Source organism: Notothenia rossii, assembly GCF_949606895.1.
Source record: "Notothenia rossii genome assembly, chromosome: 8".
NCBI lineage: Eukaryota > Metazoa > Chordata > Actinopteri > Perciformes > Nototheniidae > Notothenia > Notothenia rossii.
This window is the reverse complement of record NC_136906.1, coordinates 13,359,656-13,430,573: the sequence shown is the minus strand read 5'-3', so window position 1 is coordinate 13,430,573 and position 70,918 is coordinate 13,359,656. Positions and strand designations below refer to the sequence as shown.

General features: G+C 40.4%; 1 protein-coding gene across 6 annotated transcripts; it reads left to right on the top strand.

The window, feature by feature from the left end:
- The first annotated feature begins 11,804 nt into the window (after positions 1 to 11,804).
- Positions 11,805 to 41,334, top strand: spag9a (sperm associated antigen 9a). Of its 6 annotated transcripts, none has more exons than XM_079646457.1 (31): positions 11,805 to 12,298; positions 15,964 to 16,084; positions 18,459 to 18,529; positions 18,629 to 18,717; positions 19,371 to 19,515; positions 22,107 to 22,193; positions 23,334 to 23,463; positions 24,003 to 24,096; positions 24,186 to 24,307; positions 25,402 to 25,416; positions 25,673 to 25,730; positions 25,835 to 25,987; positions 26,120 to 26,171; positions 27,317 to 27,447; positions 27,760 to 27,816; positions 29,148 to 29,312; positions 30,170 to 30,299; positions 31,062 to 31,151; positions 31,248 to 31,358; positions 31,469 to 31,649; positions 32,081 to 32,296; positions 32,798 to 33,008; positions 33,511 to 33,624; positions 34,221 to 34,301; positions 34,405 to 34,472; positions 35,769 to 35,917; positions 36,063 to 36,234; positions 36,953 to 37,066; positions 37,521 to 37,697; positions 38,298 to 38,435; positions 39,160 to 41,334. In XM_079646457.1, exons 1-31 carry the CDS (start codon positions 11,999 to 12,001, stop codon positions 39,276 to 39,278), a joined length of 3,861 nt encoding a protein of 1,286 aa, XP_079502583.1. In that variant the 5' UTR covers positions 11,805 to 11,998; the 3' UTR covers positions 39,279 to 41,334. The 6 variants fall into 6 exon arrangements, with proteins under 6 accessions (XP_079502583.1, XP_079502584.1, XP_079502581.1 ...); XM_079646458.1 differs by lacking the exon at positions 25,402 to 25,416 and adding an exon at positions 24,905 to 24,916; XM_079646455.1 differs by having other exon boundaries at positions 22,104 to 22,193.
- Positions 41,335 to 70,918: the final 29,584 nt, after the last annotated feature.

Below are 70,918 nucleotides of genomic sequence, written 5' to 3'. Positions count from 1 at the left end.
TTAAGGCTAACACAATAACCTGACATACTCCGTCTGTCGATTAGATCAGCGGCCCAATCTGCATCGCTGTATGCTTGTAAGCCCAGTTTTTCACTCTTACATTTCCGGTAACACAGTTCCCTGTCGAATGTACCTTTCAGATATCTCAGTACATGTTTTACAGTAGTCCATTGCTCTTCTGTTGGCTCAGAAAAATACTGGGACAGTTTACTGACAACAAAACTCAAATCAGGCCTCGTGCACACAGCTAGGTAGATCAGGCTACCTACTGCTTCTCTGTACATTCTAACATCCTTCATCGGTACAGCATCATCTAAGTAGTTCAGTTTTTGCTCACAAGGTGTCGCTCTCGGTTTACAATCCTGCATGTTAAACCTTTCAAGTATTTTGTTCACATATTTCTTCTGTGATATCTTTACACATGAATCAGTTTGATCAAAATCAATGTCCAGAAAATGTTCTGTAGGAACTCATTTTCACTCAGATACTCATGCAGCATTTTGCTCCAATTTCTGCCTGACTGTTTAAGCCCATATAGTGACTTTTCTAGCTTGTACACCAACTTTTCACCTTTACTGGATTTGACTTCAAAACCTTCTGGCTGTTCCATGCATATCTCACAGTCTATTGGTGCGTGTCGGTAAGCAGTTTTAACATCCATTTGATGTAAAATCAGATTTTCCTGTGCTGCTTTTTGCATTAACACTCTGATACTGGTGAGGTTAGCGGTAGGTGAAAATGTCTCATCATAGTTTTCACCCCTCTTCTGACTGTATCCCTTGGCTACATATCGTGCCTTGTATCTTTCGGACCCATCAACATTGGTTTTGATATCATACACCCATTTACCCCCCACTGCTTTCTCAACTTGAGGTAAGTTGGTCAGGATAAATGTGTCATTCTCTTTTAGTGATTGCATTTCCTCATCCATTGCAATAACCCATTGTTTTGACTACGGCTGCTGCCTTTCTGGTCGTCTGAGTGTTTTCGCTGTGTGTGTTCTATGTAAATGAGCTGTGCGGTTGCCCTCCCGGCATTGGCTGCCATCTCCTGGTCCTCCCCTGAAGATTGCGATTGGAGCACACCGGGCCCGACACACTCCAATCGCAGCGCACAGCCGGCGCACACCTGTTGGAGATGACTACAAAGCTTGGGGACAATCATCATTCTGGAGGCTGGGCATGACCAGTTGAGTTGAACACGAACACGGGCTCTTCACGTGCTGAGACTGAGTAGACGGAGATAGGAGTGAACGTTGAAGTGAACGTTGAAGTGAACGTTGAAGTGAGTGCGAGATTGAGAGCAGCTGGTGGAATGGCTTCTTTGAGTTCTGGAGAGGAGGATATGGAAAGTGCATCTGAAGGAGGATGGAATGAAGTAAGGAAAAAGACTTCAAGAAAGAAGATAGACATGTCAAGTGACAGTCTTAGTGAATCTGATTCACAGAATGAATTGAAGAGAGTAAGGAAAAGGATTGAGAATGAAGAGTGGAAAGTGATTGTGGAGTTTGGTGAGCAATCCGCAGCTAAGCTACATCCAGTGGCCCTGACTAAAGCAATTCACAAAGAAATTGGATCGATAAAACAAGCAAGATTTCTGAGCAAAGGACGGATGTTGGTTGAGTTGATTAATGCAAGACAACAGGAAAAGTTACTGAAAATGAAGACCCTGAATGAAGTTCGAATTAAATGCCATGTTCCTGGAGCAAATCGGAAAATACTTGGAGTTATCAGTGGAGTTCCCATAGAAATAGGCATAGAAGAACTCAAGAAGGAAATTAAAGGGGGGAAAGTGACTGTAGTAAAGCGTCTTCCTACTAGGTACCAAGGTAAGATAGTGGATAGTTTGTCTGTTCTTCTTCAGTTTGAAGAAACAATGCAACAGAAGATAATGATCGGTTGCATGAGCTTTCCAGTAAGAGAATTCATCCCTAAACCTCTGCGGTGCTTTAAGTGCCAAAGGTTTGGGCATGTGGCAGACAAGTGCAAAGCAACTAAGCCCAGGTGTCCAACATGTGCGGGGGAACATGAATATGGTAGTTGTACTGCAGGTGCCAAGGTGAAATGTTGTAACTGTGGTGGGGAACATAGTGCTGCGTATCAGGGCTGTGAAGTGCAGAAAAAGGCCAAGGAGGTGCAGAGATACAAAGTGCAAAATAAAGTCTCATATGCTGAAGCAACAGAAAAGGTTTCACTAAACATAGCTAGGAAATCCCAAGTAGCAGCAAGTATGTTCTCTTCAAAAGATTTTCCCAAACTCCCACAAGCAAAGGAAAGCTCCACAAAGTGTTCAAATAAGTGTGTGATAGGAGAGGATGCATTGATTGTTAATAAGTACAAGTTTGTGGCCTTTATTGGAAAAGTGGTGAATGTTGCTTTACAGCAGACAAAAAAGAGGTCAAGACTGAAAAGAAGAGTGGAGGCAGCAGGTGAATTTTTGGGGATAAAGGATATAACCGTTGAAATGATACATGAAATGCTAGCCACCAATAATGATGATTCACAGATTGGTGAGTAGATGAATGGTTTTTCTCATTCTGCAATGGAATGCTAGAAGCCTTATTGCAAATGAACAAGAATTCAAGACCTATATATCAGTTAAAAGAAAAGCCAGACGTTATTTGTATTCAAGAAACATGGCTGAAGACTCATTTGGACTTCATAATTGGGGGATATACTGCTATAAGACAAGATAGAAATGATGGCCAGGGAGGGGGATGTGCAATCTTTATCAGAGAAGTAATGTCTTATAATAGGCTAACATTTAAGAACAGTCATGATTTAGAAATAGTGGGTGTAGAAGTTTGGATTAATAAAAGGAAAATTAGTGTCCAGAATTGTTATAATCCATGTAATAAACTCAAAATAGAGGAATTAGACAGTCTTTGCCAAGGAAATGAAATAATATGGAGTGGTGATTTTAATGCACATAATACAATGTGTGGAGGGAGATCAACAGATTACAACGGACAGGTGATGGAGGATTTAATGGAGGCAAAGGAATTAGTTTGTTTAAATAATGGGCAAGGTACAAGGATCAATTTTAGAGATGGAACAGAGTCTGCGATCGAACTAACTCTTGTAACAAGTGAATTAGCTTCTGGTAGCAGTTGGGAAGTATTGACAAATAACAGTATTGGGAGTGATCATCTTCCAATTATAATCAAGTTTGATATAAATCATGTGGTTGAGCTAGACGGTATCATGAGATGGACCTTTTCTAAAGCAAATTGGGAGATGTTTGCTAAATTGTGCGATAATGAATTGGATCAGATTGATATGGCAGAAAGTATTGATGAAATAAATGAGCAATTTACTTCAAATATAATTAAAAGCACTAATCAAACTATTGGGGATAAAACTGGGAAACTTGGTAAATGTGTTAAGATGGTACCGTGGTGGAACAAAGACTGTAATGATGCAATCCGAAACAAAATCAGGCTTTTTGGAAAGCTAAGAAAGACACATTCATTACATAATTTATTAGAATATAAAAAGGCACAGGCTCAGGTAAGGAACATTGTTAAAAGAGCAAAAAGTGAGTGTTGGAGAGGATTCTGTTCAAGTATTGGGAGAACTACACCATTAGATAAAGTATGGGGAATGATTAAGAAGATGAGGGGAATAAGACATCAGAGTAACCTGCCAGTATTAGAGATTGGAGGGGAAGTTGCCACTGGTGCTTTGGAGAAGGCAGAAATTCTAGCTGAACATTTTGTCAAAGTTCATTCTTCGGAAAATTTGACAGAAGAAGGTAAGATCAGGAGGCAGGAAGTGTTAGATGAGCATCCTAATGTATATAAAGAAAGACATTCGTCGCAGAGTGTTGTAAATATACCTTTCTCTATTCAAGAGTTGAGAAGAGCATTAAGTAAGTGTAAAATGACTGCTCCTGGGAAAGATAATGTATGTTATATAATGTTGACCAAATTAAGTGATTTTGCATTAGGAAAGCTGCTGGAGATGTACAATAAGATCTGGGAGAAAGGGAAGCTGCCAATAATATGGAAAGAGTCAGTCATTATTCCTATTAGGAAACCTGGGAAAGATCCAACCAGTCCAGGCAGTTATAGACCTATAGCTCTGACATCACACTTGTGTAAAGTTATGGAAAGAATGATAACAGAAAGGCTAACATACTACATTGAGAAAAATGAACTAATGACTCCTTATCAGAGTGGGTTTAGAAGAGGGCGGAGTACTTTAGATCCACTGCTGTGCCTGGAGTCTGAAGTCAGGAAAGCCCAAGCGAACAAGGAGTGTGTTGTAGCTGTATTCTTTGATGTGGAAAAAGCTTATGATATGATGTGGAAGGATTATTAATAAAACTGGACATTATGGGTCTGGGAGGTAATGTATATAATTGGATTAGGGATTTTTTGTTTGGCCGTGCCATCAGAGTCCGAGTTGGCAAGTCATATTCTCGAAGGCATGAAGTTGAAAATGGAACCCCGCAGGGGAGTGTCATCAGTCCTCTTTTATTTTCTATCATGATCAATGATATATACACACAAGTAGGATCTGATATTGGTAAGTCACTTTTTGCAGATGATGGAGCTATTTGGAAAAGGGGCAGAAATGTAAAATATATTGTAGCTAAGATTCAGGAAGCCATTAGGGAAATTGAAAGCTGGTCTCTGACATGGGGGTTTAGATTGTCGGTGGAAAAAACTGAAACTTTATTTTTTACGAGGAAAAGGATAGGTGAGGAGGTTAGGTTAAAACTTTATGGACAAGATCTAAAGAAAGTGAAGACATTTACATTTCTGGGAATATGGTTGGACGAGAGAGTCACATGGAGTACTCACATTGATAAAGTAGTAGATACATGTAAAAGGGTTTTAAATGTTATGAGGTGCTTGGCAGGCACTAAGGGGGGAGCTGATAAAGCTGCTTTGAGGAACGTATACACAGCCTTAATTAGATCAGCCATAGAATACGGACTAATAGTGTATGGGTCAGCTGCATACTCTTCTCTTCAAAAATTAGATAGAGTCCAGGCACAAGCACTAAGGATATGCTGTGGGGCAGTAAGATCTACACCAGTGTCGGCACTTCAGGTAGAGGTCGGAGAAGTACCTATTTCTTTGGGGAGAAAGCAGTTCATTGTTAATTACTGGGCAAATCTACAGGGTCATAAAGATACTCACCCTACTAAACAAACTGTACAAACAAGTTGGGAAAGTAACAAAATAAAAAAAGAAAGTTTTTGTTTTTGTGTTTCGGAAATATGTAAGGAATTCAAAGATAAAGAATGGAATATTAGTCCGACGGTGTTGTTATCAGCTGTTCCACCATGGTTGCTACCTCAACCTATAGTAGATGTATCACTATTGAAACGGGTACATTCAATGAAAAACAAATTCAATGTACAGGCTTATGTGAACACTGTTCTACATGAACAATATGGGCACTTTATAAAAATATTTACTGATGGATCCAAAAATCCAGAAAATGGTCTAACTAGTTGTGCATTTTATGTTCCTGAGTTAAAAGTCAAAGTGGGAAAGCGTACAAGTGATCACATTGCAGTATATACAGTAGAGATGATGGCTATCTCTCTAGCACTTCAGTGGGTAGAGGAAATACAGCCAATGCGAGTGGTCATTTGCTCTGACTCCAGTGCAGCTCTGGAGAGTATAAACAACTTCTCTTCAGAATGTCGTCAGGATATTTTTACATGAAATTTTACAAAGCATGTTTAGGTTAGTTCATCTGGGAATTGTTGTTCAATTTGTGTGGGTTCCAGCGGATGTGGGCATTAGAGGGAATGAAGTAGTGGATCAACTGGCAAAATGTGGTTTGAAAGCAAACCAGATTGATATTATGGTGCCCATCAGTAGAGCAGAAGTCAAATCTTTTACAAAAGTGGTTATCAAGCAACAATGGCAAAAACTATGGGACAGTAACACCAAAGGAAGACATTTATATCAGATACAAAGGGAAGTAGGAACAGGAAGCACGTGGGTGAGTAGTAGAAGAGAACAGAGCATTAACAGCAGGATAAAATTGGGACACTCTGGACTAAACTCATCACTGCATCTGATTGGAAAACATCCAAATGGCAATTGTGATGGTTGCCAACAACCAGAGACAATACATCATGTATTTTTTAGCTGCCCGGATTATAACAGACAAAGATTCATTCTGAAAACTGCACTGGAACAACTCAACGTCAAGGACATGGATTTCAAGGCAATATTTGAAAGTAAATCAAGAAATGAAGCAAACAAGCTGATCTGCAAATTCCTCAAAAGCACTGGTCTGAGGACAAGGATTTAGTATGAACATTTAATAACCAAACAGTAGGTGGCGATATATGCTCCAAGTGGAAGCGATTCGCCATTAAAGAAAAGAAGAAGAAGGCTCTTGCTCTCTCTCAGCTGCCCTGCTCGGTGCAGCAGGACACTGCTCTTCTGTTTGTTTTATTGTTGGTTGGAGACACTGTTAGGGAAAAATAAATGATTGTTTTGGGCAACTCCTGTGTGGAACTGTTGTCCTTGTGTTACAAGCAGAGCCAGCTTGAAACAAATATATATATATATTTTTTTTTAGGTGTCTGTGCACCAGGTTCAAGGGAGTTTGCATAATCATGGCTATATTGACAGATTTTGTTAAGTGTCCCAGTGTGGAACTGCTGGAAAAATGTACTAAAGACCAACTGTTAAAAATTAGAGCATTTTGAGGTAGACGTTCCAAAGCAGGGTCATAAAGACACAATAGTGACTATGTTACAGGCCCAGTTGGTACCGCAAGAAGTTCTGCCAGCAGTGGCTGTCGATGATGGTTCCGAGGAGGAGTTGGCTGAGAAAGCAGCTATAAATCCAGAGCGGCAGAGAAGTGCAGGTTTTTCTTTGTTTGACTTTGGTGAAATGACATTTGAACAGAGAAAGGAAATAATGCTGCTGCAGTAACAACAAGACAGTGAACGTGAGGAACAAGCAAGTGCTCGTGAGGACCGGGCTAGAGCTCGTGAACAGGAAACTGAGATGGAGCGTTTAAGGTTAACTACAGTGGTGCGGGAAGCTGAATTGCAACACGAGCATTACAAGTTGGACCTCATCCAAGAGGGTAAGCTTTCTTCTGGGGTGTCCCCAGCTACTTTTGATGTGGCTTACAACTTGCGGTTGTTACCGAAATTCAAGGAGAAGACTGTAGATTCTTTTTTTTAACTTTTTGAGCGACTTAGCCAAAGACGACAGTGGTCTGATTCAGAGAAAACATTGCTGTTACAGTGTGTGTGTTAACTGGTAGGGCTCAAGAAGCATTTTCTGCATTAAGTATGGTTGACAGTGAAGATTACTTAAGGGTGAAGACTGCAGTGCTAAAAGCTTATGAGTTGGTGCCTGAGGCTTACCGTCAGCAGTTAAGGAAGTCAGAAGGACAGACCTGTTGAACTTGTTCGGGAGCTGACGATGAAATTGAATCGGTGGGTAACGTCTTCCGAAGTAGTAAATCTTAATGATTTGAGGGAACTGTTCCTCCTTGAACAATTTAAAGAGCAACTTCCAGGTTAAAGACACCTGTGAATAAATGTGTAGGAAAATGATGAATACACTATATTTTCAAAAAAATATACAGAAATATACACTACAGTGACATCTGGCATCGTTTTTTAAAGAAATGTTCACTTCCGCATAAAAAAGCCTCGGCACGTGACCTCCTGCGTGTGACGTAACACGGGGGACACAAGGGGGAGAGCGGCCGATGTAACGTATTAATAAACATGGATCCCAATGCTAGTTTCGACACAGAAGACACAGAAGAAGTTGAACATGAATATTCGAATGCATATGACGGACCACAACCTTATAATTATGAGCCTGCTAGGCGTCCAAGAGACCAGGAGCAGCCAAGGATTAGAAGAAATTACGGCCATCGGAGAGAAATTGAGCTGTGGTGTGAGGAGAACCAGTGGAGAACTGGGCAGCTATCTTGGTGAATGATCAGCGTTAGCTACAGAATGTTAGCTAATGTCACATCACAACATTGTAAAGTTAGCTATCATATATCAGGCTACAACTAATGTAGCATTGATAATATAGTAACGTTACTGGCAGGACTGTTGATACTGATCCATAACAGAAACTAATGCGCAAGTATCAGCCGTATCTCGCGTTACCTAACGCAACTCCACACTACGGTGCTGTGTACCGGAGGAGAGACGCGAGATACGGCTGATACTTGACGATCTGGCGGAGAAAGGTTGTGGAGCCTCCGTTGATATGCCGTTGTAAATGGCTTGATGGAAAGCAGGTGTGTAGTCGGGGAGGGTGCACAGCTGATTGCAGCAGGTGAGTGGAGGTTGAGCCGGGAGCCAGGAGTGACAGCCACCACGCCCACACAAACAACACAGACAGGGGGAAACAAACAAACACAAAGGAGACGGCTGGAGCAGTACAGCCACCACAGCGTTACCTAATGCAACTCGACACTATGTCTTACGGTGCCGTGTACCGGAGGGGAGAGAGAGAGCATCGAAGGGGTGGGGGAGAGAGAAGTAATACGGTGTCCTGATAAAGCTGTGGAGAGTATGTGCTGCAGGGAGGTGGATGCACAACGCACCCAGGAACGAACGCTAGCTCCGGTCCTTTTTACTGTGGACTCGATGTCCTGACAGGCTGGTATTTGTGCAACCTGCACAAACACAATACTGCACCATGATTACAAATGGTGAAATACAATGTAAAACTACCGAAAAATAACAGCTCCTTAAAACACAACCGCTCAACTCAACGCAACTCCACTATACCCGCGGTCAGAGAGCGGAGATGTGTCCCCTGCGTGATGTAATATGACGCGTTTGACGTATGACCTTAAAAAAAAGCCGTTTTTAAGAGCAGAGCTCAAAATTGCTCCTTTCCCTCTGAATTCCTGCCCTTATGTCTCGTAAAACATATCAAATCCTGCATTCACTTTTTTAATTGTAATTTTCAGGCAAGTTTAAGCATAAATGTAGGAAAAATAAAAACCTGCAAGATGCTCTTTAAAGATATCCTTCCAGAACGCGTTGCTACGTACCTGAATGAGCATAAGGTTAAAAATGTAACAGATGCCGGGATGTTAGCTGATGACTACACGTTAACACAAAAGTTTCATTCAGGGGAGAGATTTGACTGGGGGGGGGGGCAGAAATAACTGGTCTGGTGACCCCAGAGGTGAAGTGTTAAGGTCGGAGCAAAGGTCCGTGCATGGCTGGAGGGATAAAACTGATCTAAGTACTTGCCACTTTTGTTTGGGTAAAGGTCACAGGGAAAAGGAATGCCTAGTACTTGTAAAAACCAAGGGACTCCAAAATGGCCAGGTTCCCAGGCCTGTTGCCCTTGCAGCTTCTGCCCACAAGGTTGCTAGGGGATGAGGCTATAGCAGCGGTTAATCTCCATACTGCCCACAAGGTTGCTAGGGATGAGGCTATAGTTGCAGTTAAACTCCATACTACCCCGCAACCAGTAACTGCTGCGGTTTCTAACTTCGGACCAGCCCTGCAAGAGGTGAAACCTCGCCCCTCCCAGTTAGCAGATGAAATTGATCCAGGGTATGCCCCTTTCATAAGTGAGGGTTATGTGTCTTTGCAAGGAAGTGAAAGAAAAATCCTTGTTAAGATACTGAGACACAGGTGCCATCAATTTGTACATAACTGAGGGCGTTCTTCCATTTTCCTCTGTAACTGACACTGGAAGTTATGTATTGACTAGGGGAATGGGGATGCAGTTGTTGTCTGCTCCAAAGCATCGGTTGGTGTTGTCCTGTGATTTACGGCAGGGTGAGGTTGCCATGGGAGTCCGGCTATCTTTGCCTGTTCCGGGAGTGGCAGTCATCCTCGGTAATGATTTGGCTGGCGGCAGAGTGTGGCCTGATGTGCCTCTTTCATCAGTGGTTTCCTCTAAGCCAGTGATGAGCGAGCTTGCTGACCCTGATAAAAAGCGGACAAAGGTTCGCCCACGCCGAGGAAATTACCGAACCCAACCCAGCGGTTGATGGGATGGTCCCTGTTTGTGTGGTAAAATAAGATAACATGTACACCCGGGTAAGCTATGTTTCATGTATTATATGTAAGTATAAGCTCTGTTATTAGTTGGGATGTTTCAGTGTCTTGGGGACACTTCTTTTATGGGGGGGGGGGGGGGGGGAGGGAGGGGGTGACAACCCTGTGGTTGTCCATCAGGTGGTGGTCCATCAGTGGTGCTGTTGTAACCTGTGTGTTTGTTGTAATCAGCAGTGATGGGACCCACCTGTGGCCCTTGATTCCAGGATATAAGAGGGCTGCAGAACAGGCTCTCGCTCTCTCTCAGCTGCCCTGCTCGGTGCAGCAGGACACCGCTCTTCTGTTTGTTTTATTGTTGGTTGTAGACACTGTTAGGTAAAATAAATGATTGTTTTGGGCAACTCCTGTGTGGAACTGTTGTCCTTGTGTTACAAGCAGAGCCAGCTTGTAACAATCATAATTGGGCTCATTATAGATTAAAAAGGCTGTTATGCATTGTTCTATATGATTGGCAAAAAACTTCAGAATCTGTATTTACTGCCCGCCATTGAAATGACAGCAAGTGTTTTCACCATAGGTTTTCACCCAAGAGGGGCATGGCCTTGTGAAGCGGGAAAATACCCGGATGCGTTGAGTGTTCCGTGTTAACTTCCTGTCTTGTGTTGATTTCCCTGACGTTCATCTTAAACCTTTCCTTCTCCTGCACTTTTTTCCATTTGTTTTATGAGGACAGTTTAGCCATCATGAATCCAAAGTTTTGTGCCCTAACAAAAATATTAAAGTCACAAGTGAATATTCAAAAAGTATTCCATAGTGTTTTTCTGATGGAGAAAAATAACGTGTTGTTAACTAATGTTCAATCGACCAGACCTGTGAAATGTCCAAATTGCCCCGTAGAGTTTTGTTTATTCAGGTGTTAATTTGTCTTTCTGTCTCCAGGTTATAGATAATCTGTACATTAGTAGGTAAAATACTTAATTTCGTTGGAAAGTAAAATGGTTTTAATCTAATAATTTCATATGCCGACCCGTACCTGTCACTGATTGCAAAGTTTTTGGCTTTGGTTTTTGGTGTACATTAAACATGTTACTACAGTACTGTTCAGCAGGTAAAACCACATAAAGAAAATAATGAATTTGTCGTCGGTCTCCGTTTATTTATTTATTTGTATTTTTACACACACTTTACTAAACTAATGTTTGTAATTTTGAAAGAGAGGACATTTGAAGGTATGTATCCATGAAATAAAAAAATAGGCCTATGCAAAGCTTCAGGGTAAAGGCGCCCCATTTGAGTATAGGATTGTAAAATAATATACTGTTGAAATGAATGTATTTGAAAAATAAAAAAGATCACGTTTGTGTCAAATAATAATTACGTTAGCATGACGTAACGTCGTCACATGATCTGTTCAACGACTCAGCTGTTGTGATGGTGGCTTCAAGAACCGTCGGAAATCTTGCTACCTAGATGAAAAATATACGAGTTTCCAACAAGGAACAGCTCTTGATTCTTTATAAGATCCCAACTGATGTTATGCATATGTTATCCTGTGTAAAATTATAAATGCATTGGGAAATATCAGGCTACTTATACTTATTTAATATTTTTCTGACAAATCTCCTGTTTGTTTTGTTACTGTTGCACCAAAAATCCTTATGATTACAACATTACAATTAAATATTAGTATAAGATTTGTTTATTTTACCACCAGAATATAATAAAAGATGTATATTTAACTTTAGAGCTTTATCATTTGACGTGTGATATCGGTTTTCCAGTAGAACTGTGAAGTAAAAGCTTTTGAGGAGCATTTGAAAGCAGCATGGGACAAGTGAGGGGAAAATAGGAAGGAATCCACGTAGCCTATTTTACATCGTCCAGCCGTGTATATGTCCTCAATTTGTATTTAAAAAAAGGCTGCTTTCAATAAGGCGGATAACATTATTCATAGTGGCGGGGTAAGGCGGAATAGCCCATATTGGTCCAGTTTGCTGAAAAGGAGAGGACTAAAATGGAGCTGGAAGACGGAGTTGTGTACCAGGACGACCCGGGGACATCAGCGGTGATGTCTGAGCGGGTGTCGGGCCTGGCCAACTCCATCTACCGCGAGTTCGAGAGGCTCATCGGTAAATACGACGAGGACGTGGTGAAGGAGCTGATGCCGCTGGTGGTGGCTGTGCTGGAGAACCTGGACTCGGTGTTCGCGGAGAACCAGGAGCACGAAGTGGAGCTGGAGCTGTTGAAGGAGGACAACGAGCAGCTCATCACACAGTACGAGCGGGAGAAAGCGCTGAGGAAACATGCAGAGGAGGTGAGTTGAATGGAGCTGGGGAAAAACGACCCTTAAGGGGAGGAAACAGGGGCTGCTTCAGGTGTTTGTCCCTCCCTGCATCCCTGGATTAATTCACCGTATACACGTGGCCTGGCAGCATCCCCACCGTCCTGACACGGTGATGTAAACAAGGCAGTGTCATGGCTAGCTTAAATGGCCCCGTCTTTGTATTAGCTCTGTGTCATAGTGGGATGGGAGTTCTTTCTACCGGACAAGTTACAGAAGTGTTTTTCTAACAAGATAATCCCCTCTCTGTCAAATATATCTTTAACTACCAGCTCGCATTTTGCATCAGAGAGTGAAGTAAAGCCTGTGATAACCTGGCAACTGCATATGATGTGACTCAGCTTTTTGGAGCATTTCAGTCTCATAAGTTAAAAAAACATACGGGGACACGATAACAGACAGACAAGCAGTCACAATGATGAGAGATTTGCTTGTAATAGGAAGTGCTTCACCCAAGCTATGCCCTTATGATGAGCATAACCTCCACTACCATCACACTGCACGATCAAACACAGAGACTATCCAATTGATAGACTATCTCTCATACCTCACACAGCATCCGCCCATATCAGGCAGAAAACTTCACAGTGAGCACAAGAGTGTATTCAGGATAATGTGTGTCATCTACACTCAAAGCTGGTCACTTCGCTCCAATTGCCCCTAGGCCAGGAGACAGTCACAGAACCCAGTCAAACTTGCTTTAACAGGTTAATGGAGGAAAAAGACGATGAGATCAGTTTCCCTTACTTAAAGGAATATTACACTCCCATAAAGTTGAGACTTGATATAGAAAAAAAGATGATATAATAAACAATGGCGATATAAAAATAGCTCTGATTTAATGCAGCAGAGGCTCACCTGCCTGTTAGTCCAAAGTATGGTTAACGCTTAAAAAGACGTTGGATCTAAATCAACTTCATAGCTTGTCTCATTAGATTCACCATAAATGCCTCACATCTTCAAACTTCAAATCTTCCGTCATTCTTTCTGTTATTAATGTGTACTTTCCTAAACCCAAGCGGTGATGATTACAGATTGTTATTTATTCTTACTCCTCAGCCACGTAAGACATTATGCAACTGTTACAAATATGAAATCACGTCAGCATCTGCTGCTAAACACACATTATGATGTGGAACACCTTTCAACTAAATGGCTGTATTTTTTTAGCAAAAGGCTAAATAGAAAGGGGTGTGTGTGTGTGTGTGTGTGTGTGTGTGTGTGTGTGTGTGTGTGTGTGTGTGTGTGTGTGTGTGTGTGTGTGTGTGTGTGTGTGTGTGTGTGTGTGTGTGTGTGTGTGTGTGTGTGTGTGTGTGTGTGTGTGTGTGTGTGTGTGTGTGTGTGTGTGTGTGTGTGTGTGTGTGTGTGTGTGTGTGTGTGTGTGTGTGTGTGTGTGTGTGTGTGTGTGTGTGTGTGTGTGTGTGTGTGTGTGTCAGCCTCAGCCATGTCACATTTCAGGCTTCTTGTGTTTTGACTGCAACAATGGCCACATTCGTGTGATTTGCATGTGTGAATCTGCCTCCTGGCTCTTATGTCAAAGGAAAATGTGATGTGACTCAGACCTTCTGTTCCTGCTTGCTTTGCTCTTGTATGCTATGGACACGTCGTAGGCCCCTTCACACACACAGTGACACTGAAGCAGTGTGACAGCCATACACTTGCAGAATACCACTACTACCGCATCATCGTTTGTTATAGTAACCATGTCAAATCTAAATGCACAGTGTTGAGGGGTTTGTCCTGGGAAAGACTCTTTGACCACTCCCCTGAGCAGGAGCGAGCAAGGATAGGCTGAGCCTGTTGGAGATATTACTTCCAGGTCATGTGATCCTTTGTCAGAAACAAGCAGAAAGGGAACTTCCCCTAGCTTGCATTTTGATTCCTTTCCCCTTTTTTTTTTGCCTTGGTTTGAGTGTCAAATTCTGGTGTCTCAGGCTGATCCTGTCATATTTCCAGAGTAGTGTAGTGTAGGGTGTCCTCTTACTCTTTAGGAGGCTGACTCCAGATCAGATTAATTGATTCTTCAAAACCTTCTTGACCATTCATGGCTTTTTGTCTCATAGATTTCACACAGACATAAAAAAGACAACATTATCAACCTCTCATCCCGCTCTGTTGTTATTGTTCTCCTGTTTCCATTAGTCTCCATTGTAATTTCGAGACATAGACATGAAATGACACATTGCAAATTACTTATTTTTATTAATGACTGACATTACATTTAATAAAGTCTGAAGCATTCGTCATAACATTAAAAGTAATTCACAGCCTTTTCCAGTTTGCCCTTGCTTCCAAACCGGCTTTCTTTTGTAATATCCGTTATCTAAACCATCAATCATCACTTTATGACTATGGGGATTGCTACTGATGAGATTTGCTGCATATAAATACATTGTTAATCAGCAAATATGAATACACTATGCCGAAGATCACTTTAATCTTGAGCTTAGTATAACAACATTGTAATGTCCTGTTAGGACCCTGGCTTTCTCAAAGGGACAGGATGTGGACGCTGACACATAAACACCGGAAGGAAACACAAAGGAGCTGGAATTTCTGGATGAACGGATAAATCTAAATTCTGTTTTAATGACGAACCAGACATTTCTTTACATCCACCCCTACAATGGTAGCCTACATTAGGGCTGCACGATATATCGTGTCGTGATGATAATCGCGTGGACGTGGGATTTAAAAAAAAATGGTTTTACATTTTTATTTTTAAGACTTGCAATATTAATTAGGCAAATTAACTCAAACACGTCACGTTAGAATTATTTTGCTGCTTGTTACAAAAGGAAAACTTGCTCTCATGTCAGGGGTACTTGAGTTAGTGACATGCAGGCTCTGCATGCACAGCAAACCACAATCAAATCTCCAAAGCAAACGGACCCCGTGATTTAAAGGTAAAAACACTGAATAAAGTAGTTTCATGTGTTTCTCCAGGGCAGTTTGGCGCTGCTAACCGAGCTAGCTCAGCTTGTTGCTCTGATCCAGACGTTCGTGACTAAAATCCTTAATCCGGTTAAATATAGTTAAAAAAATACCAATTGTATAGCATTAAAGTTCAAGAAAGGATGGTTTGCGGGGGAAAAAACTTAAATTCCTGTATGTTTTGATATCGCAATATATATCGCAGGGGGGGGAAAAAATCGCAATGTCAGTTTTCTCCAATATCGTACAGCCCTAGCCTACATGTTGTGAAAATGATGTAATGCACTGTGTCTAATGCTACAATTATTTCTTATTATTGATGAATTTGCTGATTGTTCTATCATCAATAATATTTAGCAAATGTCAAAAAAATAAATTGAAAATGTTTCTCAAAACTTCCCAGTTTTTTTAAGGTAACACTGTCACTTTGTTAAGGAGTAAACCACTGCAAGCTAGGTGTTTTAGGCAACAGGGAGTGTGTGGGAGAGAAAGTCCCTCTGGAGGAAACTTTGGGATTATAGCCTTTGCAGACCATTTCCATGTATACAAACCTATATAAAACACTACAGGAAAAGAAAAACTCCAAAAAGCCGAATAGGGCCCTTTTTTAAAACAAATGCATTTAGATTTTGGGTTTCTGATCTGGTGACAATGAATCTGACCATGCTCTGTGTGTTTGTGTTTCTGTGTGCGTCTCTGAGCAGAAGTTCATTGAGTTTGAGGACACTCATGAACAGGATAAGAAAGACCTGCAGAACTGCGTGGACCGAATGGAGTCCCACTCGCGGCAACTGGAACTCAAGATCAAAAACTACGCAGACCAGAGTAAGCACAAACACAACGCACACACACACAGCTACTTCCCTGCACATTCAATTCGATGATTTATAAAATACCATATAGCTCTCAATACAACCACTGTTCTCCATTGAAGAAACATTTCATTCCTTGCTATAAAAATAAACGTTCTCAGTGTGATTTTGTTTGTTATCCGTGTGTTCCCATGTACAAGGCTTTTCCTTTCTCCCCTCTGCTTTTGTGGATTTCTTTACTCTCTTTCTTCACTTGTTTGATGTTCCACATGGCTTGTTATGATTACTTTGTCTCTCTACACACACACACACACACACACACACACACACACACACACACACACACACACACACACACACACACACACACACACTTACACTTATACAACTGTACGTACTCACACTCTCCCTCGAGTGTAACAGTAATTGGATTATATGATTTCTTTTATTCAAGTCCTCCTAATGCCACAGTGCATCACCGCCCATCTTATTGGTAGATTAAGGAATGGAGGCAAAGTGATTGGCTCACACAATATGTCTTCTTAGAAAGAGTGGATTCACACAATGACCGGTCAGTCCAGTGCCTAGTGACAGAGCGACACAAAAAGCTGCTTAAAAATGTGTCTTTTTTTCACACAAAGCTGTCAAAGTGAAGGAAATGCCAGCATTACTTTCTTCCATTGTGAAGCAGAGCAGCCATAAGTAGCTAAGGGTTTGTCTGTTCTGAAGAATAAGATCCTTGAATCTACACCTTCATGTACTGAGTGCTCAATCCACCCTCTGCCACTCCCATTGAGTAGTCAATCATTCATTACTGTATGGTGCAGCCCGTCAGCTTCGTGCGTCTTGAGGCATCGAGGACAGAGTCCACATCTGATGACGGACAATTACACTATAGCTCAGATTTATTAGGCACAGAAAAGACCAATCATTTACCAGTTTAGTTTTTTGGGATGTGTAGTTCAATTCATGTTTTACTGCACTCCCATTGGGCACAATCTCAATTTGTGTCATTATCTGTTCCGTGGGATCAGAGATTGTGCCTGATGTTGAGTTATTTTGGGATATAGGACGCTGCTTTGTATAACAGATGAATTGAATCACGGTGAGGCCCTTTTTAATGGCTTATGAGACAGCAGTAGCGCTTCATCATGTTATCCTCTGACCAAGTAAAAGGCATTCAATAATCTGATGAGGAAGATTTAAACATATATACACATCTCACCCTTTTGACTTCCCAGAAGATGTGTAACATCAGGTTGAATGGACTTTCATGGATAATCAGGGAAATCACACCGTTGGCTTTTCTATGGACTTGTGTTACAAATCGAAACATCTTTCAGTGTTAAACAGCTTTTTAGGGTAAATTAATTATTCATTAAATCAATATCATTGGCTTAATGTTCAGCAGCACATTCAGCTTCTCCACTCAGTGATTTGCCAAACGTGCACAGCACTAATGCGAACACACAGGAGGGATTAGTCTCCACTGTGTAAGTCCTTCCTTACTTCACTTCAATGCATGTCTCCATCCCGGGGTAAGGCCAAAATACACACATAGGCAATACATCCTCACACGACGTGCAGAAGCTTTAGCTGCTGTAATTGATAGTATCCAGCCTTCATGCTGTATATCCGACTGTCGCAGTAGCTCTCCGCGTGGCTTAGGCTAGACCTGACGTGTTAATAAGGGATTAGGGTTCTTTTCATTTCACAAGTGAGCCCAACATTGAAACACTTTTGAGATTACCCCCTCTGCCTTTCCCAGTCCCTTCATGGTAGAGCAGACTTTTGCAAGTGGGATATGCACACTTTTTAATTCACTACAAGGCTGGAAGGCTGTGGCTCAGTGGATAGTGTGCTATACTTAGAAACAGGGGGTAGCAAGTTTGAGTCCCACTGCAGTCAGCATGTCGTTGTGTCCCTGAGACACTTCACCCCAAATTGCTCCTGTGGGGATTGTCCACAGTATTGAGTATGTAAGTTGCTTTGGATAAAAGCGTCTAACAAATTACATGTAATGTAATGTAATGTAATGTACAATGGTACAGCGGATTTGAAGCTACTGCCAGCAGCTGGCTAACCTAACTTAGCCTACATAGGGGACAGAGGGGGAAATCAGCATCTCTAAAGCTCATTATTTGTCATGTATAAACTTTATGTTATGTTATGGTTTAATCTGCCACGTCACAAAATGACTGGGCAAGAAAGAATCTTTAACATAACCCCTTTTTTAAAACGGTGCATATGACACTTTTGGTTTGTGTACCAACAAGATAATGATGTATTATTTTAATTGAACAATAGTTCATAGACAAAGTATGATCCTTGTCATGTGCCTTGTAAATGAGTCAGCCTATCCTGACCTGGGTTGTGTTCTGTCTCAGTTGCCAGGTTAGAAGAACGGGAATTGGAGCTAAAGAAAGAATTCAACTCCCTGCATCAGCGACACACAGAGGTGAGGACAAAGAACAAAAGAAAATAAATGTTGCCGAGTTGTAATTATTGAGCACCTCCATCAACTGTGTCCTCTGGACCTTTGCTTTGACTTCTGCAGATGATCCATAACTATATGGAGCATGTAGAGAGGATCAAACTGCAGCAGATAAGTGAGACTTCAGAGTCAAGCGCTGTCGGCAGAGTCAGGTAAGGCCGCATTAGATACTGACGTTTTTATGCTTCATATTGGATGGATGGTAGAGATGGGGAAGCTAACAGGTAGAATACTTGCTAACCTCATAAAGACGGTTATACAATTAGAGAGTTGGTTGTGGGAGTTGTAAAATACTTTGCATTGACGATGCATCACAATATCCATTTTTCTTTTTAATTACAAATAAAGAAGAGGCTTCAGCTGATGTGATGCTTCCCTATTTGTTTGTTTTTTCAGACACTTGGTTATTAGTAAGTGCCAACTTGCAAATAACTGAAAAAAAATGTTGTTGAAATGGACATCTTTTTCCTAAATGCTCTGCTTTTCAGGATGAACCCTTTCTGTCATGGCTCACCACATACAAGCCAAACCTGTGAACAAGTTAATGTCAATTTATAGTACAACTTATTTTTGGGGGCGCTCAAATAATTTTTCACAATTATGTTTCACTATTGAATACGTTTGTACCAATTTCCCAGTTTAGTTCCAGCAGGAGAAAGCTTAGTTTTACATTAAATAGTGTTGCAGTTTTTAAAAAACGTTTATAGTATTTTCAGTATACATATATCTTTTCAAAGTTTATAAAAAGTTAAGTTTACCAGTAAAAGAAAACAACCTGCAAATCAAAACACTCATGTCCCTCCAGGAAAGATCGGCCTCTTTCGTTGTGCGTCTTCCCGTCTGCTGGCGGCACGACTGTGCTGACCCCCAACCCGCAGGCCAGAGCAGAGACCCCGGGCACCGAGGGCTGGAAGTTCACCGACCCAGCGCGCTCCAACGCCAGCCTCAAGGTGAGTGTGTGGACCATAGACTGTATATGGTGTGGACGCACAATAGGTCCAAAATGATGACTTATTCTAGTGTTTCTCTTTTCCGCAAGGAGTTCATTACTGCCTTCCTCAGACTAGTTGAGAGCAGCCTGAAAACTGCAGGGATTTCAGAAACATGAACTCCAGATATGTAGTTTAGTGAAAGATAAATGATTTACTGTATCCCCCTCCTTATCTGTGGTCCAGGGTATCAGATGTGCCTCCTTTCCGGTGAGATGTTGAATTCTGATTGTCCTCTCTAAACTATCATGATATCGAATACAAAATAAATAAATATGCATTACATTTTTTTTATCCCTTAATATTAAGTACTACCTGAACCCTCGCATCATTTAGCAGTTTGATCAAAATGAGCAACATACAATACCAACATGTCAAGAATATGGTTATGTTGTGGCGATCCAGCACTCACAACAGGAAAGAATGAAACGGAGAGGAATCAATAAAACACAAACACAGATATAGCTGATCAGTAATTATTATTTAGTTGTTGCAATAAACAAACAATAATGGGGAGTACATCACCTGCTGCCACAGCAGCCAATCGCGGAACTGCCCCCCCCAAGACCAGAAAGATCTCATGTGCTTTATACATGTAAAACCATAGACTGTATATAGTGTAAAACACACACAAACACACTCTTGAAACAGCATACGTGGCAGAGATGTTCCAACCTTATACACTCATATATGTTGCATCCTCTGAGTTCTACATGATCCCAGATTTCATGACCTTATTTAGCTACTACCACACATGCCAATGTATACAACTGCTGGTGAAGGGTTTCAGCTGATTGCCTATAGATGTGCCTCCTTCCAGCAAACCAAATGAACAACACACCGTCCACTATACTGTAGCTTATACCATGTGACATTCATGAATATACCAGAAATACGCTGTGATAAACATTCTGCTATAACAGTTATAATCCCTTTTTCTTAGCTGAGCATTTCAAGACATCCTGCCAGTGCTAGAATATAGAGCCGTTTTGGCTTTGGATCCATTTAAAAATAGAGAGCCTTTGATAAGGCTCCGGTGTGCTTAAGCGTATTTCAGTAGGCGTCTGACAAGGCCATCTCTGTTTTTAGACATCCTCCTCTTTAGCCATTGATGAATATGCACACTTGTCTGTTCTCTTGATGCAGCAGTCGGAGCAGATCATTAAATGTTTCACATGAATATTCACAAACAGAATAAATACAATTATCTACTTCATGCAGTTGTAAATTATGATACCAAGCTGTGTGATATGTTTATTTTCAGTGATTTCAGATCATGTTACAGTGCCTTAAATAAACAAGTCATTATTTAGACGTTATTATGGTTATGTTCTTACAGATCAAATGAAACCGTTTTCTATGCAAAACAGTGACTTGAAATAATTTCGACGTATGTGTTATGTTTGTATCTGTGGCAGTTAAAACCTGGAGGGTGGGTGACTATGTTACTTCATCCCACTGCACAGTCTTTGTTAAAACTGGGACATCAGCTCTGTGGCGCAATGCATGATGGGAGTGATGCCGCTGTATGGCTCGCAGCCAGTCACTCAGGGAAATAAGGCTAGCTGGGATGTGATTAGTTGTTATGTAATCACCGCTACAGGACGCTTATTGTTAACGGCCTTTTGAACATGAGTGGCTGTACTATGCAGACAGTGACGTCATACTTATTTACCAACATGGATGTTGCTTCAAGTTAAAGAGACGAAATGAGTCAATGAGTTGTTTATGCTCGCATGCCAGCCATGATCTAATCTTCATCCACAATATGCGCCATTTAACGAAGAACATCCCATTAAAGCTGACATTATTATATCGTTTTTAAATCACTGCTTTTTGTCTCATTAAGGGTTTAATGATAAAGCAACTTCAATGAAAGTTGCACTCAAACTTTGTATAAAGGTCATGGGTATTACAAATGCTACTGCTTGAGTGAAAAGAAATGTATAAAGCTTGCACCAAATCTCACGAATGACTGCTGGGGCTGAAGAGTCAAAGCTTGAAAATAAAAAAATCTGGTATATTAAAATGAAACACGAGTGAGACCTCTTTAGCCGCTTCTTATCTCTGCTCCAAGCTACTTTAGCAGCTACTACAAACACATCAAACCCAAACAGACATTGATCAACTAATTGTTTCAGCTTTACAAATGTTAACATTGAACACTTTTAAAGTATATGTATTTTAAAGGGGTATCATATGCAGACAATTATTTACAGAATAAATGAATTAACTTTAAATCAAAAATGAATTTAACATGTACCCATTCATCTATTCCTTAAAATTCTTAACTTGACAATCTACTCTTTGACCTACCAATGTACACACACACACACACACACACACACACACACACACACACACACACACACACACACACACACACACACACACACACACACACACACACACACACACACACACGTTAGCGCTGTTTCCAATCACACCACAGACATGCACACTTTGGGGTGTATGCATTTCTGCTGAACTGCTTCTGCACACGTGAGCTTCATTCTTACTCTCCCCCCCCCCCCCCCCCCCACCAAAAGCAGTTGGACTTTATCGACCCCCCGAAGGAAAGGGAGGGTAAGAGTGCGCAGGACTCTACTTGGGGGAATTCAATGGCAGACGACTGCAAGGTAGTTGGATGAGCGGCGGAAGTACCAGCGGCGTCTGTGTTTGCGTGTGTGTGGGCTTCAGTAGTCCCCCCCCCCCCCCCACACTATGCTGTTTCATCATTTCAAAAGCTTCGCCTCACTTTGTTCATTTATAGAACCTCACTTCACAGACCACCTGCGCTAGATGGTGCCACATGCAACCATGCCCTGTATGAGCTCACAATGAGGTCTTTTAAAAAATCTTGGTGCAAAAAAACATCAGCTGTGTCACAGATGGGTTGATTGTTAATCTTTTTAAAAATGAATAACGGCATGGTTGCATCTGGCCTTTGATATCATTTGTTTCTTTTAAATGCATGACTTTTAGATCAAACATGCTTCTTTGTATTTTTGTTTCATTCATGCAGATCTTCAACATAGCAGTAGCATCACTCATTGTGCAATAACATGGCATCATTCGTTCCAATAGTCTTCTTTTTCTGTCACTGCTGGATTTGTGTAACATTAAGTCTTTTGATGGGTGGATTCATATTTCAGTTGTTTCTGTTTACTCGTCTGTTGTTAAGTATAATGTGGGTTTGTGTTTGTGCACTAGATTTAGATAGACAGCTATGATTGTGGTCATTTCTAATTTCAGTTAACGTCGTGTGAAGCCCCCCCCCCCCGCAATCTGTGTGTGGGGTCTTCCTTGTCTGTGTTTGTGTGCTAACTGTGTTGCTAATGTTTTCTCTCTGCATCTGACTTTGATCCAACTTTAACTTTTGTCTTTAATGTTTTATGGTTCTTTAGCTTTTTGTTTTTCAACTAATTATTTTTTTCATAATATCCAATTTCGCAAAAACAAAAAATGTTGAGGTAGATTTTTACTTGAGATAATGCTCATGCTCTTCACAATGTAAGAGCTGAGAGAAATTGGACTCTTGTTTTGTGTCATACTGCATGTAGCGTCTGTAGTGAACATCTTACCTTCCCTAGTTTGTGTTTAGCGCCTGTATTCAATGTCTGATCGTAATCTGTGTTGTTATGCTGTTGTTATCTTTGTTCTCCCAATGTTTTTTTGTATTTTATTTTGTAAACGTTTTGGCACTGTGACATTATACCCGACCCCTATAATGGCTGTCAGTGTTTTTCCTGTTGTTATTACGCTTCTTTTTATTGCAGGACGAGCTGTTGGACTTTAACGGATCCAAGTCGGCCACACCAGCAACAGCTTCGGACATGGAGCGGGCCGATGGGAAGAGTAAGAACATGGAGGTGCAGGCTGCACCAGGGGCCGGCTCCACGTTAGTGGGTAGGGTCAAACATCATGCATTAGTGAGAGAATAGGGAGATAGTGGCGAATAGGGAGATAGTGAGAGTAGGGCTGCTCGATTATGGCAAAAATCATAATCTCGATTATTTGGGTCAATAATTGTAATTGCGATTATTCATTAACTTTGAAAACATACATTTATTGGAGAATTTTTTTTTGAACAGTATGTTTTGAACAATTGGTTACCCTGAACTTTAAGTATAATTAAACTGAAAAAAAAAAAAAAAAAAAGTAATAATAAAAAAAAAAATCGTTTTATTTCGATTACGTTGTTTTCGTAATCGTTGCAAGCCATAATCGTAATCGCGATTAAAATATGATTAATTGAGCAGCCCTACTCATTAGTCCTCCATTAGTCTCGTGGCTTTCATTTAGGTCTCTATATTTTACGACATAGGGGTTTGGCATACAGTGTGTTTTTTATAACATATTCTTGTTACTAAACATCCTGATCCTGGTGCATGTTTTTGCAGAGTTTTGCTCATGAACCTTCTTTCCTGCTCTTCCTTGTCTCGCAGGTTTACCTGAAAACGAGGACAGCTCAGATATGCAGGACATCATCGAGTCCACCCCTGAGCTGGACATGGATCTCATTGGATACAAGCCCGGCAGGTAGTGTAGAGAACATGCAGTCTAGCCAGGTTTAAGAAAAGTCTTAGCACGTAGCATAACATCACCTCCTGTTCCGTCTGCTCTTCCAGTACTCCAACTAAAGGGATTGAGAACCTGGCCTTTGACCGAAACACAGAGTCTCTGTTTGAAGAGCTGTCGTCAGCCGGCACTGGACTCATAGGGGATGTGGATGATGGGGCCGACCTGCTGGGTGAGTCACAAATTCCATCTTCATTGGAAACAAGCAGCATTGAAATGGAGTCCTGCAGCAGCAATCCTGTAAGATCCTCTGTAAACAATACATCTGCTCTGTGTGGTCTAGTCTTTATGAAGTATTTTAAAATCACTGAATTATATTGAATGTCTTTCTCTGTTTTCTGAGTATTTAATACATATTAGTTTTATACAGTTTCCAATGTTTTGAATGTTGTGTGAAGATTCATGTCATGGTGATTTGTTGAAAAGATGAAATAACATCAGGCATTTTCTCAAATTAATCATTTAAAACTGTTTATTTTGTTGAATTATTTAAATGTTTTACATACAAATTAACTGAATAATAACTGTGAATAATTCTGAAACAAACCCATAAGGCACTTTTACCGGCACTCTATGCTTGACTAGCAGCTGTTGCTCTCCTGATGGTACAAGTTTAAAACTCATCGTTACTCCATCGCCTGCTGTTTGATACAATGTTACACCACTTGCTTTGGTCCAGCTGTTATACGCATTGTTAGCCATGTACCCATGTTAACATCACCTCTCTCTCTCCCGTGTCTCATCCTCTGGCTTTTGTCCATAAACCCAGTGGAGTACTCTGGTGTGTATGACCTCAAACCTTTTCCATAGTTTAAAACCTGTGTAATATCCCTTTTGCCTCTACTTTCTGCCATATCCATTACTCAAGTCTTCTTCTTGATTATGTTGATCAACAATATGCATACAGTTGGTTCAGTAATGTGACGTTTTCATGTTTCTAGCAGCCTACTAATGACAGTTTGGTGCATGGATGATGGAGTACAATGCTTCCTTTTTCGGCCTAACTTTTCTTTTTACAGTTTCAATTCTTTTTGGCCCCTCTTTGTTTTCCTGTTTTCCTTCTCTGCAAATGTCTTATCTAACTAGCTTTAGAGACCCAGCAGCATCTTTAGCTGGTGGAGTCAAGAGCTACACGTTTAGCTCTGGCTCCTTCTTCATTTTGGTCATCCCACTGTCTCACACTATATCTGCATCTCTCTCTCTCTCTCTCTCTCTCTCTCTCTTCCTTGCTCTTTCCGCCTGACTTGGATTGCATGGTTTTCTCAGACCTTAGTTTGATTGGTAAGACCCCACCCACTCTATCCATCCTTCTCCTGTCAGTCATGTGACATGTGCTGTGGCTTTGTGTGTTTGTGGTAGATTAGTGTGATGTGAAACCTACAGTGACAAATATCTCACTTGGAGATATTTCACATACTATGTAGTGTCTTGTTTGATTTCCACCCTATTATAAATCATCTGTAGTGATGCATATGAATCCGTTTATGCAGTTGTTTTAATGTAATAAAACTCAAACTAAATCATCATCTCTGTTCAGGTATGGGCCGGGAAGTTGAAAATCTAATTCAGGAGAATTCACAGCTGCTTGAGACAAAGTTAGTACATTCACTTTTTTTTATGTGATATCTTCTCAATCCTTCCTGTTAGAACAAGTGGAAAGTATTTTACGCATTATTTTAAATGTTGTTTTTGTGTCCAGGAATGCTCTGAACGTGGTGAACAAAGACTTGATACTGAAGCTGGACGAGTTGACCTGTGAGAAGGAGATGCTGCAGGGAGAGATGGAGGCTGTGCTGCAGGCCAAGGCCAAGATGGAGGACAAGAACAGAGAGGTGGAGGAGGAACTCAAAAAGTATGTCAGCAGGAAGCCAATATCAGCATATAACAACTGGGCTAAAGTATATTGTAAATGAACAGAACTGGATTCTTTAATGGGATATTTGTCCCTACTTTATTCATTTCCTGTATAAATGGTGTTTTCCAGAATACGACTGGAGGTGGAGGAAGTGAAAAGCAAAACTAAAGAGGAGGAAGACGTGAGTTGTTTCTGTCTGCAATCAAAGATGTTATTGGGCATGGGGCCTTGATGTTCCCAGCAAAACAGTTCTTAATTCCTCAGGATATTATCCAAATCATTATCAAAACATCTATAAGATTCTTCAGATGCCGGTAAAACACTGTGATGTCTCTTAACCTTACATTAGTCTTGAAACAAATGGTTTAAAGGCATCACAGACACAATAGAACCACACATCTAAAAAAACACAATCCAAAATGTTTCAAATCTAAATCATAGGGTCCCCCCTATAAATAAAGGGTGGATAAATAAAATAAAAATAGCAACATTTAGTGAGTCTGTACCGGACGTTCAAGATGTATTATAATTAATGCTGTCAAAATTATCGCGTTAACGGCGGTAATACATTTTTTGAATTAATTGCGTTAACTCATTTAACGCATGTGCAGAATGGCCCGCCCCATACATCCCACCAGTGGCAGCGCTGGGGTAGGCTACAGCCATACCAAGAAATGGCTTAGCCCCACCATGAAAAACGATGTCCGCCAACTCGCGGAGTAAATTGCAAAGACAGCAGTTAGTAAGATTGATTTCAGTAGCCACTTGTCTGGAAATACCGAAGACTAGAAACGGTTTTGAAAACTTTTGTCAGGTAGTGATCGTCTTCTCAATAGAACATCTTTGATAATATCTCTTCTGGCCAATCAGCATCAAGATAACGGCGTGGTGTTGTTGCAGGAAGTCCCGACGGAGAATGCTTTTGCTGTAGTTAATTCTATATACATCGATACAACATTACGTGTTGACAGAAATCAACACATATTGAAATAAGACCCCACGGTTTGATGAGTGATAGAGGTGTGGGCTGTCTTTCATTTTGACACACAGAACAATGTTATAATAAACATACATACATAGGCTACTGTATGTTAAATGGATTTATCTGCCTTCTTTCATTTATCTTTCCATTCCCACAACAATATACATAAAGAAATGGCATATTTTGGACATAGTTCGAATGGTGATTAATCATGATTAATACATTTTTAAGCTGTGATTAATCTGATTAAACATTTTAATCGTTTGACAGCCCTAATTATAATCCCTTGTTGATAAATGTGTTTCTGCGTAGTCACGTGTGGGTTTCATCATGTTTTGCCACAGAGTGATGTACCTACCGCCCAGAGGAAGCGCTTCACCAGAGTGGAAATGGCCAGAGTGCTGATGGAGAGGAACCAGTACAAAGAGAGGCTGATGGAGCTGCAGGAAGCTGTGCGGTGGACAGAGATGATCCGGTACAGAATCAACAGCCCGCACATTTACACACGTACATCCTGATATTATAGTTTACACTAAGGTTATTATTGGAGTGTGATCACAGATTGTGCTAGACTGTGGTATTCACTCAAATCAATCAATGATCAAACTGACACTATGACCATGAAACATGATTATAATATTTGAAGGAATTAAACAAAGATGGTGTGCTTCTGCCCAAAAGGCTCATGCAGCATACCAAACATTTATCATTATTTTTCAGACGCCCTCAACTTGTGTGTAATGACCCTGACATTTGGTAACATGATATCATCTTGTCTTTTCTCCAGGGCCTCGAGAGAAAATCCATCACTGTCAGAAAAAAAGAAATCCAGCATCTGGCAGTTGTAAGTCCTCCCAAGTGTAATGTTTCTTTCTTTCTTTCTTTAACCATCTTGATCAGGGCTTTCTTTTGTTTACAGTCTGTTGAGGTCAACTCCTCCTCTAATATTTTCGTGCAACTATTCAAATATATTTTTCTTCTCTCTTCCTGGGATGTGCTGTTGAATTGGCAGCACTAGGTAAAGATGGTTTAATAAACATTCACCCAGCCAAACCTCTCTTCTCCCCCCCCCCCTTGACACAGAACTGCTCCTCCATTACAAATGGATCCAACTTTGATGTGTCTTTATCCATGACTTTCTCTCATCAGTTGTTGTTATCAAACATCGCTCAGATATGACTCTCCTTGTGCCCCCGGGCTTTCCTGCCTCCCGCCTGCTGTGTGCCTTTTTATTATTTATGTTTTCCTACTCTGTCTGCTCATAGGGAGCTACAGATGGACTGTCTCTCAGCAGCAGGCTGAATACATGTACATGATTTGTTTAAAGTCACCTGCAGATCAGGATGCATTTTAATTAGAAGGGATTTTAATTAGAAGGGATTTCTAACACATTAAGTCTCTTTCTTTTACTTGGCTTATTTTAGTTGACATCATTAATATATTGGTTGAAAATAACCAGCAGTAAGCTAATACCTCATGTGGTATTTTATTTGACTTTCAGCTCAATAGTCCCTCATAAACTGCTGGAGAAGCATCAGTGCTCAGTCTGTTATCAGTAGAAATACATGTTTTTAAGGATACATTTTGTATAAAGCGATCAGATTTTCCCACTCACATGTTGATAAGAATTTGGAAAAAATATCAATTGAAGTTACATTTAGAACGGAAACAAATGTGTGCAATTCATTTGCGAGTTATCAGGATTCAATATTTGACTCGATTCACAGCCCTGGTGTTGCGGCATTGTTTTGATATTTCTGCATTATATAGTTGATGTGGAAACTAGGATTCAACTTCCATTATGAAATCATTAATTCAGCATTTTCAGAAACTGCCACGTTCATTTGATTTGTTGATCTGTTTATTTGAAACTTGCATTTACACATGCTTATTATACATGCTAAGTGTAAATCTATCTACTTTGACACTTAAGATACTCGTGACACTTGGTGCTAAAGAAACAACTGGGTTAGTGCTAAAAAAACATTGATCATTTCACAGTCAGTAAAATGTGATGGGAAGAGTTTAATTATTCCAGAACTCCCAGCATGCATTGTACAGTAAATGTTGGTGTCACTTCCTTGGTTGTCTGGTTGGTTGGTGACCCCCCCCCCTCCTTGCTTTGTCCCTGCTCTCCTGTCTGCCCTTGGCTTTCTGTAACTCTGCCACCTGCAGCTTCAGCAGACTGTTTAGCTCCTCCTCCAGTTCCCCCCCCATGAAGAAGGTGGAGTGCCAGTCCATCATGAAGTACAACGCCCCGGGCGGCATGGTGAAGAGGAGCAGCACCTTCTCCCAGTTCCCCACGGAAAAGTCCAAGACATTCGACTTCCTCAATGAAGAGTGAGTCAAATAACTGAGTTATGTGTAGATCAGCTTCATTTGGAGTTTATTGAGCTGAACATGCTGAAATTCAGAAAAAGGCCCAATATGTCAAGCGTATATTAATACAAACCTCAAAAAGGTCTAGAAAATCATTGATTATATTCCAATTAATTGAGATTTCAAAAGCAGTGCAAGCAATATAGGTTTGATGTCCTTCATAACTCATTCCACATATATTTCTAACAATATTATTTTCACGTAAAAGCCTGCAATATGCACATGTATCTACAGCATCTAGTGCAGGGGTGTCAAACTCAAGGCCCGGGGGCCAAATCCGGCCCGCGACTTCATTTTATGTGGCCCCACAAGAGCTTGCAAAGAATATAATATGTTTATTATACTGTAACATGCTACTTTACAGAAGCACGTTGCCCATAAATGACATGTTCCTCAAATTTGACTTTTTCTTAGAATTAGTATTTTTCTCATAAATAGATTTTTTTTTCAAAATATCGCTTCTTTTTTTTTCTTCTTTTTTTTAGAATGTGGCTTTTCTTTTCAAATCATATTGTGACATTCTCACTGAAGAGACTTGCAATTATTTGCCCTAGACTTCTGCTTTCAGACGTAGTTAATTCTGAAGTTATTACCCTATCCCATAATAATCCAATGCAGAGGCAATAATGTAATATAATACGTTATTTCATATATATTCAATATTTATAAATGTCTTTTTATATAGTCTTAAAGTTAGAACCGGCCCTTTGAGTACAACCATAATGCTGGCCCGTTTTGAAATTGAGTTTGACACCCCTGATCTAGTAGGTAGATACATGACAGCTAATGACATTTCTCTATCTTTGCTCTTCTTGTAGAAAGGACCTGTGCAGCTCTCCATCCCGTAAAGAGCAGAAGAGAGCTCAGTACCGACAGGTCAAGGCCCACATGCAGAAGGAGGATGGACGAGTCACCGCACACGGTTGGAGCCTGCCCAGCAAATTCAAGGTAGGACATGAAAGTTCGAACATGACTCACACAGGAGGATCTATGGCCTTTCTTCCTCATTGTATAATCATTGTTATTCTACACCGTGATTTGGTTTGGTTCAGTTTTTACACTTTCTTTAAAAATTAAAAAATAATTGAAGTTGTCCACCAGATGGTGCTCCACCTTTATATAAGATTAGACATACAGTATGTGTAGGAATATTTGTTGTGTCCTTTAAATGTACACTCTTGAATGTATGTGTCGTTTCTGTTTTCTGTCCCTATATGAGCTCTATGTTCATGTTAATGCCAGTAAATGACGTCTGCCAGACTGGGTAGTGCCCCTCCCCCATCCCCTTGAAATCAGGAAGTGACTTATAAATTCTGATACCAAGACGTTTTAGATATGACTGATAACGATTAAATAGACGATATGTTGTGTTTAAGACAGGTCAAGTGCATTGCAGTGCGAGCCATCTGCCCTGAGCCTCTTCCTACTAAACCAAGAGCTAGTCCTTGCACAGTTTAAAAAAAAAACTATGAGTGGATACTAAACACAAAAAACACATTGGACATTTTATTTAACCTAGTTCCTGTAAAAAAACACCTTATTTGTCTGTTTCCAAAGTGATGTGTAACAAAACACACACATCAGCATAGAAAGCATGGTTGGTTACTGAAATCAAGATGTGTTGATCACGTTGCCTTTCTTTATCTAAATGTGTGTTATAATGTGTTTTAAAGTCTCATCCCTTTGCCTGTGCTTGTTATACCCTGACAGGTAGCAAATGGTGGACTAGTGGAGAACAAAATGAAATTGCCTGTACCGGTATACTTGAGACCTCTGGATCAGAAAGATGCTTCTATGAAGGTACCCGAGTCAACGACTTAAAAGCTTTAATACAAGAAGAATACAGTGTATCCTTTTCTTGAATAACCCTGACATGTATCTGTCTCTGTTCCCCAGCTGTGGTGCGCTGCGGGGGTCGACTTATCCGGAGCGAGAACGTTACCGGAGCTCGTGAAGCAGACAAAGGGTTCTCAGAGTAGCCTGAACCACTTAGAGCAAGAGAGCAAGGTAAGAGTAGGTGATCCAAGAAAGAGGCATTACATTAGAAAGCTATCTTGCTTACATTTTGGTTTAAATTCTGTTGAGTCTATTTGCTGATCTTAGTGTTTGTCTTTAAGGATCCGGAGAAAGGGGAGAAGGAGCTGGTCCTCCAGGACGAGACGTCCAGTCGGGTGTGGGTCTGCACCAGCACCCACTCCTCCACCAAGGTGATGGTACTGGATGCCAGTCAGCCCTCTGACCTGCTCGACAGCTTCTACGCCTGCAACACACACGTCGTCTGCATAGCCAGCGTTCCAGGTAGGCTGAGTGATTACTTATTTATTTGTTCTGCCTTTTTGTTTTAAACATTTATGAGTAAGCCCATTGAGGTCAAAATATTTCTTACAACAGAAACCTAGCCAAGGTAGCAGCCATACGAAATCACATAGATATACAAAAATAACAATACAACTGAACAATAGCTGTAAGTGGCCTCTCAAGAACAACAAACAAATGCCCTTAAGTTCATTTATGAATATAAATGTTTCTAATTGTAGATCTGTTTGTAGATTATTTCCTACCTTTAGGGAAATGCCCACTTTTCCCTCCACTGGTCAAAACTTTATTTGTGTTAGTGTGGGATGGATGATTGTTGATGGGATGGTGATTTTCTTTGTCATCACTGAATACATAATGTCTCCTCTTCTATCAGCACTGAGTTTTGACTGTGAGGTCCTTTGCGTTTGCAGGTGTGTTGGAGACTGACTATACGGCAGCTGAGGAGGTACCTCAGGACTCGGAGGCTGTCCAGGGTGACAGGGTGTCTCTTGCCGGCAGTGTGGCCAGTGTGGGCTCTGCGGGCAGCGACGGTGCCGTGGCAACAGAGGGGACCACCGCCATCCCGCAGACGGCCAGCGTAGGCGTCTCCGACCAGCCGGCCGAACACAGCGGCATCTCTAGCTCAGGTAATTAAAAACAATGCTTGGGTAAAGAGGGTCCTTCATTGTTTTACTGCTTGCATCCCACACTTTAGGGGGCCAACAGCAACAATATAAGGATCCACAAGGGGGCAGTATCACAGTGCTAGTTAAATCAATAGATAAACTTTGGATAATTCACAAACTTCTGATAATATTCAAACTTCCAACTACATTTGAAAATGATAATTCCGTAAAGAATATTGGGATATTGTTCTTTATATTTTGTTACCTTCCTATGCTAGTTGTGTGATGATATTCTATGTATTCTACTTTGTTTTAAATCATTTGTTTTCCCCCAAATATTCTTATTTCATGCTGATATCACAGTTTTATCTCATAGAATATTAATTACTGTGCCTATAGTGCTGAAGATGTAGCCTGTGATTTACTCCTGTGAACTAGCTAAATATACAAATATATTATACCAGGGAGAATTTCTGACTCAAACCTGTATTATTTGTTTGACATCTGATTTTATGCCCACAGTTGAGCTGTCCAGAGAGACGAGTCCAGCAGATGACGGCGTTCCCGCTGCAGAAGAGGCAACAGAAGCCACGGAGGCTAACACTGGTGTGGGCGAAGAAGGAGAGGAGGAGCAGGAAGCGGATCAAAACCAGCCGGGTATCTACACCGAGCACGTGTTCACCGACCCACTGGGGGTGGGGCCCACTGACTCCCCCTCTGCCAACTCACAGAGGTGAGCAGCAGCGATCTTGTTGCCAGTCTCGCTCTCTGTCAGACTCAATCATTTATCAGAATCACTTTATTTATGTAATATATAACATATTGTTTATAAGTAAACGTCAAAAGTAAAGTGCTTCCTCGTCCAGTGTGACCCCGACATAGTTTTCCTTTATGATTTGAACACTTAAATGATTCTACAGTTCAAACAAAGCCTCAAAAACAGAATCAGCTACATTCCTTAATTATCAACGGGCCTTTAAAGTACTTTATTACTTTCTAATACGAGTTGATGTGCTTGAATGTCAGTCCGTAGCCAATAGTTTTACATTCAATGGTTCATCTCTATTGATTGAATTGGTTCTTACTTGGCCCATACTTATCCCTCTAACTAAGTTTTTTGGGAAAATCAGCCATTGTTATTCTTTCTGTGTTTGCTTACAAACCAAATGAAAAACATATAGTTACATTTTTGTATGAAGTAAAAACACTTGTGCATCTTCTGCCTGCTGATCTAGGGGCTGCGGGTACGACGGGGAATCCTTTCCAGAAGAATCGGAGCCGTCAGACGGGGAAGTCCTGAGAATGAGCAGCGCCCTGCCCACCATGTGGCTGGGAGCTCAGAACGGATGGTGAGCAGCAGAGCAGACACAATAATAATAATAATAATAATAATAATGATGCTTTATTTATATAGCACTTTTCATCAACACAGGCAGCTCTAAGTGCTTTACAAAATGACACATCACAAGTTAAAAAGAAACGACAAGAAATTCCCCTCAGAATATTTGTTAAGAACTTTAAAGGTACATGGACACAAGGAGGTGAAAGGTATGATAATAAAAATAAATTAAATACAGATTTCTCTCCGACAGATAAGACACAAGACAACTGAGTCGATGCAACAATACAAAACCCCATAAAACAAAGTGAACATATAGGTACAACAGAAATACAAAACTAATAGAGGGCAGCGGCCAAATATAAGGCAGGCGCTCACAGAACAAATATCACGAGTGCTTGTTTTAGTGAACATTAACAGTGCTTTTTTAATATGGGACTGAAGATCAGGCTGGTTTTAGTCCAGTTGTTGTTCTTGTTTTGGAACATGTGTCCATACAGTCATACTTCCAGCTCTAATTGTACAATTGAGTTCAATAAACCCACTCGTGAGCCATGGCTGCCCTCTGATCAGCCTTTGGTGTCTCTCTGTCTCTCCCCTCCTCAGTCTGTACGTGCACTCGGCTGTGGCTCGATGGAGGAAGTGTCTCCATGCCATCAAGCTGAAAGACTCCATCCTCGGCATAGTGTGAGTACACGTGTCGTTTTTCAAAGACAAACACAACAAATCTAGATTGGTACATAATACAGGACTAAGTGTGTGAACATGGTGTGTTCCTCTCTCTTTACAGGCACGTTAAAGGGAGAGTCCTGGTGGCTCTGGCTGACGGGACATTAGCAATTTTCCACAGAAGCATCGGTGAGTCTGTGGGTTATAGCGCCCTTTGTTTTCACAGACAACATGCAGAAATATGACCATTTGAATATCCTGTAGTCTTCTCAGGTTGATATACCGTAATTTTCGGACTATAAGGCGCACCTGAATATAAGCCGCAGCAGCTAAATTGAATGATGTGTACATATATAAGCCGCACTGGACTATAAGCCGCAGCTGTTTTAATGTTTAATTACCATATGTAAGGGTTCGTGCACAGAGGGGATTGTCGGGAAAGAGATGGCTGTTTGAGGAAGCTCCCATTTATTAACATTTCAACAAACAAGTTGCATATTTGCATAACGTATTCAAGTGTTAGCATTTAGTGCAATAGTAGCTACAGAACATGTGCTGTGTAAACTGTACTGTATCACATAGCGTTTCAGACACACAAACTTTTCAACTTTCAAACTTAAACGGTGCGCTCCCAGCGCACGTACCGGCAGTGATCTACAGCAGTGGTTTTCAACCAGTGGTACGGGGACAAACTGTCTCGCTCTCGTAATGTCTGTCTGTCTTGCTCTCGTTCTGTCTCTCGTACCACTCTCGGTTCCACTTTTACTTTTGCGCGCTACCTGTCTCAATCTTTTCCGGCCTCCAGCTTTTCCTGCTGGAGCCCGCTGCTTACAGGTGGGGGGTGCGGACCGGCCATAGAGCCCATAGAGTTAAAGGTGGTGGACTGTAACCTGTAAAATCCATAGATTTAGGAGGTCCCCTAGTGGCCGTTAGCTGTAAAAATCCATAGATTAGCCGCACCGTTTTATAAGCCGCAGCGTCGAAAAATGGGAAAAAAGGCGCGGCTTGTAGTCCGAAAATTACGGTCAATATACATGGTTCATATTGTCTCAGTTCATTCTAATATCATTTGGTAAATATTTGTCAAGTTTCAGCAATTTGAAGAAGAGAAATCAGAAGGTTTTTATTTGGTAAAGGAGGTTAAGTCTCAACAATACGATTTCATATTGGAGTGTTAAACCCAAAGTCCAGTAAATATAATCTATATATAAATCTCAAAGGGCAGCGCGTCCCAGTTTTGAACGTCAAGGAGGAGAAATGACTTTTATTCCAACGGTTTATCGGCCAAAAAGACAGTGAATGATTTTTGTCTTCTTGACTTTAAAAACTGGCATGTGGCATCTTTAAAAAAATGTTTTTATATATATACCTAAAGAAGTCATTTCACACTTTTTAAAACAGTATTTACACTTTTGAAGATATTAGGTTGTATCTTCTGATGTTATGCACCAAAGATCATAAAGTATTTGTGTTCCTCCCACGCAGACGGTCAGTGGGATTTAACCAACTACCACCTGTTGGACCTGGGCCGGCCTCACCACTCTATCCGCTGCATGACGGTGGTCTACGACAAGGTGTGGTGCGGCTACAGGAACAAGATCTACATCATCCAGCCCAAGGCCATGAGGATAGAGGTACAGCTGTCAATATATGACTTAAATCTCACTCGAAACAGAATATTGGGTTGCGTTAATTTCATCTAAAATATGTTTTATCGTGACATAAATCCAATCCTACAATATTATAACGACACATTCTCATCCCGTGGTGTCTGAGCAGAAGTCGTTTGACGCCCATCCTCGTAAGGAGAGTCAGGTGCGGCAGCTGGCCTGGGTGGGGGACGGTATCTGGGTGTCCATCCGACTGGATTCAACGCTACGCTTGTTTCACGCCCACACCTACCAGCACCTCCAAGACGTGGACATCGAGCCCTACGTCAGCAAGATGTTGGGTACGCACATTTTATTCTCCTTACCAGAGGTGGGAAGTAGTGGAGTACAAATACTTCGTTACTGTACTTAAGTACATGTTTCTGGTATCAGTACTTTACTCCACTACTTATTTTTCTGACGACTTTTTACTTTGACTTCTTACATTTTTAACACAAATACCTGTCATTTCTACTTCTTACATTTTCAAAACAGGCTGCTTACTTGTTGTGTTTGGTGGCCTAATCATTATTATTTAGAGTCATCTATTGATTTGAACACAATCCGTGTATCCATCATTTCCTGGTCTTCTCTAAAAAAAGAGGGACCAATGAAAATGTTGTCATGTTGCCGTTGTTCAGCATGGAAACATTCATTAGCTAACAATGACATTATTGTTCTATTAATATAAAGGGAGGTCAGGTACTCTTTAAAACAGTTGGTAGTTATGAGTACTTTTTACTTAAGTACATATCGAAGCCCTCTTTACTTTTGCTTGAGTAAAGAACTTTAGTCAGTACTTTTACCAGAGTATTTTTAAACATGAGTATCTGTACTTCTACTTGAGTAAAGGATGTGTGTAGTACTAGTTACGTCCTTCAGAAATCCACATGTTTGTTTGTTTTTTACATTCTTGTTATTTAGAAAGCAGCATATGTATATTTCAGGTACAGACAGAACTCTTTCCTCAAGATCACATGGAGTGAAACAACAAATAAGTGTGTGTTCTGTGTGTTGCAGGTACGGGTAAACTGGGCTTCTCCTTTGTGAGGATCACAGCTCTGATGGTGTCCTGCAGCCGGCTCTGGGTGGGAACAGGAAACGGCGTCATCATCTCCATCCCGCTGTCTGAAGGTAACACACACCTGCACCTTAGTTTTCAGAAGGATTTATTTTTAAGTTAATGTTCAAATAGGTATTTACTGAATACACGTGTGTGTGCTTTATGAACTGGACTTCCTGTGCAGTTCGACTAAATATCCCTTTCTTTTAAAGAACTTATTTATTTCTCTTTCCTTCCAAATGATGTTTGACTTTTGAGAAGAAGCTGTTGTTTTTCATTCATTTTAAGTTTTGGCAAAATGTGACAATGACACTGTGTGGCTAATAATGTGCTAGTTATGCTTATAGAAACAATGACAGCAAATTGACACAAACCTACAGGCAGCTCTGCTCAAAACCCTGCTTTGTCTTGTTTTAAGGATAGGAAATCAGTGTCACCATAAATATGTCTGTGTGAGTGTGTGTTTGTGCTTCCTTGTCCTTCTTGTATTATATAAAATACAATTATATCCTTCGTATCCTGCAGCCAATAAGACAACGGGAATAGTGTCAATTCGTCCCGGCAGTGCTGTGCGGGTTTACAGTGATGACGGTTCAGACGGTGCCGTGCAGGGCAGCTGTGTGCCGTACTGCTCCATGGCTCACGCCCAGCTGTGTTTCCACGGACACCGAGATGCTGTCAAGTTCTTTGTCACCGTGCCAGGTAAGCAGGAAGTGCAAGTGACAGAAACTGTGAACAACACTGCATAATTATTAACCATAAACCATTGAATATTGCCTGCAATGTGCATCAGATAAGATCTTACAAACCAATAGGCAATTTATTTATGTTTGTGGAGCTGCATCGATAAATACAATCAGATCAAATCTATTCTGCCACCATTTTGAATAATGGTAAATGTCTGCAAGCAAAAAAAAAAGTTTGTTGCAACTTCTCACATTTTAATCATTTGTGGTTTTTCTCTGTTTTATAACATTGCAAATTAAATATCTATGGGACTTCCACTGTTTATCAGATCAAACAAGACATTTGAAGACGTTATCATGGATGTGTTTTTTAACTACTTTGACATTTCATATGATAAACCAAGAAAATATGCACATGAATTGATCGTGAAGACAGTGGATCAATTCCAGCATATAATCACCTTTTATAATGCAAATGATCCTGTCAATGATTGATGCTGTTTATGTAGTAAACAGGGCCGATGCTTTGGGATTATAGCTTCCTCATTACTGTAAAAAGAAAACTTACTTTAATGTCTTTTTTATTAGTGTAATTGTTTTTGTTTTTGTGTCACAGGTCAGGCGATGCCCCCTCCCGGCAGTGCAGATTCGGGCTCTGATGAACCCCCCTCTGAATCCTCGGACACAGCAACCTCTGAGCCCAAAACCTTCCTGGTGATGAGTGGAGGAGAAGGGTACATTGACTTCAGAATGGGTGAGTATGTCACAGCATTAACGAAGTGTATACACAAGTTGCATTTCCTTTTGGTTTAATCCTAAATATTAACGGTTGAATCAGAATCTACTTTAACAATAATGTTTACTAGACTACTTTCTGACTTAAAGGTCACCTATTATGCAAAATCCACTTTTTCATGTATTTTATACATCAACATGTGTCTCCTCTGTGTCAAGAGAATCTGGAAGTTTCAGGAAAAAAGATTCTCTCTCTTTTTGTCCTGATCCATTTATATAAAAACCTGTCTGAAAATGAGCTGATCAGATTTTGGCCACTTTATGATGTCATAAAGATTTTTTGGCTTGTGTAACCATTAGCCAATCACCAACCAAGGTACCCCCCCCCCCCCCTTATCACCTGAATCTCCCCCTAGAGCACCATTGTGTTCTTTCTAACCAAATATCTCTCAGAGGGGCGTGGGGAGGGGCTCCTTATTTTCATCTAAAGTAACAGACACAGAATCAGCACTTTTGAAACAGGGCTGAAACAGAGGGGATTATGGGTAATGCTGCAATGATCTGTTTGGTGTTTCGAGCCAAACACTTCAGAGACATGTTTGTATATATGTCTGAGACCTATAATATATTGGTGAAAAACAGTATGATAGGGGACCTTTTAAAGCTAATTTAGCTGGTGCATAGAGGCTACACATCTCCACTGTTATGCCGTTTGATTGACACATCGTCCTCCTCCCCTCTAGGTGATGAAGGCGGGGAGTTGGACGGTTTATCAGAGCCAGCAGCCAGCCAGCAGTCTCCGCCCACCAAGGTCGAGCGGAGCCACCTCATCGTCTGGCAGGTGTCAAACTCTCTCGATTGAAGAAATAATAATCACAGACTGTTGTGCCGCCCACCGAACCCCTGCATGTCCTCCTCCAAGTTTTTAATTTGATATTACTGATTGTTTTTAATGCCTGAGTAGTTGAATACTTTGTAAAACAAAAATATTTTTAGTCCATGTTTTGTACAGTTTATTCTTTATGAATTTGAATGAGTTGTGGTGAGGCTTGTGTTAACTTAAGGAATCCGTCCGAGTGTTCCCTGCTGCTGGGTCGCATGTTGGAAAAGCCGGTGCACTCTGGGGAAAAAGCTGAGTTGGCGCAAAGAAAGCGGTGAGCATAGTTTGATCAGGTAATGAATGGAAGTCGTTTGTTTCCCAAATGTTAAAAAAGGGATCGATATGGAAAGTAAAAGGGAAACGCGCTTTAAAAAAAAAAAGGGAGAAGAAAGTTGAACTGAAGTATATTTTATATTGAACACATAGAATTTTACATTTGTAAAACATTTTCTGTGTGAGCTTCAGGTGTGTGTGTGTGTGTGTGTGTGTGTGTGTGTGTGTGTGTGTATGCATTCAATGAGCATTTTTATTATCTTAACCATTACGGCTGGGCGTCAAAATATGTTCCCTACAAGGTCAAATTTCAATTCTCTGAATGTGTTTTCTAAGGCTGATTACTCAACTGTACGGTCTGATTACTAGAAAGCAGCTTGCCAGTGGTAAATTAAATGTGCTTTTGGTCAGCAAAAGTGCTTAAACATCTTGAGAGGTCGTATTAATATTGAATGAAACCAAGTCCTATTGGCCACTGGTTTGTTTTTAATCACCTAAATAATGTCTTAGCAGTTTGGGCACTGCTAACACTGAAAACAATAACCATCTCACTGTAGCGCAGGTTAGCATTAGCCTACATGGGGGGAACCATTTCAAACTATACTCCTGTTTGTCGTGTTAGGGGAAAATCTGTCCGTGCCACCAGCTTGGTGCTTCAACTCATTGGCACTTTAAAATGTAAGTTGATGTTTGGAAGAACACTCATAGTTTTGTACTCTATAAACCACTATGTTCTAATCATGTGAAGGAAACTAATGTACAAACTTGTAGCACCCCAGTACCCAAAGGACGAAAGAAGAAGCACCGTGAAACTGACTTATAATTTGATTCATCATTCCAACCTAAAACGTATTCGATAATTGAAGGGTGTTGTTTTCAGGGTGTCATTTTACTGGGAAATAAGCTTGAATAATGAAATCTGACTAAACATTTTTTGTGTAGCACCTTCTGACGGACATGCGCACAGCACTAAAGGGAGACTTCCTGATTGCTTCATCATTCCTTGTTTTGTTGTTACAAATGCATTTGAAGGACTGGAAGGCAATTCATTGTTTGTGTTTTGTATTCATGCGTGAGACACTTTTATTTGCAAAATGTCAATATAAGCAGGTGTTCTAATTGTTTTTTATATTTTAAGTTGGACCAAGAGTGGTCTCCAGTCCATTTTAAAATAGTAACTTTCTATTTTGTTGTTGCCATTCCAGTATTTATTTCCTTTGTTGACGAGCCTACCTTGGTTCAGAATGTAACTTTCTACATGAGCAAAATAGGCTATTGTAAAAAATAATAGTCAGATGGGTTTGAATGATTGTTAATAATGGACAAATAAACAATTTCAATGTAATCATGTTGGACATTTTTGACAAACCATGACATAAAGTGTGCAAACAATAGCTTTCCGATCAAGATTCATGTACTAAGCTATGCATGTTTTGTTTTTTGTGTTTTTTTAAAAAGAGGACACTGCTATGTTTTCAGCTCAGTCTGTGTATTGCCACCGTTTTGGGTGGTGTTTGTGTGTACAGTACATGTGTACATGTAGGAGTTTGAACGCAGGACACAATTTCCAGTGTGTGTGTTTGATTTTGAAATGTGCGGTGTATGTGTGCTCACTGTTTGTCCATCTGTAATACTCCAGAGACTAGTCACACTAACCCGGTGCCTCTCTGGACGCCATAACAGTGATTCCTCCTGGTCAATGTTTGCTAAAACAGCATCATAGCCTTATTTTTAACAATCTATTAAACTCAGTTTCATGGAGACATTTCTGTGATCATGTGTTTCATTGAAGAAAAAAAATACCGTTACCACGAAGAGGGTCGAAGGTGAAATATTATGTTTTTCCTCTCAGGTTCATACTTTACATGTTTGAATGTTCACAAACCAGAGGCCTGCGTCAACACTGTCATACCATCTGATATACTTTACTGTGGCATACTATGCTATGTGTTCTTTATGACGTTTTTTGACATACTTTTAAAAAATGTTTTGAGCGTTTCAATGGCTTTTTTTTTTATGTGACAGTTTACATATATTTGAGGTTCAGTTTATCTACGACCGTAGGCAGATAACAGACAAGGATCCATTGTGGCACACATTTTAATAACAACACAGACAACAAACCTTTCTGGCAGGTCGCAGCGTGCAGGTTCACCCTTATTTATTATTATTTTATGACCTTTAATGAAATACTGTGGCTTTTTATGGCTTACTATACCAAAGCCTTTTATATGGTTCTTTTTTAATAAAAATTAAAAAAAAAACTTTTTTATAGAATACTATAATATGACATGACTGTTGGTTATTGGTAGGCGCTCCAGAAACCCAAATGTATCTGCACAAACACAAATGTGAGTTGAAATTGTATTTTTTAATCAACTACAACATTAGTAATGAGGTCTTATGAACACAAACATTTAGTGTTTTTGTCTTTTTTAAAGGTTTTAATCTGGCGGAGCTCTATTGGGAAAAGAAGATTTAATAGACTTTCTTGCACCAATCAAGATTTGATTCAGATTGAAGCCATCTACCAAATGTTAAGCATTTAATATATTCTAAACCTAAACTTATGACATTTCATCATAAAAGGAAAAGTTGAACATTCCACTGTTCTTCCTTCAACACGTCCTCTGTAACTGCATGCCATTTACTGGGTGTCTTATGTGCTTATCTGAAGAAATATTTGTGACACTGTAACTAAAATCCATCCCACTACCTACTGTACAGGCCTAAGGACGAATACTCAGTTCAGATTTTAAGATAGCTCATTGCTTAAACTGACAAGTCACATTGTAATGCTAACAATTTAAAAACACAAGAGGTGTACCCATATCACCAGCGGATGGCGCTATAGGTTCATTTTCCAAAATTGAGTGTCCTCTCAGTTCCACAGCGGTCACATTCAGATAAGATTATCATCTCGGTAACAAAGGACATAATGCCTTTTGTGGAATGTCAGGCTTCATTGTGGGCCAGGCTTTTATGTTCCATCATCTCGTTACAGCTTAAGTAAACTCATGTGATTATTAGGTCACACAACAATCAAAGAATTAGTATGAAACTTCCACGCAATATGTTCAACATTTGATCTCAATATTCAATATACATAAACTGTTTGAATAAGATATGCTTGTTGATGCCCAGGATGAGGAAACACTGCTGCTAAATTGAAGGAGGCAACACAAACATATTGTCCCGGTCAGATACACTGTGCTGTGCTCATCTTTTCTTCAGCCGGTAGGAGGCTGTGTCGCTCAATGCTGCTGTAAGATGCAGCATCACCACACATAACAGTTTCCATCAAATTACATCACAGCGTAAAGCCCACCTCCATCCCTCCATCCCACCTCACCCACTCCTCCTCCTCCGCCATGCGTGGGCTGGCGGTGAGGCCTGCTCACACATACAAAGAGCTTTCTGACGTCACAGAGTGAGTTGCAGTCCAGATGGGGGATTCTTGAGACTCTGAAATGCCAGGCATGTGCTGCATTTCAGCTTGGATGGGAGAACTGATCCTAACTTCCTGTGTCTGTGTCTGATGGAGGGGAAGGGGACAAAAAGTACTTTCAGTTACAGATTGTAGATCCATTTTTAAACAGGAGTTTGAAAGCCTCGGCTGATGTTGCCGTCTTCAGATTCAAAGGCAGGCAGACCTACAGTTTGGATGATCCATTTTTATAAAGATGAAGCAGCGAGATTCAACTTTTATGGCTACTTTACATTAATGTTGCAGGGATAACAAAAACAAGTTTAAAATGGCTGTGTCGCTGCTCTTTATGCTAACTGTTTAGCATGGAGCTTTACAGGGACACAGATAACAGTAACATGAGCCAAACAGGCCCCAATATGTGGAGGAGAGTTAAAATGAAGCTCAGCGCAAGTTCAGGCAGGAAGACCTATCACTTCGTATTGCGCGTCATGGCAATACTCGCTCCCTTCACTAAAGGATAGGGAGCGCCACTCCTCAGCTAACCTATCACTTCCCTCCATTCACAAGCCCAATCATCGCACCTGTTAATCCCTCTATATATGCTCTCCCCTTTTCCATCAGCTGTCTTCCAGGTGTCAACGCGCAACCCTCCTCCACCCCTTCGCCTCCTGCTTCCAACTCAGGACCAAGCTTAACCTTCTCCCTTCCAACCGGACCTAACCACTTATCACCACCACCAGTGTCTAGACCCGGGGGGGTTCATCGGAAACGGTTCTTCCCTTCCTGAATGACATCCTTCAAAACCTGGGCCTAATCGCCAAACACCATTTCATTCACTTGTTATAAACTGTCATCATTATGTTTCATTTATATAATGTGACCCGATAATAAACATGTATTCCATACATCACGTCTCTCCTGATTGAACTGTTACTCCCTGATGCCCTCTGTGTGTCACCCTCTGTCTTCAGATCCATAAAGCCTCGTCAAAGAGAAACTATTATGAGGAGCCTTGCTCTCTGTTGCTAAAAAAAAAACATACTTCACTCATCACGAGGAGGTCCCTTTTGTGTTCTTTCTTAGTTTGATGAAGTGGGAGTTCTCATCTATGGTTCTTAGCTTGGTACACATCAGTGACAGGAAGAGAACTTCAAGGAGAACAGGAACCTTTCTCCAGAAGAAAAGAAGAATGAGTTGTTGTTTCTCTCATAACATGTTGTGTTCTGACCAAAAGTACCTTTTATGAAAGCTTTAATGATGTGCAGTTTGTTTATTTTCAAGGAGGCTGTATTCTTAAATAGCTGTGTAGCAGTTTGTTGAGTCTTTTTGGCTAGTGGTTAAGCAGGCTGGGTGAAAGCAAAGTGGGGAAGGTGAGAAATCCAAGTGGTCTATAAACAGTTGTTGAAACGAAAATGGAAAGGATGAAGTTAAAAGAGAGAGGGGGCCCGGCAGATTACACTGGAGTGGAAAATATATACATATTATCAGGACTCCCCCCTACAGGAAGTGCAGCTGGAAGGCTTGGTCAACAACAACTGTGTGTGTGTGTGCGTGTGCGTGTGCGTGTGCGTGTGTGTGTTTTATATTTACCCAGACTCAAAAGTATTCTTCCTTCAGGCTTGAGGAGAGAGATAGTGTAGTATTTTGTTTTTATTTAGTACATTTGAATTAAAACATGTTCATCATGTATATTAATGTATATGGATACAAGTCTAACAAGTGACATGTAATGTAATGTAATATGTAACACTGACTTTCTGAACACAGTCAAGGCTCTTCTTCCTGTGTTTACATTTCCAGATAGCCCTCTGCTGCTTGCTATAGATACAGCAGCTACAGCAGCACAAAGTCAATTACTGCTACACCAACAGAGTGAAGCTTTTTAATCTAGAAGATTATAATATTACAAATGCTTTTCTTTTACATCCAAAAAATGGCAGACAATTAGCTTGAATGGCCTTTAACTCTTATAATGAGCTACAATATCGTTACAAATAGCATTGGTGTCTTTTCGTTTAGAAGACAACAGAACAGTCTGTGTCTACAGTGTGTGCCTTTGACCATAAATGTGTGTCCAAGTGTGTGTGTGCACCTTATGATGGCGTGTATGATTTAAAAGCTTCCCCCGGCCCCGGTGAGAGTGCCCTTGGCCCTCCCATGGAGGTGCGCAGTATTTCACCGTGATGGGTTGGGCTAAGCATTTTCTGAGCCAATACAGCACCGCAACACAGGCTTCTCAGAGCGTGCTTTGCACACCGTCAACACAACGCCGGTCCGCAGGTGAAGTCTCATCACCGCTGAAATCTCATTAGCTGAAAATGAAAGTAGACAGGCGAAATGGGCTGTTGGCTGAGGTGTTTGTGTGAAGGCCTATTTATAGCAAATGACTAAAGTGCTGAGGGTACTGAAAGTGGGGACACAGTTTAGTGAGACACCATGCGCTAGCAGTGAGGCAGAGGTTATACCTGTATATGGGTGCAAGCCAGTCAGATCCTCGTCCTCTTTCTTCCTCTCTCTCTCTCCTTCTCCTTTACTATATTTAGGTACAGCTTTTGTAGTGTGCGGTCAACCCTTGTTTGCAGAATAGGAGGAAACCTGAATCTTATGTCTGCTGCCCTCTTTCTCTTTCTGTTAATGTTGAATTTGGACTTTAGATGTTAGAAATGGGTCGTTTTTCCCAGAATTTGGGTGCATGTTTTGCATCCACCTAGGAGAAGAAGAAAAAAACCTATTAGGGGCGTAGTAAATCAGTTTAAATATCTTATATGTTTAATAATTTAGCATCTGCAGTGTGTGCCGCTCTTTAAATACGTGTGTGTTTGTGAGTGACATCACTGCCCAGCAAGACACGACAGTCGGCCACAAGCAGTAGGGAGATGTGGGTAATATTACCCACACTCCTCCTTTATTCATCCCCTCTGCCCCAAGGGTCTGATTACTCTTTCATCGGTGACGTAGCCCTGCTGCTCTCCTCCTCCCTCTCTGTCTCTGTCATTTCTTTTTGCACTGTTGTGTTTCTGCATGCAGGCAGCCACTGGAGGATTTTAGTCGAATGAGTCACTCTCAGCTTCTCTTTTGAATTGTATGATTCATAGGCATGGTAGTTATGTATGCAGAGGCACTTAAAGCTGTCATGAACAATTCCTGACAATAATTGCACTTTTGCTATCCAGCTTTATATTTAAAAAATCATACACTTCTTGGTGTGTAGGATTTTGCTTTTAAGCATGAGTACATTAATAGATAACCAAGATGCACCCTAGTTATGCCAAAATAAATGTTTAGTATATCCAAACGAATACATTTGTCAAATACATTTGCATTCTTGCTATAGAAAAGGAAGATCAAAAGGACTACACTGCCTGATTTATAAATAGCAATGTATCCAATAGCCGTTAGCTTAGCAAAAATACTTAAAACAGAGAAACAAGCTCTGTCCAAAATGTACCAGCTAGCAACTCTCATATTTAGCATAATACCATCACACAAACAGGGAAAGTAAATAACCCTTTTTGATTTGAAAAAGAGTGGGTTATGTCCAATTCTTTGGATTTAATTCCAAATATAACATGACAAAGTCAAACTGCACCTTTCTACAAGGTAATGGACAAGTTGGTGTAACACTAAAGCCTACGCTCAGGTAATTTCCTGTGAAATGGAAAAATATGGGTTGTGCTTCTGCATACTGTATGTGAATAATTAAGCCGTGGACATACAGGTGACTCACAATGTGCCCAGCGGTGCGAGGCTGCCACTTCCTGCTCATGTCCCTGATGTCTATCCTCCCAAACTCCTCCACTTCTCTTTCAGGCTGTTCCACAACACCCTCCCTTATTTCACATCTCCTTGTTGTCTTTCATCATCCTCCATCTCCTCCATCTCCTCCAGCTCTCCAGGATCCTTTAGACCCCCCACAGAGAGGTCTCACTGTTGGGCTACATCCTAGCTTTTGATCCCTCAGTGTTGTATTTGATGAAGCTCCACCCGGGCTCTGAGCTGCACTGACCTTTCCCATGGGCCCTCCCATGCCACGCTCATCTGAAGACCCAGGAGAGAAGCCCATGGAAATATTGACATATCCTATCATTCAAAGGCAGCTGACAGATCTTTTGTGTGTGTGTGTGTGTGTGTGTGTGTGTGTGTGTGTGTGTGTGTGTGTGTGTGTGTGTGTGTGTGTGTGTGTGTGTGTGTGTGTGTGTGTGTGTGTTTGTGCGTGTGTGTGTGTGTGTGTGTGTGTGTGTGTGTGTGTGTGTGTGTGTGTGTGTGTGTGTGTGTGTGTGTGTGTGTGTGTGTGTGTGTGTGTGTGAATATGTTGTTAGTGACCTGCAGCCTCTGGAGGGATCTCTTTAGAAGTGATGCATTGCTGATTAATACTGATTAGTCTGGATCTCACTGACGTTTTTTCCCCATGGTCCTAAATCTCTAAATGCATTGGCTCCGTTGATGAAAGGTTAATTAATACGACTAATGTATGTAGGGCTACATTTGTAATATACAATTAAAACATTTCCAGCTAAAAATGACCTTTAATGAAGTACCTTGATTATGTGCTTTAGCTTGGTGACGCAGCAGGATACCACACGCAGAGTCAGTTAATGCTTGTCAAAAACAGGAGATCCATAGAATAATCAATTAGCAATGCAAAAAGTAAGTCTGTTTCACGTTCTCCAATAATCAGCTTAAAACATACTGCATGATCAAGTATAGATGGATATAATTCAGTGAATGTAAAGCTCATATAATCAGTGCTCGAGGGAAAGACTATTCACACATTTTCTCAACTGAGTTCTAGCACAATTAAGAGTAATTATTACAATTTCTATATCATGACTTCTGTTTGTCGATATACATTATTTTAACATGCAAATGAACATAGTGCAAAGTGAGACATCAGACATGTTGATTCTGGTTAATTATACTGTGCTCTGTAGGGGCTGTTTATTCAGTAGAACGTGTTGATAAGTGAAGTAGTGATTATGTGTGCCCCAACTAAATGTACCATTTTCCCTGCCAGGACACAGAGGGATAAGCAAACCATGATGTCAAGGCTACTGTAAGACAAAAACATAACAACATTCCCTTAAATATTTTTCTTCTTTTATTCGTTTTATGTAAAATGTTTGGTGTATTTAATGTTATGATGTTAAATTACCCTCCAGGGCTCATCTTAGGTCGCTTACATTAGTTGTTTTCTAAACTAAATGTATTGCATAACAGATTTCCTGTTGTGAAATGTGTCTTTCATAAGAGCTGTGATGGATGTTTAATTTAGCTGGTGCAAAAACTAAATACATTTTGAGAATCACATTTCTACAGAATAAGATGAGAAGATGGTACCTTTGTTCTTACTCTGTATATATGGTAAGAACGAAGGCACCACAGTTGTATGGGGGTATAGAGTATGAATTGAATATTTCTTAGGATTTGTTCTTGGCTGGGAACAGTCACTTCCTGTAATCTCCACTAGTTGCCTGGCAACTGGCCTTATTTTGTGTAATGGACCTGAAATGGGGTCGTGGCGCTCATGGTCACTGGGAGTTTCATTATTTCTATTGTTTGTTAAGGAGCAGAACTGGACCCTGATTAATTAATTTACTAATTCAAAATAAGGGAGACTTCAGCCAGAAGTGGATGAATCACATTGTATTATATAGCTCTCTATTAACCTTACTTCGTTCACTGTTGTTCGGCTTTCATGGAAAGTTGTATAATATAATGTCAAATTTTGAGTTGCCGCACACACTTAAACTCACATTTCATTCATGTGCTACATCAATGTTTACCACATTACTGTGTACTAGTAATGATCTGGAAAATGTATATTCTGTGCAGCATCATGTTTTTTGCAATATCTTATTTTCATATGTGCAATAATTGACTCCTGCCACCCTCCCATGTTATGTTTTTCTATGGCTATAGGCACAGAGAAGCTGCTCTTCAGTTATCTGCTAGTCTGCATTAACTCCGCGACCTCTGTTGAGAAAACCATACAGTTTGTATTTCACATTTCTGGGGACCAAATGAAAAGGAAAGCGAGGGCAAACACATAGTGAATAGAAATCCACATTTCCGTATAACCTTCTATAGTGTTAGAGAAATTCATTACACTGTACTGTATTTAGATAAAACTGCTTGAAACGCAGAACATTGCTGACTGCATTTTCTATATATTAAAAAAAATGAAGAAATGATCATAAATCATCGAAAAATAAACACAACATACTGTGTGCATTGTGTTACTTTGTTCACAGCATGCCAGAAAAACTAAGAGGATAAAATACCAGCACCAATTTTTGCCCTGTCTGCTCTGATTGGTTGGCTCGCACATTTTGTTATGATTGGTATACAGCTTAGGGATGTCCCGCCCCTTGGCCAATCACTAAGAACGTTTTTGAGCACTAATTGAAGCCTGAGTGTAACTTAGTGATGTCAGGGAACTTTGGGCTTTTAGCCTTAAAATCCCAAAGTACAATTGACATGCACACAAGCCTATATAACACACTACAGGAAATGGAAAACCCCCAAAAAGCACTATATAAAAAGACCTGGCTACCACTCTCTTGTCCGTGGTAAATACAGTACGTAGCTGGAGTCAGCAGCTAGTTAGCTTAGCACAAAGACTGAACACAGGGGGAAACAGCTAGCCTGGCTCTGTCCAAGTTAACACAATCTGCTTACCAGTACCTCTAAAGCTCACTAATTGGATTCTTGTTGTTTTACCACAGGTTTCATGCCAGACTATTTCTTGGCCGGCACCAGTAACTTCCTAGAGACTCCTCTGGTTGCCTGGCAACTGGTCCCAGCTGAGAAATATATAGAAAACATGTATTGTGTTACTATTGGACAGACAATCTGTTTCCAGAAGTTTCTAGTCTGGGTTAAGTCACGTTAATGAAACACATATGAGAGTGGCATCAATGTTTGTGCTGCAAACATAAAATAAAAGTTGAAAAGTGCATAGAAAACCGAACCTATATTGTTGAAATTAAGCTTTTTGGGAAATCAGGTAAATCTAACTCACTAACTTGACAGTATCCGGATTCACTCAACTGTCCGTCACTGATGCCTCCTGATGATGATTGTTTCCCTTGTTCTCCATCTGATGCCTGCACTTTCTCTGGCCTCTGAGTGAGTCTCTGTGTTTTTACTGTGAGTGAGCAGAGAAAACTGTCAAAGATGTGTTCCCATGACAACCTCCATCCAGTATTAGAAACTTGAAGTGCCAGGGTTATTCTAAGTGTGTGTGTGTGTGTGTGTGTGTGTGTGTGTGTGTGTGTGTGTGTGTGTGTGTGTGTGTGTGTGTGTGTGTGTGTGTGTGTGTGTGTGTGTGTGTGTGTGTGTGTGTGTGTGTGTGTGTGTGTGTGTGTGTGTGTGTGTGTGTGTGTGTGTGTGTGTGAGAGAAATAGAAGGCTGATGTGGGCGGGAGCTGTTTTAAATTAAGCAAAGGGAAACTTGGACGTAAATACGAGGGAAAGGTGACATGATATAAAAATGAAGTTGAAGTGTTCAAAAGTACACACATACGATGAATTATACTTTCATATGCAACTTATTTTCCAATATTTTCCTTACCCCCTATGAGGGCTCCTTCTATTCATATTCTAACAGAAATGGGAAATTCAGCACAGATGAATTGATGGAAACAAGAAACAAGCATGCAAATACACAGACAGTGCACACACACAACTTGCTAGCACGGTGAAGTTGTATCAGTCTGAGAAACCCCCGCAGACCGGTCCTGCTGGATGTGTTTCTGTTGTTATTTGCGTCACGTCCAGCTCAGTTCTACAAGTGTTGCTATGCCACAAACATTTCCTCACAGAAAACCTTAAATAAATCTGAATTATATATAAACAATGAACATTTTAAACAGTGGATGCGGAAAAACCGGAAAAACTGATGATATAACATCTTTAGGTTGTTATTTTGTGTTTATAAAAAGAGCTGAAAGTAGGTGATGGTTAGGTATATTCCCTGTGAAATAAATGGTCTTGAGACATGTGTCTGACAGCTGTCAGCTCATTGCCTGAAGATTACACTTACCGGTACACTGTATCCCGACTACCTGCATACCTGTATTTGGCATTTTCCCCTTCACTGCAGGAGTTTCTAGTCTCCTCTACTTTTCCACTTTTGCAGCCTACAGCCTTCACTCCTTGCTCATTCTTGTTTTCATACCTCAATTACACAAAAAGAGCAAGATATTCAAATGGCTATATCTGTATATCTTTAAGCTCTCAAAAAAAATCGTTTTCTTCTTTGACCCGCAACTTTTGAAGACCAAGCACATCTTCAGATTTGCAATTTGGAGATACAATCTCTCTGAAACTACAATTTATCAACCCTCCCTACAGGGACGTGGAACTGTATTTCATGCATGTCAAACTAAATGAATCCCTGCTCTCTCAACCTCTTTCTCTCACTGACACATTTGAAATACAGCAACAACGGCTTCTTGGCTTTTACTGAACCCTACACACACAACTAAAAGACATACAGCAGGGCAAAGGGGAATTACATTTACTAATGTATCTGCCAAGGTTGAGATGCAGTGGTTGAACATGATCTGCCTGACCTCTGGGACGCTCCGCTGGAACATCAGTCTCTTTCATGACAGGTTGAGGTGAAGAACTGGTTCATCTTGGCTAAAGGGGAGAAAAGCATTTTGGAGTGCGCCGGCATCTCTTTTTTGTTTATGTGACATAGTACCTTGGTCTTTACGAGGGTGGAGAGTGCACATCATAGGATTGATGATATACTGGAAATCAGTTAGTGTACTTGAGAATAGTTTAATGCAGTTATTTGAAACTTTAGTTATTGGTGATGATAGACTTAATTGGATTATGTTAGAAATGGGATAGACTGATGATGTAGTGTTTGTGTTCAAGCCAAAAGCCCTAGCAAGAGATAAACATATTTTATTTACTAACCATAGAAAAAAACATGGGGTAGTTGTGCAAGTCAGAGTATCATGGCAGAAATGAATATTACAACAACAACCGCTTGAAAAAGTACATTTTCCACCTGCAAAAGAAAGAAGTAGAAGAAAAGTGCCTATAATTAAAAATTAACCTATGTTACATATGAGAAATAAATAACATTTCAGTGTCCAAAGAACACGTTTTTTGCTTGTTCTTAAGTCACATAATACAGGAGAGAAATCTATTTGGAACAGACATCATTTTCTTTTGACTAGCCTCTTTTTTCAAAACAACACCCATAGTACAAACTATATTTCCAATAAACATGTCGACCTTCGCTAGCCTCTTTCTACAAAACTGTACGATTGCACTGTTTCCCCCCCCCCCTATCTCTCTGTAGAGTTTTACTCGTCCTCCTGCAGGCCTTTTGCACACTGCCCTTTCAGTAAGCTGTTGGGTCTGAGAAAGCCAGTGTTTGTGGAGCTTCTCATGCACCCAGCTGCGGGAGACACTTCTCACCCTGAGGGACTTTTTACCTCTCTAGGAATGTAGGAAGCATACACCCATTTTTAACCTTTTTCGGGGGGCGGCTGAGCTTTGAATGTGACTGATCCTCACAATGCTGCACCAGTGATTTTAGTTTTCTAAAAGGATTTGTCTCTTGAACTTCAGAGGAACGGCTCCTGTTGGTGTGTGCAGAAATATGCTGCAGTATCAGTGTCAATGAATAACACCTTGATTGAGAATCAACAAGATGATTTAAAAGCTAAAACCACTTTATCATTAAGAGAAGAGACGTGACCTTTACATAGGCCAATGTTGTGTTGAAACCTGTGTGTGCTTTGTGAGCTTGGATCTGTGTCTATGCAATCGGGCTTGTCATGTCACTATGCGTGTCTCTACGCAGCTGCGAGCCTTATCACTCCGTGGTTGTGCAAACTTGTTTAGTTGTGAAGCAAAGCTTTGCTGTGAAGCCAAACACACAGTGTGGTTACAGAGCATTTTTGACAAGACTCAATATTCCCAAAAGTGATACTTAGATCTATTATTTAAGTAAATTACCAATAAAACGATGTAGAAATACTTAATACTAAGAATATTATTATTATATTGGCTATGGCATAATGAGATCGTTGGAACTGATGCAATAACGTGTGAGTAGCTTTTTGTGTCAGTGTGCAGATGCTTTGTATGACTTTAGTTGGCTAGTTTAATTAATGCAGTAAGTTAATTTGGTTCCCAACCTCAGAGTCACGAATAATGAAAAAGAATAGAAGAAAGATGAGCAAATGTTTTTCAATTGTATAGGCTTGTTTTGAAATATTTACTTTGTTTGGCAAATTCTTGAGTAGGCTACTTTGACCTTTCAAAGATAGATTTTTGGTTGAGCAACATCTTGACACCTGAAACAGGACTTGTTTAGGTCGAAGGCCAACAGTTAATCATTGATTTTATTTGTTATAATGCGTTGCATTTCGACTCTTATCATATGGTTGTTCAATGAAAAAACATCATCCGTCAAAAAGATGTAGTGTTGATCAAAAGGAAAGCATTTCCCTCTGCAATTTATTTTAGACAAAATGGAATATATCATAAAATAAATATACGTATATACTATTTATCTCATTTTACTGTGAGTTAATGTATTTGGTTACTTCCTGTATTAATAACAGACAAAATGAAGTGAACTGCTGTCAGCGGACTTCATGGAAGTCTATAGTCTGTTGATGATCAGGATCTCTAAGTGATCTTAGTAATGCTGAAACCTTGACGGTTTCCTCTTTGAAAACACACAGTGCTGAATGACAAAGACTTGCAAAGAATCTATCGTCTAGATATAGACTGTTTTAATTCATTCCCATGGTAAAAGATTGTTTTCTGTTCAGACATGGCTGCTGTGAAGTAACAAGGAAGGGAGAGAGGAAGGTTCAGCTATCTGAATTTTAAAAGCCAGATCTGTGGGTGGTTTATGAGAGAGATGGAGAGAAAACACCTCACTCCCGTAAAGGTGCAGGAAGTGTTTTGTTGCTGAGAGTTTGCAACTTTATCTAGTGCTCTTTGTGTGCATGTTTGAGAGCCGTTGACTCTTCCAGACAGAACCGTGCTAATCAGCTGCTTAGCTGAGGTAGATCTTTGACCAGTCTCCTCCTGAAGGAGAGCGGCTGAGGAAACAGACTAGCTTTGGTTGGGTATGAATAGCAAGGCTTATCTGCCCAGGCCATGGGAACCAGCTAGCTGCAGGGCTAAGAATATGCCAGTTTGGTGCTTTGTGTGACAGCCGGAGAGCTGCTCTGCCGGCAGGGCGCTGACCCACAGTGGGCGGGATTTAGGTCAACTTGACACTTTCTGCTAGCTAAAGCTTGCACAAAGAGAAGAAGGAACACTGGGAGATATTTTGGTGTATGTGCAAAGCAGTAGCCGTATTCACAAAGCGCCCTAGCCAAACTGAAAATGTAGGTTTTCCGAAAATGTCCACTTAAAGGTGGGTTAGGTAAGTTTGAGAAACCTGCTCGAGATACACTTGTTGTTATATTCCATGGAAGGCTCTTAACATCCCGATAGCAATGAATATCTTAAGTGCTTTGACAAAAAATCCATAAAAGAATGTCATCTGTGGAAGCCGTAGTACTGTAAAAAGCACGACCAATCATTTTAAAATAACTGGATGGCCTACCTGCCTGTCAGCCTTCCATCTGTGCACAAATTTATCTCGTGCCCTCATTGGTCATGTGCGCGTTCGTGTGTGTTGGAGGAGGGGCTCTATAAGGAAGTGGCAGATTTGTTCCGGTTGTGTATTTTCAAATTCTAGTGCACTCTGGTTTCTCCAAAATTAATTACCCCACCTTTAAGGTTAAGATTATATCCTGCTAAAGATAAAAGTTATTCATGCATTTTTTTAGAAATAGTTTATAAGGTGAAAAACTGTTATGAGTAGGGAACATGCATTTTTAAAGGCTTAAGAGTTTGAAAAGCAAATGAGGAAAAAGCAGAAAAAATATGAGGTAAGGGGAACTATTCTCAAAACTATCAATGATGCAGATTAAAATAAAAAAGTACAGATATCAAAATAACAAATAGGCCTACTGTCAGCCCACACAAACATTTTGTGGGCTGCTTATTCACAGAGACCTTCATTATAAGAAGAAGAAGCCTTTTTTAATCCCTTTTAACTTAATAAATGAAATGCAGAATCTGTTTTTATACACAGTGCAAATAAACACAGGCATCTTATATTGAAAATGTACTATATCTGAACCTTCAGTGAAAACATTGGCCATGTATTTCTTTGCTGTGCCTTTGCCTGCAGAATCCCAAAGCAGTATTGTGTATTAATAATGTATGTGTAGTGTTCAGAAATGCTGGTTGTGCTCAGTGAGGTCATATTGTCTTTCACAGCGTGTTCGGCACAATTTGCAGACGAGCATTTTTTCCATCTAAAGGGAGCCATGTCTGTGTTTTTGCACTTTTTTAGCTCATTTGCTATAAATCAATTTGCTGACTAAATCCCTAAGGATACCATGGTAATTTAGATCTGGGACTGTTTTTTGCCCAATTGTCATATGAGAAGCAGAGATTTTAACTTCCTTCATAAATTCTTTACAGTTGAATTCACCCAGTTTTTTTTTGCCAAAGGGAAAAGACTCATTTCGTGTTCGTCGTGCATTAAAAAGGCTGCAGCTCAAGATAAAGTATGATCCTTGAAGGGCTACACACGTAATAGTCTGTCTCTTGATGAACTAGTACTGAACATCGATACCCGCAGTAAGAAAATCATTACGCAGCGACGCTCAGTTACTCCAAAATCGAAGAAATCCTAACAGCATATGACCTTCAGTCGCCACCTCCCAACCAAAAAACATGTTGGTTCTAATTTAATCCTGTCATCCTGCACCTGATACAAGAGCATGCATCTCACCCCATCTAACCAGTCACTGTCCATAAATATCTCATTCTCTATTGACTCTCACTGTCAATACTTCTGATACGTAAGGGGCCGTTAAAATTCATGAAGGGTACGAGTGCATAGGTCAAAGAGCACCATTCTAATAAGCCCTGCAGACATGTTTTTAGATAAGAACTGCACAGGATTCTGTGAGAAAAAACCCAACCCGTGCCTGGAGCATCATCAATTTATGTCCATCTAATTTTTTTTAAACATGAAATGCTGTAAAACCTTGAATGAGAAGCACCTCTGGGTAAAAATCTGTCTGCTTCTTCTTGTGAGTCTGTGCATGGATGTGAGAAATGACCTGAATTGAAATGACAGCGAGTGAAACAGGATCCATAACACTGAAATATAATTGCTCATATAATAAGAACTCAGTGGTTGATTTGTAAAGATAGCGATGGTAGTTGTTGGCTGATAGCTTGACCTTTTAATGTGCCAGGTCACTACACACTGGGAGGCGTTGGTAGAGCTATTAACGACTAACTAAGCTCCATCCGTCCTCAGATTAGCATCGGCCAGGGTGCTTAAGAAATAATCAACACCAGAGAGAGGTGGCTTTCTCTCAGACAGCTGCATCGTCTGTCTTCCCTTCACCCATCCCCCAATCTTTTCTGTCTCCCCCTCTTCTATATAGAATCATACCTTTCTGATTTCCATTGCAATTTCCTAAACAGATCTGTTTCTTTGTCCCCGTTGTCCTGTTCTCTAGCTGTTTCCTTTTTTTCTGTGTCTCCCCTCATCCTCTAATATTATTTTTTTTACTGCCTTAGCTCTCAAAAAGGCAAAATCCTCAAGCCGAGTGATCTTAAAGAATCCAGACAGATTGGAACACACTGTGACTGAGTAACACTTTCTCTTTTCCTCTTTATCGCAGTCAGGCTTACTGTAAGGACATCTTTTACCCTTCAAAAGCAGTCGTTATCGAGCAGTGACAGGAAAGTAATTTAGACTGTTAGGATAATTTTAGCAGCGATGAACACATTTGTGAAGCGCCATGCAAGTGTGAAAGACAAATTGCAAGTGTGAACGAGTAATGCTGCAAATGTAATGTTGTAAAATCACCCATCTGAAAAAATGCTGAAGAACTGAAATGACTTTTGATGAACAACATTTGCTCCTGCACTAGCCGCATTTACTTATTTTCTTTCCTGCAGACAGTCTGCATTTATGTGCCGTGTTGACAAGGGGAAAATGAGGGGGAGGCGGGTCGCTGCGTCAGTAAATGCCATGACCAGGTCGCTCTTTTAATTCAGTTCACATTAGCTGTTATTCTGCCTGCCTATTGGTGGTGTGAGTCTGCTTGAGCTAGAGGAAATATGATGGTGTAAACAAAGCAATAGGTAAAAAGGTAACAGCATTGTGCCCAGATATATTTGTGCATTATTGATATTCAGATTCAGGGTAATGATGTTGTTGCTATACTGAAAAAAAAAGCCATAATAACAGAGTAATAATCAATGCAATGTGATGCTATAGTTATATGCTCAACTCAAAAAGCATATCTGGCATCAGGTTTCATGACTTTGCTGACGCTGTCCATTCCAATCTTCGTTTTAAACGGTCTAACTGGCGCCTTGCAGAGTGCAAACATTAGTAAAACTGATTACATTTTTCACTGACTCGGAAAACATTTGTAAAATATGTTGCCAAAGAAAGTAAGTTTACTTTTAAATTCTCCTTCAAATGTGTTTGACTTAATAAATGGCTCGTCTAAGATTACTTATTGAAAATACAAATGTAATTCCCCCTTTGAGAACATTCAATAGTGTATGCTGTCATGTAATAATGCAGGAAAATATTGGTTAAGATATGAAAATAATGAAAGAGGTTGACCTGGCCTAGAAAACAGAAGTCGCTCATGGAGGACTCACATTTACAAGAGTCAGTTTTGAAATACACATTTTTCAAGTCTTTCTGCAATATATTCCAGGCGGAGGGTGCAGAATACACAAATGCCCTTTTCTAATTTCCGTATACGGGCATCTGGGACAGAAAGCCTAAAGAAATGCTGGGAACGTGAAAGTGTTGTCCAACATTATTTTGTGCTAGTGAAAGTACTGCAGTGAGTATGAGAGCAGAGGATATTGTCCCTTTGTATATGCAGTGTCCATTTCAGTGTGAATTTCAGCCCACGCAGATGTGCTGACGTCAGAGGCTGGAGACTGTAGAGCTCTGTCAGAGGAGGGAAGCTGCAATAGAACATAAACATGCTGCTCAGTGTACAGTCAGTCATGTTAAGATGCTTTTTTTTTTAGCTTTTTCTTTTACGGCACATAATAAGTCTCGCCCCAACACCTTGCACCCTGAGGTGTCAGAGCTGGGAGTGTTTTATGACGGTCTCAGGGGAGACTGAGAGATTGGATGGCTCGCCCTAATACCATGAAGGTCACCATGTTGCCTTTGTGTCATTGTAGAACAGGCATCAGACTCTACACCCACTGTTAAAAAAACGGTGGATTGGACAGAGTCTGAAACATAAGTCACAGTGTTGTTGCTCGGAGATAAACAACAGAAATAGCCTGTTGTGTTCAGAGTGTTTATTAATGGGTTGTGTTGAGAGAGCGATGTGTTTTTTCCAGAAATGTTCATCAGCTGTGTACTGTGGGATTTATGCCACCCCTGTCTGAAAGTGCCCTCACCCTGTGCTTTATGGCACTGATATGAATCATAGTTGGAGTGCAGAGAGCGGAGTGTAAATATTCTGTTTGTCCAGCGCCTCACCTATAGCCAGCCCCTCACTGCAGCTCATAGTATTAGGCTAGTAAAATGTATAAGCTTAAAACACAGTGCCTTTAAACCCTACATATTTCATACTGCATAGAATTACAATTTAATCTAGATGACATGTGTGATTATAAATGATAAACACAGCTATATGGCTCTATGATGGAATTCCACCAATGAACAAAGATTGAATTATCAGTCCTTGGACACTAAATAACTATTTCCACAGTTTATTCATTGCTTTTAGGCGACTATTTCAACAGGTTTTTGTATGAAGTTTGCTCACTATTTCAACAGTTTAATGACTTGCTTTCAGCTTACCTTTTCAATAGTTTATACCTTGCTTTAAGCTAACCTTTCAACAGTATATCCCTCGCATTGAGCCATTTTTTTCAGAAGTTTATTCATGGCTCTTGCTTACCATTTCAATAGTTTTGTTCTTGAAGTGAGCAAACCAATTACAAAGTGTATTCATTGCTTTATGCTAACTATTTTACTTATTGTGTTTGGCTTAAGAGTTTGTCCTTCTCTTTTTGCTATCTCATTAGTTTATCCCTTACCTTCAGATGTTTCAACTGTTAATTTAGGAACAAGCATTTAACTGCTTAACCAAAACATTTAATTACGTTTAATATTCATACTGCGTGATCTGCTTGAGTTTGGTTGATTGGTAGCTACTTTGATTGTAAATGTAAGCCCACAACAGATCAGCCCCACACCAAGGGGGCCCTGATGTACCTTGTAGTGAATTACTGTCATATGCCAATATAATTATGTTATCAAGGGAAGTACGATTGGGTTTAAGACACTAATGGTAACAAACCGGTAATATTACTGTTGCTAAGCCTATTGTTTTGACATATTGGTAATGTGCCGGTATAACTTTATTTTGCAGTGTTTTGTTGTTACATTATTTATTACTGTGTCATCAGCCTCAGTAAAACAATGCCGGCTGTTTGTTTGGGGTTTAGGGAGCTGCTGTCAGATCAGTGAATCAGAACAACACCGTGGTAACACTGTTGCCAAGTGATCACTGGGAAATGCTGCCCAGGACACCACAGCGATGACCACATATCACCAAAGATGTCACACAACGAAAACAAACAGAACAATAAACCATAACAAATATAAGACACTCAACGCACATGGAAGTTCTTCATTTTGATTTCTTTATTTGGTTGAAGCTAATATGGCAATATCTTCTGTTTTCATGGAGGTAGTCTTTTCATTTTTTGTGGGGGTGGTGAAGGGCAAGCATACCGTCTATATGTTAAGGGCAATGTTAAGCCTTTACTGTATGTGGGTGGGAATAAATAACTTTTAAAATGAACTTTACAAATCCTTAGCACATACTGTAGATGTATAGCTCTGGATGATCATGACAATAAGCAGGCTGTTCTTATTTGCTCTACCTACAGAAAATAATGACTTTAATATAATCAAAGGCTGTGAACCAGAATAAAGGTTGGATTGGTAGATTAAAAAACTTTTTTTTTTGTCATGTAGGCTAACTTCTGTACATCAAATAAGCCAATTACTTTTGTAAATGTAACCCTAAACAAGTGGCTTTGTCTTTTTCTGGAAAGATGGAAGAGAACATTTGAACACGTTACAAGCTAAACATGACTTATATTGGCAGGAGCTTACACCAAAATTGAGGAAGAACTTTTGTAATGTGTGTTAAGAACCATTTTATGAGGATGTGTTGCAATAAAAAGCTGCATAGCCACATCTGGCTTTGTAGAACTACATTCTCGCAACATTATAAAGTCCAAAAAGACAAAAGCACGTCTTTTAACTCTTCTGGTCTTTGGCCTCTTGCTTTATCTTGGGAATATGGAGGATACTAGCATACCGATTTGTGAGACTTTGATGGGAAAATATGAGTCTCATCTGAATTGTAGCATGTGTGTACCCTGCACTCAATTAGAGTGCTATGTTACCGCTGAGACTTGCATAGGTGAAGCAAAACAGGTTGCACTAAATGAATTTATTATGCAAAAACAAAGTTGGAAAAGCTCTTCATCTACACACCAATCTTGTTATCTTTTGATCACCCTACAAACGTGGCAAATTGAACCTCTGACAATCCGTTCAAAGATACATTTTGTAATCCCTTGATGTGCGGCCTGTGTGTGTATTAACACATAAACTGATTAACATTTCTATGGCTGCTGGGGAATATGAAAGTGAGGGGAAAGAAAACGCTCGGATCACTTCAACTGCACATATAAATTGAGACATTAAACTGCCAGGTCGTGTCTCTGACATCAAAGACGGGTAATTCTAATTCTGCCTGGTGGTGTTGCACCCAAACACACCCTCTGAAACACACACACAGTCAGTGTTGACATCCACTGAATGATTAGTGTGAACGATTGTCAGTACATGTTGTGCCCTTCAAGGAGTCATTAGTTCAGCTCCATGTAATGCACCACCCATTACCCATCAAGCGAGCAAACGTTGATTATGCATCATATGTCTGACAACATACAGTAGTACAACACACACAAACACACACATTGATTGCATGTCTTACCATCATCATTTTCAATTACAGCAATGCAGTCACATCAACATGCTCTATCAGGCGCACTTCATTTAACATCCTGGTCAAGACCTCGACATCTCAAAATGAAAAGCCACTTTCTTAGATTGAATCATAAAAAGTGACGGATGGCATTCAGATAGAAAAGCTGCTTTAATCTGAATCAATATGAAAACCACTGGCAATCAATAAGTTGGGAGGCACATTTCAACGTGTGCTTTTGACACTTTGTGTGCAGGAGATAGAATGTATCTTATAGCATTGGTTCTATGGTATTCAGGTTGGTCTCATTTGGACATAAAAACAATGCTGTTGAAATACAAATCTTTCAAACTAGACCTTAAATCCAGATTTGTCTCCTTCCTGAGTCCAAAACACAAGTTAATAATTGCTGATTTTGTTCATCACATGTTATCGTGTTGTGCTCTGTGTTAATCTGAAGCTGATAAAAGATACCCAGCTGCTCTCATTGCTGACCTGACTGTTTACTTTTCCTTCTCCTTTTTTTTCCCAAGCCCTCATCCATCCATCTGTCCCCCAGTCTTTCCTCAGCTTGAGAATAAGAGCAGATGGAAAGAGAGCGTGCTGCCTGATGCCAGGTGGCTAAGCGATAGAGGGAGGGAGGAAAAGAGAGATGGAGGGAGGGAGGGAGGAGGGGAGAGAGGAGAAGCCAAAGTGTACTCCTGTGATCACGGCACAGCGGTGCAGTCCGCTCTGACCTGTGATAAGACGGCGGTGACCCTTCCCTGAGCAGACCCACAAAATAATGTGGATTTTTCCAGACCTTTGACCTTGCTTGCAGTGGATGACTGAGAAATCACCTGATGTTTTCCCATGTCTCTTTTACTCATGACATTCTCAAAATGTTATTCTTTCCTAGTCTTAAAGAGCTACCCTAAAAAGAAAAGGCAGCTGCTTCTCATAGCCTGTACTCGACTGATTTAATACTTTTACAACACTTTCCCTTGTTTCATCTAATAAAGCAAAGGCATGCCCCATGATGAATAAAACATGAGATGGATGTCATGGCTAATTCTGACTGCTGGCTTTCCCTGTCGTCTAAAGTTAAAACACTTTACTCTGCTGTACATTGTTAGATGTAATGCATTGGATTTTCATGAAGGTATTTTGTCTCGACGCCTAACACCAGCCACTTCCTCTAGTTGAGGATCAGGCAAAAACCCACACGCAATATCTGCTGAAACCGACTCTTTTGCAAGATATTTGCTCAGACAAGACACCAGACTGTTTTCATTAGTTGCTTTGGTCCAGTTCATACAATGGGTTAAAGTTTACACTTTGTGCTTGTAGAAAGGTTGTTTATTTACCCTGCTCATGTGCATGGAGGTGAGGAAGGCCGCTGGTTATTGAGGCTGCCAATTGAGAACAACCTGGAGATGCAGCTCCTCCCTTTTACGCACTGTCAACCCTCACTTCAGGACTTTGGCAGCAACTTTCTGTGTGTGTGTGTGTGTGTGTGTGTGTGTGTGTGTGTGTGTGTGTGTGTGTGTGTGTGTGTGTGTGTGTGTGTGTGTGTGTGTGTGTGTGTGTGTGTGTGTGTGTGTGTGTGTGTGTGTGTGTGTGTGTGTGTGTGTGTGTGTGTGTGTGTGTGTGTGTGTGTGTGTGTGTGTGTGTGTGTGTGTGTGTGTGTGTGTGTGTGTGTGTGTTAGTTTAGAGGGAAGACTGTGCCAATGCCATGCCAAGTGATGCAGTGCCCTTTGGAAGCGGGCCCGTTAAGGAGGGAAACAGAACATGTACCAGCAGGGAACAACTTCTACTTACATGGACTTGTTTAGTCAACTGGGGCACTTGCTGTTATTTACCTAACGATAAAATAAAGATTAATCTATGTGGAAATTGCAAATGCAAACATGACAAAATTAGGTTTGGCATTTGTTAAACATTTAAAAGCTTTACAGGCAGCTATATAATTGACTTCATAGAGCAAACTCATTCTTATTTTCTCTTACCAAATCAACTGTCAGTTCTACATTTGAATATGCAAATCCATTGTGCAATTTATGAGTGAGATGTTTTTTTAATTAATTCTTTGTGACACTATTTGTTCCAAACAGCTTCTCCGTGTGTGTCTGGTAGATCAGGTTTCCCTCCCACCGTGCTATTTCAAATATTTGATTTTCAGATTCAGTATTTGCAGTGCTGTTACAGCCAGTGTATGACTTTGACAATTTGTTAATGCATAAGGCAAATAAATTCAATAACTATATCAGAAAGCACGCCTCTCCATTTTGAAAGAAGACTGGGTTGTGTTTGTGGCCTGTCCCTGTTCCTGCCTTCTGATACAAACTCTCCCTGAGGACAGACAAAGATTGCACTGTCACTTCTAATTCAGTGTTTTTTCTTTTTAGACAAGTTAAAAGTCATGTTCTGTGCTGACATGAATCAGCATGTTCCAGATAACGACAATGCAACGGAATAGTCTACAGGGAAACACAAACAGAAAAATAAACTAGTAAAAGCTATAAAAAACATACAATGTTCTCAAACTAATAAAGCATTAGTTGCAAACATTATTTGATTACATTTCTATTTAGGGGAAGAGGTTTATATGGGAAGAGGTTTAAAGGCGAAAAAGAAGCGGTGCATCCATCTACAGCGTGATGTAACATGATTATCAGTCTTTTGAATCAACACTGGCCTGATTTTGAGAGATTAGAATTCAGAGAAGCATCAACATGCAGCCTCTGTTTTCCTCAGCGATACAACACAGATTGCTGGGATAGTCATGCCAACCAATTAGAGATAGAGAACAGGGGATTAGGATGAAAGGAAGAGTACGCGAGGTGAGATGGTGGGTTGCATGTCGTGATGGAGGGGACAGATGGCTGAGGAGACGAGCTAGCGTGTACAAGATTTACAACAGGAAGCAACATCTCTGTCACAGAAATGAGTCTCTGGAAGCCCTGCACACATAAAAGGAGTAGCTGCATTTTGAGGGAGGATTATATTATGAAATCTCACACATCGGTGCATCCTAGCACGGCAACAGAAAGCTTGAATCCCGCCCAAGATCACATTATTTGTCGAGTAATACATGTTTGAGCTGTCAAAGTGAAAATGTGACGAATACTTTAAATAATGCCTGCAGTCCAATTAGCTGTTCAACTTCCTGAGACCTGTTGTGCATGCTAGGTGACGGCAGAGCATACTAAGTGGATCAAATGAACCACTGGGGTAATTTGTTTCACCTGTGCTTTTCTTCACAACACGACTGCTATTCTCTCATGAGCATATGTTTCCTCTTAGTTTAATATCAAAGCAGCATAAACATGTACTGATGCACGCAAGATAGAAATGTTTGCTTACACTGTAAGTGATGCAGAGATAAAAAATCCAGTCAGTCAAGTGATTTCAGAGGAAACTACGCTGGCTATGCTTATTGTAAATAAAGAATCTGAGGAAGGTGTCATTGTCGTAAAGTGATGTATTTAAAAATAATTACACATACCTCAGTGTTTTTGATGGTTATTTGGTGGAACATTACAAAGTACATTTACTAAAGTACTGCGTCTGGATTATAATGACACTTTGTTTTTCTTACTTTTCTGAAGTACATTTTGTGACTACTTACTCACCACTGTATTTGAGAAATGACGTTTACATGGAAAGTGAAACGTCAAATCCTTTTACAATTTTTTTCTTATACTTCAAGTTTTCAATCACTGTCTCCTTTGGCATTAGTCTCAGGCGCTTTCACAAGCAGACTTGTAGTCCATTTCACAGGATGGGCGACACACACAAGTCACAGGTTACAAGTAATGTTTAACGGACACGTGAAGCTAAAGAGTGACGCTGGTCACAACTTTTTCCAGCTCTTTGGAAAAAAGGTAAAACATCAACTAAATAAATAGCTGGCCATGCTTTGCTGCATTGGATACATATAACAAAGGACACTCACCTGAGTATTGAACTTATGTGCTTTTTAAAAAAAATACTTGTTCTTTACTTGAGTATTTCCAGTTAATGATAGATATTCTTCTACTCCACTACATTTTGGAGGCAAATATGTTTATTCACTCATTGTCACTATAGCTACTTTGTACTGAAAGTACTTTGTACTTTGTAACTAAATGTGGCTTAACATCGTACGTATGGATATCAAAGTTAAATACAGAATATTATTGTGAAAAGAGGCATACTGAGTATTTTTACTTTTGAAACTTCTTCTGATAATACTTCTACTTAAAGGTGGGGTAGGTAATTTTGGAGAAACCAGCTCGAGTGGCTAGAATTTGAAAATACACAACCGGAAAAAATCTGCCACTTCCTTACAGAGCCCCTCCTCCAACACACACGAACGCGCACATGGCCAATGAGGGCACGAGATAAGTTTGTGCACAGATGGAAGGCTGACAGGCAGGTAGGCCATCCAGTTATTTTAGCCGGGCCGGCTCAGATGATTGGTCGTGCTTTTTACAGTACTACGGCTTCCAGAGATGACATTTTTTTATGGATTTTTTGTCAAAGCACTTCAGATATTAATTTCTATCGGGATGTTAAGAGCATTCCATGGAATATAACAAAAAGTGTATCTCGAGCCGGTTTCTCAAACTTACCTACCCCACCTTTAAGTTACATTTTCAATTCAGAAGTTTTACTTGTAATGGAATATTTCAAGAGGATAATATTTCCACTTTTTCTTAAGTAAAGTGCAGTAAAGAGTACTCATTCCACCACAGTTTGGTATTTTTCCAGCTTTTGGGCCTCGTATTGTTTCTTTGACTCATCGACATCCCGGTTACTCCGTCATGTCCTTACCGATTGAGTGCAGCAGCTGAGGATGAGCCCGTTCGGTTCGCGGCAGCTGGTAGATTTCTCATGCTGAATTTGTTTCATTCATTTTATCACCACTAATGGAGGGCAAGAGTGACAAGTGAAAACATTTATTCTCCTCAAAATACCAGAGTTAGACTTTCCCTCTCATTTGAATGAGTGTGGCACTACCTCATTCATCATCATTTTGATTTTTCCAACCTTAATAATCATTATTCCAGAGCAGGCTAGAAAGGGAAAGTCGAAATGAACCACCTGACCACACTGCCTCTCTCAAGAGAACCCCAGAGAGAGCAAAATAAATATATTGAAAGATATCTGAGAGGCCATGGATGATTAACTCCCCTAACAACAACATGTTCTCTCCCTCACTGTCAATGGCCTCATTGTGAGGGTCACGTCGTCTGCCTAGCCAGACACACTGATGGTACATATACTGTCTGTCATCAGAGGAGGAAGTACTTAAGGTTCACTCAGATGCAGCGTGAGGGAAGGAAATTAACGGTTACTTTTACAAAATAAAGTTGGTTTTTGACACTTTTGCGTCTGCCTGAAATTAAGTTGTAGGATCAGATTACCTAACTGTGTCCTCTAACTTTAGCAGCAAGTAAATCACAAATACCTGGCCAGAGAACAGTTGTTAGGGTTTGTGACAGACAGCTGTGGCAAACAAGACACCAGACTGTTTCAACCAATCACAGCGAGGGGTGGACATGTGTTTCTACCCGGCAACAGACGCAGAGGACTCAGGTGGGCTGACAGAACAGCCGGAGAGGAACTCAGTCAGCCCCTGTCTCACCATGTAGGTCATTGTACATATCGATTGCTGTGACCTTAGGCCCAAGGAGGAAAAACACTTGTCTCCCTGAAACTATAACTACAAAATGCTTTTAAGCTCTGATTGGAGCAATAGCGTGTAAAGGTAGTCGCTGAACTAGGCTTCAGCTTTTTCAATCGGGCTGATGTGTGTTTTGCATTAGCCGTGTTGACACAGCAAAGAGGGTAAAGGAGGAAACATGAGGCAGCAAAAGTACATATTGCAGCACATGAGGGACCATTATTGAAAGTGTCAGGGAGGGAAGAGCGAGTAGTTGTGTTTGCACAAGCAGTTTTTCTCTTACAGTTGGCCCTACAGTGCAGTTTTGGGAAACTTGGCAGGGAGACTGGCAGAGTGAGTGAAACATTAACACTCCTCAACCTTTGTTACTGCCAAAGGAATTACAGCTGGACTGAAGACAAGGAGTAGTACATGCCTGTGTTCTACTGCAAACACAATGTGGGTTATGTTTGTGTCCCTGGTTGCCCAACTACTGCACATCTGTACAAACTAAAGGGTTGAAATGTCGAAAAAAGAACATCTTTCTATTTGCTTTCACCACCAGTTCACCCTCTGTTCCTTCACATCTCTTAACAAGCGTCAAAGAAACCCAAAGCACCCTCTGGTATAATCTTGTTTCTGCTACAGGGTTTCAATTATAACTCTGAAGTTTTCGATGGGGTTCACTTTTTGCGAGACATTCTCCCATTAAAAAAGGGCTTTACTGCATGCAGAACACTTTGTCCTTGAAAATAAAGCTCATATGTTGTGCACGCCAGCATATTACCTCCTGGACCATTTGTTTTTGGTGTTGACACGTCTCTAATGCTGAAACTGTAAATCACTGAGTGAGGGCGACAGCGGTGACATTACCAATTCATGCAATAACGGAGATTGCTGAGTACACACTAAGAATATACAATCTAAACATTATACATTTTGCAAATTATGTTTTTTTTTTCTAGCATTCATGATATTGCATAACTCCAAGCAATGCAATCACACTTCATCAACACCACGTTTTTTTTGTGTCATTAGTCTAAATACGATCTGTGCATTTGCAGTGAGGCGGTGCTCAGATTTGTTTTAATTCAGCTACAAAGTTAATGCTTTAAACTTTGTTGTCTCAGCAGAAACGTCAGTAGCCTTACACAGTAACTACTACATCAATCAATGATACTTAGGGACACTCTGCTGGAGCAGATACAGACAGGAATGCAAGGATAGGATGAAGCAGGATAAATAGTTCAGAGGACTTTAGTGTGTAACAAAAAAACTTGGTTGGGTGATCGACCGATCCATTGAGAAGAAATTAGAAACACTCCCATAGTTGGTCCTAATTACATTGGATTCCACAGTCTGATCACGGACCCAGTGCACTACATTTACATTTTGACAAGCATATCTTTTGCAATTTTCTAAACGTGTGGGCGGCTCTCATCGTGGCTGCCATTTCATGGTGTGGACACAGTCATGGTCTGATGTACATATGGAGTTTAATTTGGATCTTTATAGAATTGATAGATCTAAAAAATCTCTTGGGATGGATTTTGTTAGAATAATGAGCTTTGCAAACATTCACCAATGTCGTACTACAGTTGGACTGCAGATTCTTAGCATGCACAGAGGTAACCGAATATGTTAAAGCTTCCCTTAAGAACATAACAAGATAATTTGTCTGTGGCTTTGGGATGTTAAAATAACATAGTTTTCTTCAAGAATGAAAAGTAACACAGGGTGATTCATTGATTTACAAATGGTGATTTTCTGGGTGAACAACTCCTTGGACAAAAATAGAGTCGAAGTTGGATAGAAAGAGATTGAGTCATTTCCCAAATGGAAGCTTGATATTTTGTTGACCCTATGGAGACGTTTCCTGAACAAGCTCCCGTCATAATTACTATGAGCACTTGCAACTTGTCATGTGGACGTACACACGTTTTGTTTCGGAGCGCTCGCTGAAGCTGTTGTTCCCCTCGGGAAGACAGTCTCCACGTATCTGGTAAAGCTAATCATGTCTGGCTTCTACACTGTGGATTTGGAGGAGGCACATGACCATCCTCAGGCCAACAGTGGACTGAGTTAGCTGTGAAGGGGGCAGGGTAATTGGACGTTGCAAATTGAGGGGAAATGTAGTGGGGAAAATTCCGCCAGAGGAGTCACTTTATCACCAACAGTTTTAGATAGAGTGAAATGTGTTGCTGCAGTCTTTCAATATTCAGTCAAGTGTCAGGACACAAGTGTTTCAATACAAAAACTCATCAACTGCACAAGAGCAAAAACAGCTGCAGGCTGCAGTCTGGATATTCCAAAAGAAGCCTGGACAGACAGACTGTGTATCAGAAATAATTGACGTTATAATATAGATTGCTGCCTCAGGGCTTCGAGCACTGAGTGCAGCCCGAAATTAATTGGAAGGCAACATTACTTGAAAAGGCTCAAATGCTCAAATGCTCAAATGTATGAAATGAGAACACTTGTGTCACCCAGTTAGTTATTTAGGAATAAAAAGTAAGTTTGACTCTTTAGATGCTGGCTAAATATAAACAGTGCAGCTTGGAGTTCTCCTAATCAGGTTGTGAAGACTCATAACTTCAATAATAAAAACAGGTCTGTCTAAGGTGTTGCACTAATTCAAAGACTCTATTGTGTGAATGTGGAGGCGGGCGGCTTCTTTATCCTTATCCAAACACAGCATAGGCCTGAGGTTTAGCTGTATCCTTCACACACAGAACTCTTCAGTAGAAAATAGGTGTAGCGGAGGGCCACTTCCTAAAATGCCTCCCAAGCACAGATCCTATCCTTGACCTGTGCCTGCATATTTCACAGTTTAAAATGTTAACTTAGAAGAACTTTGATATTTAACATTTGAGAGGGTGTTATCATGACAAAAAGTGCTCCTGCAGACTCCTACTGTAGTGGGAAATAACAGTGTTTTGTGTTGCTCATGAGTACTTGGACAGGCGTTTATTTGTCTGACTGATTTATTTAACTTTGTGAGTGTCGCAAACACGCAAGTTAAAGCCTCAAACTTGCATAGGTGTGTGATTGACCAAAATAAAGGTCAAATTTGAAGACAGACATGGTCATGACGTTTCTTGTTGACCTTGTTATGATGCTCTTTAGCCAGAATGTATGCAGGTTGTCTTTTAGATCCGTAACAACTGAAGGCTAATGTTATTTGCAGCATGACTGGTGGATGTGAATCAAACAACCTCATGCATGTGATGCTCCATCTAAAATGAATTCAGTGATGACACCCTATGGTTTTAACATTTGAATGTATTTGTTTTATCTATTTGATTCAACACATTTGTTACTACTGCTTTGATTAGCCAGGAAATACTGAAACACAGCGTGCACAGCCCTTAGCTGATTTGAAGTCCTTTTGCCACGTATTTATCTAGGAGTAGAAGCATAACGACATGAGCATCCTTTCACTGAAAGAACCAGTGCCATTGAAGATGCTGAATGTCTCTGTTCAGTGCAGTGAAAACAAGAAGGAAGGATACTTTTGCAAGCACAACCTCATTTACTATTCTGTGTTTCTGCACAACATCTCTGTGGTTTATGCAACCAGACGTGTTGATTCAATCTTCCTTTGAATGTGTAACAAATGATCGCTTGTTATGAGGACATTGCAGTCAAATATAATAGGTTTTTAAGAATAGCATCCTGACCAAAAAAAAACTGCAAATTTGCCACATTAGACCGGCTGTGCTTTTAGAGAAATACATAATTCCCTCAGTTTACTTCTTGGTTGTATGATTTGCAAAAGGTTCTAATGCAACAAATTTGTTTTCATGCCAATTTCCTCTTTCACATTGACCAACATGTTGAAAACAAGTTATATGAAGGCAGTTGCTGCGTAAGAAACCCTTAAACGTTGGGTTCAGAATTAAGACGACTCCTCAGGTGCCTTGTTGGCACTTTAAGCAAAAGGCCTCTAAATGCAGTATACTCTTGGATGCCTCAAGTGCCCTGAATTATTATATATTCCTGGAGGGCAATAATGACTCTGCATTTTCCTCTCATCCAATGCCCATGTTGGACCATCTCCCTTTCTGCCTGTGTCCATGCTGTCCTGTCACACAGCCTTTATACATCATGTAGAGGAAATGGTAATGAAAAGCGAATAACTATATTATGTGTTTATATACTATGTT

Excerpts from the sequence above, each read along its gene's own strand:
- spag9a (XM_079646455.1), top strand. The coding sequence starts at position 11,999 with ATGGAGCTGGAAGACGGAGTTGTGTACCAGGACGACCCGGGGACATCA. Across the intron at positions 16,085-18,458 it reads CAAAAACTACGCAGACCAGA|TTGCCAGGTTAGAAGAACGG; the intron begins GTAAGCACAAAC and ends GTTCTGTCTCAG. Across the intron at positions 37,698-38,297 it reads GTTCTTTGTCACCGTGCCAG|GTCAGGCGATGCCCCCTCCC; the intron begins GTAAGCAGGAAG and ends TTTGTGTCACAG.